The sequence below is a fragment of the Aegilops tauschii genome, chromosome 3, assembly GCF_002575655.3.
Source record: "Aegilops tauschii subsp. strangulata cultivar AL8/78 chromosome 3, Aet v6.0, whole genome shotgun sequence".
Taxonomy (NCBI): Eukaryota; Viridiplantae; Streptophyta; class Magnoliopsida; order Poales; family Poaceae; genus Aegilops; species Aegilops tauschii.
The window spans coordinates 450,380,535-450,446,022 of NC_053037.3; the positions used below are offsets into that span (position 1 = coordinate 450,380,535).

Consider the following 65,488-nt stretch of genomic DNA (forward strand, 5'->3'; position numbering starts at 1 on the left):
CGTACCGCAAAACGGAGGAAACGGACTTGTGTTGGAGTGCTACGGTCGAAACGGGGGTCCTATTCATCGGGAGGGGTGTGGCGTACCGCAAAACGGGACTCCACGGGACACTGTTCATCTCCACCGTCGACCCCCTCCAGCCTCCACGGGCTACTGTTCATCCACCGTCGACCTCCTCCAGCCTCCACCTGCGACTGTTCATCCACGGGCTCCTGTTCATCCAGCCTCCACCACGCGCTACTCCACCGGCTACTGTTCAACCAGCCCTCTCCACGGGCTCCTGTTCAACCACCCCTCCACGGGCTACTGTTCATCCAGCCCTCCACCGTCTACTGTTCATTCTGCCCTCCACGGGGTGGTCCTGTTCATCCTACCCTCCACGGGGTCCTATTCATCCAGCCCCAACCGGCTCGATCGATCGGGGTCCTGTTCATCCAGAGGCAACACCACGGGGTCCTGTTCATCCACCCCCACCGGGAACTGTTCATCCAAACCCCCCCAGCAACGCTCACTGTTCATCCAGAGGCAGCATCGATCGGCTTCAGTTAGCAGCAGTGGCGAAGGAATCACTCGATCGGGTTCAGTTAACAGCCATCGATCGATCGCTCGGATTCAATAACGCGTAGCCTGCAGTGCAATCACTCGGGTTCAGTTAGAGCCCAACGCCTCGCTCGGGTTCAGTTAGAGCCAACGCCTCGCACACACGTGCGTACGTGTATGAGAGAAACGCGCATCGCTCGGCCCCCGACCTCCCACCGTAACCGGGAACTCCCCGAAATTTTCCTCGCCCTCGCTTCTACCACGGTTTTTTCCGTCATGGACGGCCCAAAGAATGTCATGCAGCTGCGTCTCCAGCCCGCCCAGGACGAAAAGCCCATTTTCTGTCATGATTTTTTGTCATAGAAGTAGGAGCCCACCACATCTATGATGATACCGGGTTTTGTCACAATTATCGTCATAGAAGTGTCATATGTATGACAGAAAAAAAATTCGTTCGGCCCAAAATGTCACGGATGTGTCTTTTTTTTGTAGTGCATTACTCAGCAGTCACAAATGACGCATCTCTCTATGGCTTTGTTATTGTTGATGATTACTCTCGTTACACATGGGTACATATTGTCACTTACAAACATGAAGTGCAGGAAGTCTTCAAACGATTTTCCTCGAGGGCTTCAACCAACTTTGGTGTGAAGATCAAGCACATCAGAAGTGACAATGGAACTGAGTTCAAGAATTCTGGTCTTGATGACTATCTTGATGAACTTGGTATTACTCATGAGTTATCTGCTCCTTACACTCCTCAGCAGAATGGCGTCGTGGAGCGCAAGAACAGAACTCTCGTTGAGATGGCACGCACTATGCTTGATGAGTACAAGACACCTCGTCACTTCTGGATTGAGGCAATTTATACTGCGTGCCACATCATCAACAGGTTATATCTTCACAAATTCTTCAAGAAGACTGCCTATGAACTCCTCACTGACAAGAAACCCAATGTGAGTTATGTCAAAGTCTTCAGTGCTAAATGTTGGATTAGAGATCCTCATCACAATGCTAAATTTGCACCGAAAGCACATGAAGGTTTTATGCTTGGTTATGGAAAGGACTCGCACACCTACAGAGTCTTCAACAACGTTCTTCACAAGGTTGTTGAAACTGTAGATGTGCGGTTCAATGAAACTAATGGCTCGCAAAGAGAGCACCTACCCTCTGTGATAGATGAACCAGCACCTGAGGAAACTATCAAGTTCAAGGCTACTGAGGATGTCATTCCTACCGAAGAATCTGCTGAAGAATTCATTCCAGAACGTGAAGAACGTCGAGCTAATGCACCTGAAGAAAATGCTGGAGAAAATGGTGCTGAAGAAAATGCTGATCAAATTCCTCGACGACAACCTACTCATCCTCGCGTTGCAAAAGAAGTGCAAGTTGAAAAGATCATCGATGACATTGAAGCACCAGGTCCTCTCACACGCTCAAAAGCTTCACATTAATCTAACTTTTGTGGGAACTATGCTTTTGTCTCTATCACAGAGCCCACTAAGGTAGATGAAGCATTTCTGGAGCCTGAGTGGATTCAGGCCATGCAAGAAGAATTACATCAGTTCGAACCCAACAACGTCTGGGAACTGGTTACATGTCCAGATCCTCGCAAGCACAATATCATTGGCACAAAGTGGATCTACCGCAACAAGCAAGATGAAAATGGCCTTGTGGTGAGGAATAAGGCACGGCTTGTAGCTCAAGGCTACACACAGGTTGAAGGAATTGATTTCGATGAAACTTTTGCACCTGTTGCCAGACTTGAAGCTATTCGCATATTACTTGCTTATGCTAACCATCATGATATCACTTTATATCAAATGGATGTGAAAAGTGCATTCCTCAATGGTAAGCTTGAGTAAGAAGTATATGTTGCTCAACCCCCAGGTTTTGAAGATCCAAAGCATCCTGACAAAGTCTTCAGACTCAATAAGGCCCTCTATGGCCTCAAGCAGGCCCCTCGGGCATGGTATGATACTTTCAAGGAATTCCTCATGAAGAAAGGCTTCAAACCCGGTTCACTCGACCCTACTCTTTTCACTAAATCTTATGATGGTGAATTGTTTGTGTGCCAAATATATATTGATGATATTATCTTTGGCTGTACTGACCAACGTTATAGTGATGAATTTGCCTATATGATGAGTGAAGAATATCAAATGTCTATGATGGGAGAATTGAAATTCTTCTTAGGTCTTCAAATTTGTCAACAGCGCAATATCATATTCATATCTCAGGAGAAATACCTCAAGGATGTACTGAGGAAATTCGGCATGCAAGATTGCAAAGGCGTCAAAATTCCGATGCACACAAATGGCCATCTGTGCACTGATGAAAATGGTATTGACTTCGATCAAAAGGTATACCGCTCCATGATTGGTTCTTTATTGTATTTATGTGCATCTAGGCCAGATATTATGCTTAGTGTTTGCATGTGTGCCCGATTTCAAGCTACACCAAAGGAATCACACCATAAGGCTGTGAAACATATTCTTCGATATCTAGCTCACACACCAACACTTGGATTATGGTACCCCAAGGGCTCGGCTTTTGATCTCATTGGCTATTCTGACTCTGACTATGCTGGTGGTCGTGTGGACCGCAAGTCAACATCTGGTACATGTCATTTCCTCGGACGATCTTTGGTCTGTTGGTCCTCGAAGAAACAGAACTGCGTATCACTGTCTACTGCTGAAGCTGAGTACATTGCTGCTGGTTCTTGCTGTGCTCAATTGCTGTGGATGAAGCAAACTCTCAAGGACTATGGCGTCAACGTGAAGAATGTGCCTCTCTTCTGTGACAATGAGAGTGCCATCAAGATTGCTCACAACCCAGTTCAGCACTCGAAGACAAAGCACATTCAGATTCATCATTTTCTTCGCGATCATGTGTTGAAGGGCGACATTTCTACTGAGCATGTGAAGACTGAAGAACAGCTAGCCGATATCTTCACTAAGCCCTTGGATGAGAAGAGATTTAGCAAGTTGCGGTGTGAGCTAAATATCCTAGAATCTTCGAATGTTCTTTGAAAAGGACACTCATCCTAACACTTATGTAAAATTGATGACTTAGATGTGCAACACATGAAGAAACGTTTTTCTTCAATCAATGAAGAATAACACTCTAAGTGTGAAGAAATTAATGAAGAATTTGATTCTCAGAGCCCTACGACAATTATACGTGGTGTCTGAAATCATCATTCTTATACGGTGGGTCACGCCACCACAAAAGTTGAAAATCTTGTATTTGAGTTTTTTCCTCAGTTTTTGAAATTCCTCAGTTGTTCATGTTCTTCAACTTTGCATTGTCTTCACCTTCTCCGTCGTTTTTCTTCATTGGCTATATATATATATATATATGAGTTTATGTCCTCTACAGCATTCACTTATGGCTAATTCTTCAAGTTGATTTTTCTACTAAGTGAATGTGATCGGACCCTTCCCCCTCTATGCTATACTCAACCCAATCTATTCACAAATTCTTCATGTGCGTTCTATTTGAAACTCGTTCAAAATCTTCACTGTGTCCTTGTCAGCTGAAGAATTTGCAAACGAAACTTTTAACTTATCTTATCCAAATTTTCGGCTTTGCCGCTCAAACCGTTCCGCATCCCACGAAATACTTATCTGTTCACCCATGATCTAACACGATCTCCACTTCTCAGTACGTGGGTGACACATGTCAAGCGAATGAGAAGGGTCAGGGGCACGTTCGTCCAATTTCTTCGGGCGAACAGTTTTTCACCGTGGCTATAAACACCCCCTCTCCCCTTCCTCACTTCCTTTACTCTGCTCGACCTCTCTCCAGCTCGAGCTTCCCAAACCCTAGCGCCGCCGCTACTTCAACGTCGCCGGTGAGGAAGAGCTTCACTGCCTCGACCTCATCGCCGCCGTACTCGCGCCGGCCGCGGAAATCTTCACTCCGCCGCCGCCGTAGCCGTCTTCCTCCGCCGAGTTAGGGCGTGGAAGATCTGCACAGACGAACTTCACTTCTCCACCTCACAGTTCGTCGTGTTCTTCGCTCAGGGTAATTAAAAGTTACTTTTACTACCCTCTTTGATTCAAATGATTTCTACAAAATCTTCAAAGGTGTTTATTCTTCAAATTCTTCACACACTAAACACCTCACATGTCATCTGTTCTTGATTCGTTTCTCTAAGCATCATTTTTCTTCAAGATTCCTCAATTGTGTGGATCTTTGATCTATACAACTTTGGAACCTAAGACAAAGAACGCTTAGTGAAATTCTTCAAGACTCATCTGGTCAAATTCCTCAAACTTGTTCTTTTTTGAAAAACCTTCTGAGAACGCATATGACCTCTCCAAATTCCTCGCAACTATACTCTGTTCACAGGTACTCATGTCTGCTGCTGAATCACTAGGTTCTCATCAACTTAACTCATTTGCAGCGTTCCTCGAAGAAAAGTTGCATACTTCTTCAGAGAATTCCATTGTTCAAATTCTCATCTAAAGAAAATGGCTGACGGTAAGAAGCCACAGAAAGGAGGAAAGAGGCCTGAGGTCAACACTGCTTTTGAAATCCCTGAGGACATCTATGCTGGGTACTGCACACCCCCTGAGGAAGATAAAAATCAGCGCAAGGTGCGCATTCAGAAGATAGAGAGGAGATGGGCAAGAGAGTGGAGGGAGTACAGATATGTGACTCCCAAGTACATGAAGAAATTCGCTGTTACTCCTCCATGCTCAAGACCACCATTGGCACCTAGACAAGAAGCAGATCCCACTGGCATCAAGTGCGGTGAGGATTTTCCTGAAGAATGGGCCAAGCGCCAGGCCAAACTGGCCAAACAGGCAAAAGATGCAGTGAGGAAATTCAACGAAGACTCTACTGCTGCTGCTGCTGCTGAGGCCTCTGTAAGGCCGAAGAAATCCATGGCAAAGAAGCCTGCGCATAAGCCAAGTGCTTCTTCTTCAATGCCCTCACGGCCAAGTACCTCAGCTAAGCCCTCACGGCCAATTCCTCACGCTGCTCCTGCTCCTCCAAAGTCCTCAGCTGCTCCGACCAAATCCTCAGCACCTGTGCATCTTGCCATGTGCCAAAGGACTACAGGCATCTCTATTGCCTCAGGAGCTTCAGCCAGTTCCTCAGCTGCACCAAATTCTTCAACAGGACCCTCTCTGCTGAAGACTAAGACCACTGCTGGACGAGGCTCTCGCCCAAGTCCTCACAAGAAGCAGGTTGCCTTCCAAGTGCTGTCTGAAGAAGACGAAGCTGATGATGAAGAACTTGCTGAAATCATCAGAGATAGGCAAGTCAGGGCCGCTAGAGCCAAGGGCATAAATGTGCCTCTGCTTATGGATCCAAAGTTGATCCTCGATTACATTGATCTCTGGCACAAGGACCCAAACACTCCTATGCCTGACTTCAAGCTGACTCCTGGTCAAAGTCATATGCTGACTGCCTTCATCCAAGAAGAGAAATGGAAATTTGAGAAGGCCAGGCAGCTCAAGAAAGCGCAGTACAGGAAGGAGAAATTCCTGAAGAACAACGTTGTCTCTATGACAACTGATGAACTTGTGAAGATCCAGTCTGAGATCAAAACCCTCAACGATGATTTCAATGCTTACTATGCTGATTGGAAAGGAGCCAAGGTCAGGTTTGTTAAACTGACAAAGATGTTCACCTCCAATGTTGCAGCCCCATCGCAACAAGAAATTCCTTAGGCTGAAGCATCTGCTTAGCCCACTGAAGAACATGCCAGCACCGCTGATGACAATCAGGCTGCTGAAGAAAATGTGAGTTCCAGGGCTGATGACTGCATTCCAGCCGCTGATGAAACTGCCAGGGCACCCACTAGTGGTGCGTCTGAAGAAAATGAAGATGTCAGGGCAACTGCATTAGTTGTGCCTGAGGAAAATCAACCACATTCCTCTGCTCCTTCTGTGCCTACTCCAACTCCAATCCTTCCATCTGCATCAGATGTGAAGAAGACCAAGGCTGTAGAGCGTGCAGCAGTGAAGAAAAGGAAAGCATCGGCTCCTTCAGATTCTTCAACATCGAAGAAGATGAAGAAATTGACAAGCTCATTTGCTAATCCAATTGATGATGTTCCAGTTTCCTCCATGCCATCAAAGGAAATCGTCCCTTTTGATGAAGAATATGTGACCCCTAGCGGATCTGATGAAGAAAATCCTTCTACTGCTTCGTCAGAGCAGATGGATGAAGAAATTGAAGTGGATAAAATCCCTTCAACCCCCACAGTTTCCTCGCCTATGCCTCAGTTTACTGCTGAAGAGGCTGGCGTTGAAGAAATGGAAGATGAAGATGTGGACATTGGCTGTACCACACCAGTGATGAATGATGACTTCTGGGAAAGTCAGCACCCCAACTCTCCACTCTTCACTCCATTGCAACAAATTCCTCAGCCCCCGGCAACAACAGTTCAAATGGGATCTGATGAAGCTCATGAACAAGTTCCAGCCACTAGTGCTGAAGAAAATGAAAATGAGGAATTGAAGACCCAGACTGCCACTAAAGAGGAACCAGAAATTCCTCAGCCTGAAGAACTTGAGATGGCGATTCCTGAGGTTGTCATGCAACTGACTGACACTCCTCTGCCCAAGCCAAAGGATCCATTCTCAAGGAAGCAAAAATTCAAGGCTAATGATTTCTTCGGCGAGCACGTATTCTTCACTGACTACAATCCCTATGACTCTGCTCGCATTAGGAAGAGGCGTTTCTGGACTACCAGCCAGGCAAATTTTTATTCCTCAGTGCTGTTCAACAAAGACAAAGTCTTCGATCATGAGCACATTCCTCACGTGGATATGGAATCTCTGTCGTGCTTCGGGCCAGTCCTCAGTGTTCTTTACGACGCGGGACTGTTAAATTTCTGCACTGATATATGTGATTGGAATGAAGAGCTTATTCTTCAATTTTATGCAACTCTGCACATCACCGGAGACTCTGAAGATGTGAATTCATGGGTGCTGGACTGAATGTCTGAAAATACTCACTACAAGGCACCAGCTACTGAATTGCTTCGTGCTTTGCCTCTCAGTCCTCCCCTTGAAGCTGCTCGTTGCGTCTACAGTGAACCTGAGCTTACAGATCACTATATGCAAGTGCTGATGAAGCCTTTGAAGCCAGGTCAGGCCCCAAGAACAAAATTCCTTGTGAAGGAATTGTTATATGTGCCTCGGACTGTCTATCGCATTCTGACGAAGACATTGAGTCCTATCAAGGGCCACGACTCGAATGAAGAAGAAGTCGTTGGCATCATGAAGAATCTGCTTTTCAATATAATTCATGGCGTTCCTGTCAACTTCCATGATTTCTTCATGAGGACTCTGGCCAATGTCGCAATGTCACCGTTTGAGTTGAAGCCTTATGCTCCGTGGATTATGAGATTCATCAGAACAAGATCTTCAGTCAACTACAAAGCTGATACACTAAACCATTGCAGCTACTTGCCCCCGATCGAAGTCCTCAAACGGACATTTTTCTCAGCTGATGAAAAGGGCAAGGCTACTGCTGTTATTGATGAAGGCATTCGTCCATTGGATGGTCAATTTCACAAGGCTGCATCCTACTCCACCAATGATGACTCTGCCACCCATGACTCTGCCGCCAACGCAACCAAGCCAAATCCTCAAGGCACAGCTCCTAGGGTGATGACTGACCGTGAGCTTCTCCTCAGTCTTCACCAGAAGGTTGATCGCAATCACAAATGGGTCAAGTTTCAGTTTGGTTCAATTCTTCACAACATGACTGCTACCCACGATGCAGTGAAGAAAAACCATTACTACCTTCATGAAACCCTCAACCGCACCTGGGTTGTTCTGTCTCACATTTATAGCGCAGAAGATTTGAATAAAATGAGTCTCAAGGAAGATTTTGACTGGGATGCACCTCCTCCGAAGAAGTACAAGAAGGTCAAGGTTCCTTCCTTGGTGGCCAGCTCCTATTCTTCATCACGTGACACTGATGAACATGAAGACTTGGACGACACTGCGGCAGGCCCTACTACAACAAACGACCCCAACAACGCTGACGCTCCTTCATCAAATTGATATTCTTCAGGGGCGTTAGTCCTCATTTTCGAACCTTTTGGTCATTTGATGACAAAGGGGGAGAAATTTGAGTTAGTCTTCAAGCGGCTCTATCTTATATGGGCGTTTTTTTCTAAGTTACAACTCTCGTTCTTCTGATGACTTTGTTGGATCGAGTTGTAAACTTAAAACTCTATGGTGGCCTGATACTTTTGCTGTTTCTTTTGCATGCTTATTCCTCGTTAATGTTATTGCACGCATGCTAAATTACATCAGTCACCATATTTCATCATGCATTTCAAATTCTTCATATATTATGCCAAATGCGTGTATGAATTACAAGATATAGGGGGAGATCTCCATGATTCAACTCTTCAAGTGTGCATTGCTTCAAAAGCAAATTCCTCACTATGCACATCTTCAGGGGGAGTTCTTCTATATCTTGCAATCAAATTCCTCACTATCAGTATTTACACTTCATATGTTTATCCCCGTTGAAAACTTAACCTATATTGTCATCAATCACCAAAAAGGGGGAGATTGTAAGTGCATCTAGTGCCCCTTAGTGATTTTGGTGTATTAAAGACTTATAGGTTAAGGGACTAATGTGTTTATGAGTGTACACAGGTCTATAAGTCTATGAGGAGTTTGATATTTACAGAAAAAGTCGACCCCTAAAAATGAAGTTCTTCGACTAAAGACTTTGGATTTCTGAAGACTTTCTGAAGACTTTGAAAGTGAAGAAATTCGTGTGACCTTGAAGACTTGGTATTCATTTGAGGAACATGAAGCGTGAAGACTTTTGTTTTCGTAGTTTCATTTTCTCTTTCTTGAGTCATAGGAAACACCGTACTGTTAAAGGGGGTCGAGGAAATACTAAGGAAAAAATTCCATGTGATGCTCAACTAAAAATCCTACACCTACCAATCCCTTCGAGTGAAGCCATTGGAAATCTCATACAGTCCAGTCATATTCTTCAGTGACAGAGACTAAGTTCTTCTGCTCTCTGAGGAATTTGTTCTGACTGAGGAGTTAGGAATTCGCCAGTGCGGATTGCCTACACAGTGAGGAACATGATAGCCCTGAGGAATTTGATACTCAAATTTCCGACCGTTGCTGTGCTATGCGCCAGCTGTCCCAAAATATCTACCCAACTAACGGTCATATCATTGAAGGGCATTTATGTCTTATCAGATGTACCTAGCCGCCCTAACCAGATGTACAACTGAGACAACAGTTGGAACTGGTCTACCAAATCATTGTCTTCACCAAGCTTACTGGTTCTATTTCCTCAACTCTTTCATTTCCTCATTAATGTGTTGTGTGCTTGTCATATCTGTGTTTGAAGACTTTGACTGAAGACTTTCTCAATTTCCTCAGTTCAATTTCTTCAGTCTGTTTGTCTTCATCCTGTGCTATCCTGTGTTTACGCTTTTGTACTCTGTGCTTGTCTTCATTTCATCATGATGACCATGCTTGTGTTCTGCTATGCATACTTTTGAGTACTTATTCCGCTGCAAGTAGTTCTTCGCCAAGGAATTTCCTCACTGGCAAATTCCTCAGTGAAGAATTCATAAAAATCGCCTATTCACCCCCCTCTAGTCGATATAACGCACTTTTAGTATGTTGCTATTGCTTTCTTCATGACTTATACATGTTCCTATGACTATGAGATTATGCAACTCCCGTTTACCGGAGGAACACTTTTTGTGCTACCAAATGTCACAACGTAACTGGGTGATTATAAAGGTGCTCTACAGATGTCTTCGAAGGTACTTGTTGGGTTGGCGTATTTCGAGATTAGGATTTGTCACTCCGACTGTCGGAGAGGTATCTCTGGGCCCACTCGGTAATGCACATCACTATAAGCCTTGCAAGCATTGTAACTAATGAGTTAGTTGCGGGATGATGTATTACAGAACGAGAAAAGAGACTTGCCGGTAACGAGATTGAACTACGTATTGAGATACCGACGATCGAATCTCGGGCAAGTAACATATCGATGACAAAGGGAACAACGTATATTGTGTTGGAAATATGCCCTAGAGGCAATAATAAATGGTTATTATTATATTTCTTTGTTCATGATAATTGTCTATTGTTCATGCTATAATTGTATTGTCCGGAAATCGTAATACATGTGTGAATACATAGACCACAACGTGTCCCTAGTAAGCCTCTAGTTGACTAGCTCGTTGATCAACAGATAGTCATGGTTTCCTGACTATGGACATTGGATGTCATTGATAACGGGATCACATCATTAGGAGAATGATGTGATGGACAAGACCCAATCCTAAGCATAGCATAAAAGATCGTGTAGTTTCGTTTGCTAGAGCTTTTCCAATGTCAAGTATCTTTTCCTTAGACCATGAGATCGTGCAACTCCCGGATACCGTAGGAGTGCTTTGGGTGTGCCAAACGTCACAACGTAACTGGGTGACTATAAAGGTGCACTACGGGTATCTCCGAAAGTGTCTGTTGGGTTGGCACGGATCGAGACTGGGATTTGTCACTCCGTGTGACGGAGAGGTATCTCTGGGCCCACTCGGTAATGCATCATCATAATGAGCTCAATGTGACTAAGGCGTTAGTCACGGGATCATGCATTGCGGTACGAGTAAAGAGACTTGCCGGTAACGAGATTGAACAAGGTATTGGGATACCGACGATCGAATCTCGGGCAAGTAACATACCGATTGACAAAGGGAATTGCATACGGATTGATTGAATCCTCGACACCGTGGTTCATCCGATGAGATCATCGTGGAACATGTGGGAGCCAACATGGGTATCCAGATCCCGCTGTTGGTTATTGACCGGAGAGGCGTCTCGGTCATGTCTGCATGTCTCCCGAACCCATAGGGTCTACACACTTAAGGTTCGGTGACGCTAGGGTTGTAGAGATATATGTATGCGGAAACCCGAAAGTTGTTCGGAGTCCCAGATGAGATCCCGGACGTCACGAGAGGTTCCGGAATGGTCCGGAGGTGAAGAATTATATATAGGAAGTCAAGTTTCGGCCACCTGGAAAGTTTCGGGGGTTACCGGTATTGTACCGGGACCACCGGAAGGGTCCCGGGGGTCCACCGGGTGGGGCCACCTATCCCGGAGGGCCCCGTGGGCTGAAAGTGGAAGGGAACCAGCCCTTAGTGGGCTGGGGCGCCCCCCTTGGGCCTCCCCCCATGCGCCTAGGGTTGGGAACCCTAGGGGGGAGCTTCCCCCTTGCCTTGGGGGGCAAGGCACCCCTTCCCCCCTTTGGCCGCCGCCCCCCCTTGGAGATCCCATCTCCCTGGGACGGCGCCCCCCCAGGGGGCCTATATAAAGGGGGGGAGGGAGGGCAGCAACACACAGCCTTGGGCGCCTCCCTCCTCCCCTGCAACACCTCTCTCTCGCAGAAGCTCGGTGAAGCCCTGCCGAAGAAACGCTACATCCACCACCACGCCGTCGTGCTGCTGGATCTCCATCAACCTCTCCTTCCCCCTTGCTGGATCAAGAAGGAGGAGACGTCGCTGCACCGTACGTGTGTTGAACGCGGAGGTGCCGTCCGTTCGGCACTCGGTCATCGGTGATTTGGATCACGGCGAGTACGACTCCGTCATCCACGTTCACTGGAACGCTTCCGCTCGTGATCTACAAGGGTATGTAGATGCACTCCCTTCCCCTCGTTGCTAGTATACTCCATAGATGCATCTTGGTGAACGTAGGAAAATTTTAAAATTATGCTACAATTCCCAACAGTGGCATCATGAGCCAGGCCTATGCGTAGTTACCATGCACGAGTACAACACAAAGCAGTTGTGGGCGTTGAGTTTGCCAATTCTTCTTGCCACTACTAGTCGTTTCTTGTTTCGGCGGCATTGTAGGATGAAGCGGCCCGGACCGACCTTACACGTACGCTTACGTGAGACTGGTTCCACCGACTGACATGCACTAGTTGCATAAGGTGGCTAGCGGGTGTCTGTCTCTCCTACTTTAGTCGGAACGGATTCGATGAAAAGGGTCCTTATGAAGGGTAAATAGAAATTGGCAAATCACGTTGTGGTCATACGTAGCTAAGAAAACGTTCTTGCTAGAAACCTACAAACCACGTAAAAACTTGCAACAACAATTAGAGGACGTCTAACTTGTTTTTTGTAGCAAGTGCTATGTGATGTGATATGGCCAGAAGATGTGATGAATGACATATGTGATGTATGAGATTGATCATATTCTTGTAATAGGAATCACGACTTGCATGTCGATGAGTATGACAACCGGCAGGAGCCATAGGAGTTGTCTTTATTATTTTGCATGACCTGCGTGTCATTGAATAACGCCATGTAATTTACTTTACTTTGTTGCTAAACGCGTTAGCCATAGAAGTAGAAGTAATCGTTGCCGTGACGACTTCATGAAGACACAATGATGGAGATCATGGTGTCATGCCGGTGACGAAGATGATCATGGTGCCCCGAAGATGGAGATCAAAGGAGCATAATGATATTGGCCATATCATGTCACTATTTGATTGCATGTGATGTTTATCATGTTTTTGCATCTTATTTGCTTAGAACGACGGTAGTAAGTAAGATGATCCCTTATAATAATTTCAAGAAAGTGTTCACCCTAACTGTGCACCGTTGCGAAGGTTCGTTGTTTCGAAGCACCACGTGATGATCGGGTGTGATAGATTCTAACGTTCGAATACAACGGGTGTTGACGAGCCTAGCATGTACAGACATGGCCTCGGAACACGGAGGACCGAAAGGTCGAGCATGAGTCGTATAGAAGATACGATCAACATGGAGATGTTCACCGATCTTGACTAGTCCGTCTCACGTGATGATCGGACACGGCCTAGTTGAATTCGGATCATGTTTCACTTAGATGACTAGAGGGATGTCTATCTGAGTGGGAGTTCATTAAATAATTTGATTAGATGAACTCAATTATCATGAACTTAGTCTAAAATCTTTACACTATGTATTGTAGATCAAATGGCCAACGTTGTCCTCAATTTCAATGCGTTCCTAGAGAAAACCAAGCTGAAAGATGATGGCAGCAACTATACGGACTGGGTCCGGAACCTGAGGCTCATCCTCATAGTAGCCAAGAAAGATTATGTCTTAGAAGCACCGCTAGGTGAAGCACCAATCCCAGAGAACCAAGACGTTATGAACGCTTGGCAATCACATGCTGATGATTACTCCCTCGTTCAGTGCGGCATGCTTTACAGCCTAGAACCGGGTCTCCAAAAGTGTTTTGAGAAACATGGAGCATATGAGATGTTCGAGGAGCTGAAATTAGTTTTTCAAGCTCATGCCCGGGTCGAGAGATATGATGTCTCCGACAAGTTCTTCAGCTGTAAAATGGAGGAGAACAGTTCTGTTAGTGAGCACATACTCAGAATGTCTGGGTTGCACAACCGCTTGTCTCAGTTGGGAGTTAATCTCCCGGATGACGCGGTCATTGACAGAATCCTCCAGTCGCTTCCACCAAGCTACAAGAGCTTTGTGATGAACTACAATATGCAGGGGATGGAAAAAGACCATTCCCGAGGTATATTCAATGCTGAAATCAGCGGAAGGGGAGATCAGAAAAGAACATCAAGTGTTGATGGTGAATAAAACCACTAAGTTCAAGAAGGGCAAGGGTAAGAAGAACTTCAAGAAGGACGGCAAGGGAGTTGCCGCGCCCGGTAAACCAGTTATTGGGAAAAAGTCAAAGCATGGACCCAAGCCCGAGACTGAGTGCTTTTATTGCAAGGGAAGTGGTCACTGGAAGCGGAACTGCCCCAAATACTTAGCGGACAAGAAGGCCGGCAACGCCAAAGGTATATGTGATATACATGTAATTGATGTGTACCTTACCAGTACTCGTAGTAGCTCCTGGGTATTTGATACCGGTGCGGTTGCTCATATTTGTAACTCAAAACAGGAACTACGGAATAAACGGAGACTGGCGAAGGATGAGGTGACGATGCGCGTCGGGAATGGTTCCAAGGTCGATGTGATCGCCGTCGGCACGCTACCTCTGCATCTACCTACGGGATTAATTTTAAACCTCAATAATTGTTATTTAGTGCCAGCTTTGAGCATGAACATTGTATCTGGATCTCGTTTAATTCGAGATGGCTACTCATTTAAATCCGAGAATAATGGTTGTTCTGTTTATTTGAGAAATATGTTTTATGGTCATGCCCTGCTGGTCAATGGTTTATTTTTGATGAATCTCGAATGTGATGTTACACATGTTCATAGTGTGAATACCAAAAGATGTAAAGTTGATAACGATAGTCCCACATACTTGTGGCACTGCCGCCTTGGTCACATTGGTGTCAAGCGCATGAAGAAGCTCCATGCAGATGGACTTTTGGAGTCTCTTGATTACGAATCATTTGACACATGTGAACCATGCCTCATGGGTAAGATGACCAAGACTCCGTTCTCCGGAACAATGGAGCGAGCAACCAACTTATTGGAAATCATACATACCGATGTGTGCGGTCCAATGAGTGTCGAGGCTCGCGGAGGATATCGTTATGTTCTCACTCTCACTGATGATTTAAGTAGATATGGGTATGTCTACCTGATGAAACACAAGTCTAAAACCTTTGAAAAGTTCAAGGAATTTCAGAGTGAAGTTGAGAATCAACGTGACAGGAAAATAAAATTCTTACGATCAGATCGTGGTGGAGAATATTTAAGTCACGAGTTTGGTGCACACTTAAGGAAATGTGGAATAGTTTCACAACTCACGCCGCCTGGAACACCTCAGAGAAATGGTGTGTCCGAACGTCGTAATCGCACTCTATTGGATATGGTGCGATCTATGATGTCTCTTACCGATTTACCGCTCTCATTTTGGGGTTATGCTTTAGAGACTGCCGCATTCACTTTAAATAGGGCACCGTCTAAATCCGTTGAGACGACACCGTATGAATTATGGTTTGGGAAGAAACCTAAGCTGTCGTTTCTAAAAGTTTGGGGATGCGATGCTTATGTCAAGAAACTTCAACCTGAAAAGCTCGAACCCAAGTCGGAAAAATGCGTCTTCATAGGATACCCTAAGGAAACTATTGGGTATACCTTCTACCTCGGATCCGAGGGCAAGATCTTCGTTGCCAAGAACGGGTCCTTTCTAGAGAAGGAGTTTCTCTCGAAAGAATTGAGTGGGAGGAAAGTGGAACTTGATGAGGTGATAGTCACCCCGTCCGAACCGGAAAGTAGCGCAGTGCGGGAAAATGTTCCTGTGGTGCCTACACCGACTGGGGAGGAAGTTAATGATGATGATCATGAAGCTTCGGATCAAGTTACTGAACTTCGTAGGTCCACAAGGACACGTTCCGCACCAGAGTGGTACGGCAACCCTGTCCTGGAAATCATGTTGTTAGACAACGGTGAACCTTTGAACTATGAAGAAGCGATGGCGGGCACAAATGGCTAGAAGGCATGAAATCCGAGATAGGATCCATGTATGAAAACGAAGTATGGACTTTGACTGACTTGCCCGATGAGCGGCGAGCCATAGAAAACAAATGGATCTTTAAGAAGAAGACGGACGTAGATGGTAATGTGACCATCTACAAAGCTCGACTTGTCGCTAAGGGTTATCGACAAGTTCAAGGGGTTGACTACGATGAGACTTTCTCACCCGTAGCGAAGCTGAAGTCCGTCCGAATCATGTTAGCAATTGCCGCATACTATGATTATGAGATATGGCAGATGGACGTCAAAACGGCATTCCTTAACGGCTTCCTTAAGGAAGAGTTGTATATGATGCAGCCGGAAGGTTTTGTCGATCCTAAGAATGCTAACAAAGTATGCAAGCTCCAGCGCTCAATCTATGGGCTGGTGCAAGCATCTCGGAGTTGGAACATTCGCTTTGATGAGATGATCAAAGCGTTTGGGTTTACACAGACTTATGGAGAAGCCTGTGTTTACAAGAAAGTGAGTGGGAGCTCTGTAGCATTTCTCATATTATATGTGGATGACATACTATTGATGGGAAATGATATAGAATTCTTGGAAAGTATAAAGGCCTACTTGAATAAGTGTTTTTCAATGAAGGACCTTGGAGAAGCTGCTTATATATTAGGCATCAAGATCTATAGAGATAGATCAAGACGCCTCATTGGTCTTTCACAGAGTACATACCTTGACAAGATATTGAAGAAGTTCAGTATGGATCAGTCCAAGAAGGGGTTCTTGCCTGTATTGCAAGGTGTGCAATTGAGCAAGGCTCAATGCCCGACCACGGCAGAAGATATAGAAAAGATGAGTGTCATCCCCTATGCCTCGGCCATAGGGTCTATTATGTATGCCATGCTGTGTACCAGACCTGATGTAAACCTTGCCGTAAGTTTGGTAGGAAGGTACCAAAGTAATCCCGGCATGGAACACTGGACAGCGGTCAAGAATATCCTGAAGTACCTGAAGAGGACTAAGGATATGTTTCTCGTTTATGGAGGTGACGAAGAGCTCGTCGTAAAGGGTTACGTCGACGCTAGCTTCGACACAGATCTGGATGACTCGAAGTCACAGACCGGATACGTGTATATATTGAATGGAGGAGCAGTAAGCTGGTGCAGTTGCAAGCAAAGCGTCGTGGCGGGATCTACATGTGAAGCGGAGTACATGGCAGCCTCGGAGGCAGCACAGGAAGCAGTCTGGATGAAGGAGTTCATTACCGACCTAGGGGTGATTCCCAATGCGTCGGGCCCGATGACTCTCTTCTGTGACAACACTGGAGCCATTGCCCTTGCGAAGGATCCCAGGTTTCACAGGAAGACCAGGCATATCAAGCGTCGCTTCAACTCCATTCGTGAAAGTGTTCAAATGGAGACATAGATATTTGTAAAGTACATACGGACCTAAATGTAGCAGATCCGTTGACTAAACCTCTCCCTAGGGCAAAACATGATCAACACCAGGACGCAATGGGTGTTCGATTCATCACAATGTAACTAGATTATTGACTCTAGTGCAAGTGGGAGACTGTTGGAAATATGCCCTAGAGGCAATAATAAATGGTTATTATTATATTTCTTTGTTCATGATAATTGTCTATTGTTCATGCTATAATTGTATTGTCCGGAAATTGTAATACATGTGTGAATACATAGACCACAACGTGTCCCTAGTAAGCCTCTAGTTGACTAGCTCGTTGATCAACAGATAGTCATGGTTTCCTGACTATGGACATTGGATGTCATTGATAACGGGATCACATCATTAGGAGAATGATGTGATGGACAAGACCCAATCCTAAGCATAGCATAAAAGACCGTGTAGTTTCGTTTGCTAGAGCTTTTCCAATGTCAAGTATCTTTTCCTTAGACCATGAGATCGTGCAACTCCCGAATACCGTAGGAGTGCTTTGGGTGTGCCAAACGTCACAATGTAACTGGGTGACTATAAAGGTGCACTACGGGTATCTCCGAAAGTGTCTGTTGGGTTGGCACGGATCGAGACTGGGATTTGTCACTCCGTGTGACGGAGAGGTATCTCTGGGCCCACTCGGTAATGCATCATCATAATGAGCTCAATGTGACTAAGGCGTTAGTCATGGGATCATGCATTGCGGTACGAGTAAAGAGACTTGCCGGTAACGAGATTGAACAAGGTATTGGGATACCGATGATCGAATCTCGAGCAAGTAACATACCGATTGACAAAGGGAATTGCATACGAATTGATTGAATCCTTGACACCGTGGTTCATCCGATGAGATCATCGTGGAACATGTGGGAGCCAACATGGGTATCCAGATCCCGCTGTTGGTTATTGACCGGAGAGGCGTCTCGGTCATGTCTGCATGTCTCCCGAACCCGTAGGGTCTACACACTTAAGGTTCGGTGACGCTAGGGTTGTAGAGATATATGTATGCGGAAACCCGAAAGTTGTTCGGAGTCCCGGATGAGATCCCGGACGTCACGAGAGGTTCCGGAATGGTCCGGAGGTGAAGAATTATATATAGGAAGTCAAGTTTCGGCCACCGGGAAAGTTTCGGGGGTTACCGGTATTGTACCGGGACCACCGGAAGGGTCCCGGGGGTCCACCGGGTGGGGCCACCTATCCCGGAGGGCCCCGTGGGCTGAAAGTGGAAGGGAACCAGCCCTTAGTGGGCTGGGGCGCCCCCCTTGGGCCTCCCCCCATGCGCCTAGGGTTGGGAACCCTAGGGGGAGCTTCCCCCTTGCCTTGGGGGGCAAGGCACCCCTTCCCCCCCTTTGGCCGCCGCCCCCCCTTGGAGATCCCATCTCCCTGGGCCGCCCCCCCAGGGGGCCTATATAAAGGGGGGGAGGGAGGGCAGCAACACACAGCCTTGGGCGCCTCCCTCCTCCCCTGCAACACCTCTCTCTCTCTCGCAGAAGCTCGGTGAAGCCCTGCCGGAGAACCGCTACATCCACCACCACGCCGTCGTGCTGCTGGATCTCCATCAACCTCTCCTTCCCCCTTGCTGGATCAAGAAGGAGGAGACATCGCTGCACCATACGTGTGTTGAACGCGGAGGTGCCGTCCGTTCGGCACTCGGTCATCGGTGATTTGGATCACGGCGAGTACGACTCCGTCATCCACGTTCATTGGAACGCTTCCGCTCGCGATCTACAAGGGTATGTAGATGCACTCCCTTCCCCTCGTTGCTAGTATACTCCATAGATGCATCTTGGTGAACGTAGGAAAATTTTAAAATTATGCTAAGATTCCCAACATGTTGTTATGCGGTCTGACCGATAAAGATCTTCGTAGAATATGTGGGAGCCAATATGAGCATCCAGGTTCCGCTATTGGTTATTGACCGGAGACGTGTCTTGGTCATGTCTGCATAGTTCTCAAACCCGTAGGGTCCGCACGCTTAATGTTTCGATGACAGTTATATTATGAGTTTATATGTTTTGATGTATCGAAGGTTGTTCGGAGTCCCGGATGTGATCACGGACATGACGAGGAGTCTCGAAATGGTCGAGACATGAAGATTGATATATTGGAAGCCTATGTTTGGATATCAGAAGTGTTCCTGGTAAAATCGGGATTTTACCGAAGTACCGGGAGGTTACCGGAACCCCCCGGGGGCTTAATGGGCCATAGTGGGCCTTAGTGGAGAAGAGGAGAGGCGGCCAGGGCAGGGCCACGCGCCCCTCCCCCTAGTCCGAATAGGACAAGGAGAGGGGGGCGGCACCCCCCCTTTCCTTCCTCTCTCCCTCCTCTTTCCCCCTCCACTCCTAATCCAACAAGGAAAAGGGAGGGAGTCCTACTCCCGGCGGGAGTAGGACTCCTCCTGGCGGGCCCCCTCCTGGCCGGCCGCACCTCCCCCCTTGCTCCTTTATATACGGGGGGCAGGGGGCACCCTAGAGAGACAACAATTGATCGTTTGATCTTTTAGCCGTGTGCGGTGCCCCCCTCCACCATAGTCCACCTCGATAATACTGTAGCAGTGCTTAGGCAAAGCCCTGCGTCAGTAGAACATCATCATCGTCACCACGCCGTCGTGCTGACGAAACTCTCCCTCAACACTCGGCTGGATCGGAGTTCGAGGGACGTCATCGGGCTGAACGTGTGCTAAACTCGGAGATGCCGTGCGTTCGGTACTTGATCGGTCGGATCGTGAAGACGTACGACTACATCAACCGCGTTGTGCTAACGCTTCCGCTCTCGGTCTACGAGGGTACGTGGACACACTCTCCCCTCTCGTTGCTAGGCATCACCATGATCTTGCGTGTGCGTAGGAAATTTTTGAAATTACTACGTTCCCCAACAGAGAGGACACACCTTGCATCATATTTGAGCTCTCACACATTTGACAAGTTTTTTGTGTTATGCTGCTTCACGCAATTCATCTCACGCGCTACATGCACGGTGACTTCGTAAATCTCAAGATGATATGCTGGCTCGGTCTTTCGGACATGCTCATATGGGTAGGGTGTGTGTGTTCATAGAGATAAGTGTATGCGCGTGTATATGAGCGCTTATGTCTGTACTGATATTAAAAAAAAGAGCAAGACTTCGAAACCACGTCCCTTGAACCTGCCCCGGGTCAAAGACGATAAGGTTTCTAGGGAGCATCTTAACACGACTGTTCACTTCTACTCAACTACATCCACGACCGACCTTCTGCTTCAACTATTTCCTCTATAATGGACGACCATGCCACCTTCACCATCATGACAGAGTTTCAGATGAACTTGTATGATATGTCGATCTCCCTCTTTTTTTTCCAGAAATGGAGGTGTATCCCCGGCCTCTGCATCATAATGATGCATGCGGTCATCTTATTAAATAGTCTCGAAGTAGCACAAAGTCATAAAATTATTACAGCTCAAAATCTTAACCGGTAAGGCAATATAAAGGATAAGCTCCTAGACTCCTATCCTGTTATGCGACCGCCATCCTAACCGGTTGAATATAGCCCGTGCTACCATTTCCCACTGGTTGCACCTAGTAACCAAAGGCTCTCTGGAGTCCATAGGAGTGAGTAAGGACCACGTATGGATCCATGCGGTAGCTCTGAAGATGACCTACAAGAAAGTTAAAGTGTGTTATCTGTTAAAAATCATATCATTCCTGCAATTCCATATAACCCATATAAGTGCACATGTTCCAATCCGAATACGCGCCGCAGTAATATGTGCAACCCCAGCTAACCACGTTCCAAACAACGATTCAATGTCAACTGGAGGATTAATGTTAAAGGCTATATGGATCGTTCTCCAAAGCAATTTGGCGAGTGGGCACTCAGCTTTTAAAGGCAGTCACACCCGGCTAAACTCCACACCACAACACTTTTGCTCCACATCCTCCTCCCTTGCACCGCATCCACCATGACTGCAAGCTCTAGCATGATGTGGGAGAGCCTGTCATCGGGGCAGACGCACAAGGTGCCCGCCCTTGCAGCCGCCTGGCAGACCCGCCGCGCCTGGCGGATCGAGCACGCCATGCCAACCAACTTGCCCGAGGTCTCCGACGACGACACGATGTTAGACCTCGCGCCCGTGCATGCCGGCTTGACCATGGAGCAGGCACAGGCGCACTACGACGCCGACATGCCGGAGGAGGAGCAACCTGCACCGGCTCCTTTGTCGGCGTTCCGGCGGGCGCATGAGGAGCAGAGGTACAATCTGTTCCTCCTCGAGTAGCACCGGCTGGCGGAGGGCCAAATCTACGACGAGCGCGCAAGCGGCGAGGCCGTGGCCGCCATGGTCACGGTGAACCCGAACATTGTTGTGGAGCAGAGGACGCTCTACGAGACCGCACGTGCTCCAGGCGCCTCTCGAAACACAGAGTCGACGCCAGCTGCGCATCCTACGTGTCGTCGTCCATTGGAGACGCATGTGGCAGGTGGACAGTGACGGACCGTCCACAACCATGACGACCTCACGTCCACCGGCACCGGCGGCAGACATGTTGCGAACTCCCCTAAGGATGAGTAGGGTATGGGAGGCTGCAGGGCGTTGTGTCCCAAGTGGGCCGGTCCGTCTTCCATGTTTTGTTCTTCCTTATTGGAGACCACACCTTCACTTCACGGGCCTTGTACCCCATCGCCACTCATGGAGATGGCAGATGAAGAACATGGTTGCCGATGCGGAATACAAAGGAAGTGAACGACGTGCGCCGCCGTAGGATAGGTTTAGGGTCCAGCCGCTTTTTAAATGAAAAATGTTCGAATTATTATGAATGTATTTCGGTTTATATGAAAATCTGCCATTCATCCGGTTAGTTGAAACAATGTTTGAAATGATGTGAACGGCGTTGGATGGCCAGCTCCCGCATCCGTGTCCGCGGACTAGTCCTCTATCCGCGTACGGATGCGGGAGCAAATTTGCGGGTCAGCGTTGGAGATGCCCTCAGCATACTCATCCTGGTACTAAACTGGATTAAAGTTTAACCACCAAAAATTGCTCAATAACCTTTCTTTCTTTTTAGTGCACTTCACGCAGCGGTGTTTCTGAATTCTCTATTCAGTGCCTTTCCAGGGTTCCGAAGTTAGGCCGAATACTCGATTTGTCTACACAGCGCTGCTCCGAATCAAAGATAGACGGAACCTGCTTCACAAAGGCCGGGTACGCGGAAGCAGCAACAACAAAAGGAAAACGGAAAAGCAGAGGCCGTCAAGTCTCGAGCCCGTGCCTGTCGGAAGGGGATGGCAAGGCGTGTAGAAAAGCGAGGAAACAAACCCCGCGAAACCAGCGAGTGGACCATGACGTGGACATGTCGATGCCACCACACTCACACACGCCAGTGCGTGACATGGAATCTTCCCTGCTCTTGTCTCTCCTGCCGCCCTGCCTTTCAAGGTAGTGGAAATGCAGCAGTGTAGTATAAACTAGCGCAAGAAATTGGAGCAAAGAAAAAGTATGATGCGCATGTAGTAAAACCAACGAATATGTTTCTACATCTTCAACCTACGAAGGCAAAGAGTGGGAAGGGGATTTTAAAACGACGGTAGGGTGAAAGCGGCTGAGGGCCAAACACAAGCAGGTCTCTTTGTTTAGCACATCTCCGTCATAACAAGACTAAATAACTAGCTTAGCGAAGAAGCTCAGTTCGGGCCAATCAGGTTCAGGCATTTTTTCCCCTTGGAATCGTGAAGATTCACACCTATAGCAGCCTAGAAGAGTAGGAAAAGAAAAGGCAAAAAAAAAAAGGACAGAGAACAGCCTAGCACAAGACTTAGCAGGAGCAGGCTGACCCAAGTCAACGAATTCCTCGCTGGCTTTCCACTCGCGAGCATGGCCCACGAACCCAACCCGACACAACCCACCCAACTCGGTCCGGCCCGGCCGCTCCACTACGCCCTCCCACTGACTTTTTACCACCGCACACGCCGAGCAATACAAAAGCGGGAGGCGTCGGCAGCAGCCGCACTGGACCGGAGCAGACACGCCGCTGCTTCCTTCCCTTCCCCTTTCCCCACCTGCGTGCGAGCGGCCACCCAGACCAACCGCGTCCAGATCCGGCGGCCGATCTCTCCCGCCCGTCTCCCCATGGCGGCCGGAGCCCTGGTCCTGGCCCTCGTAGCGGCGCTCGCGGTCGCGCTGGCGGGGGCAAACTCCGAGGGCGACGCGCTCTCGGCGCTGCGCCGCAGCCTGCGGGACCCCGGCGGCGTGCTGCAGAGCTGGGACCCCACCCTCGTCAACCCCTGCACCTGGTTCCACGTCACCTGCGACCGCGACAACCGCGTCACCCGCCTGTGCGTTTCCCTCTCTCCTCTCTTGCTCGCCCTTCCATTTCTGTTTGAGTCGGGGCTGTGGTCTGTCCGTGGAAGGGGAATCGATTCGCCGGGCTCGCGTCTATGGGGAGCTACCGATTTAACAGCGGATGAGTTTATTCCTAGCTATAATTTGTTCCCGACAGGACAGACTAGTGTTAGGTGCATCTGCGTAATCGATGATTTATTAGTACTCAATACTGGTAGATTATTGTTGGCGACGAAGAGTGGGTATGGTCCTGCGTGAATCAAAACAAGAGCCTCATCGGAAATTAATCTGTTTGAGCAAGTGTTCTCAAGTCTGTTTTGTTGCTTGGGGCAATAAGGTTGAAGTTTCCCAAGACTGAAGAAGTTAAACCCTTTAGACTGAAAAGGGAAATAAAGTAAAAAAAAAGGCGGAGAAGATAAGTTACTGTGCTGGGATAGTTGGTGTTCTTTGTGTTCTCCATGAATCTTCACTGCCTAGTGCTTGCAGTCTTCCTTGGGATTTCCAAACAATAACTCTTAGTTTCTAAAAATAGTAGCTAATTCACTATACTCCCTCTGATTCATATTAATTATCGGTGATTTAGTACCATATTAATTGTCGCCGATTTAGTACAAAGTTGTACCAAATCAGCGGCAATTAATATGGATCGTTCTCTTTTTTTTTTTTGGAGAACAGCTATTGATGATTTCTTGTATTTGCGTATGAGATCAAAATTTTACAAGAATATCTTCATCTGATTGTTTTCTTCAAATACCCCCTCTTACAGAGATCTTGGTAACTTGAATTTATCTGGTCATCTGGTGCCCGAGCTTGGTAAATTGGAGCATTTGCAATACCTGTAAGTTCTTCTTTCACGTGGTTTGGTTCTTATTGCTAGTTTCTCTAAGTAGTAAGCTCAAACCTACTGTACTATTTTTGTTCACAACTGTTTACACATAAGTTCCATCATCTGGAAAATATGTTATATTCATTGAAGTAGATGATGTGTTCCATGTAAGTTGCAATTTGCAAAACACCAATAGTAGCATCTGATCGTCAACTTAGTGCTGATTGATTTGTTATTTGGTCTGAGATGTGGCTGTTGTTACTACCAAATCATGTGCGCTTCTCCATAGATGGGATATATCCTACAAGAGACAGTTTTAACCTGCATGCATGTGATTTAGAATGGCATATGTTCCAGCCTCCAGGTGTAAATTTGTTTGAACTTTCAACTTATAATTTAGATTGGTTCTTTTTCCAGTTTAAAGCTTATGTATTAAGCTGTGTCACATAATAAAGTAGCTTTACAGTACTACAACCTACGCTAATTAAGCTAATGGAATCCTGAGTTTGTAGCGGAACTTGAAAGCAAAAATGAATAGTAGGGACATGGATTAACCTGCTATGATGACAAAGAAATCTTAAAGATATTCAGATACAGAAGGAGCTAACCATGGCTTCCATTATAGTATTATACAACCATTACATGCCTTCTTAGGTTAAACAAGTAGATATGATGCTATTTTCTGTCCTTCATCGATGTCCTCCAGAACCTGTTCAGTACATTGTGTAACTGAATACCTAATGCACATCATCCTATTTTGAACTGCTGTCTAGGATCCATTTCCATTGTTGTTGGTGGTGCATTTGTTTACATTCTATTTCTTTAGAGTTTGTTATGATGACGTTTAGGCCCGATGTATCGAAATTCCTGTTTAGTATTCAATGTTTACTGATTATTCATCCTAATGCAATGCAGTTGTATTGACTATTAGTGTTGCAACAGGGAACTTTACAAAAATAATATTGAAGGAACGATCCCATCGGAACTTGGTGATTTGAAGAACCTAATTAGCTTGGACTTGTACAAGAACAATGTTTCGGGGACTATACCTCCAACACTTGGGAAGTTGAAGTCCCTTGTATTCTTGTAAGTTTCATGCCTTCAAGTACTCTCTACATATGAAACAGTTATCACATATTAGCAACTGAATGCGGATTTATTGCTGATTATGCTAAAGATGAACATTCTGTATTGTTCTAATGGTGTCGGGTTCTGCTAGGATATCTGTTCGTAGGTGCTATGTACAAATGTAACACTATAGTTCTGTATTTTATGCTTAACATACGGTTGTGCTTTCATAGGCGGCTCAACGGCAATCGTTTGACTGGACCAATTCCAAGGGAGCTGGCTGGAATATCTAGCCTCAAAGTTGTGTAAGTACAGTTTCATTTCCAATGACGAGTGCAGTTGGCTCCATGTGAATTTGCCATGTGATAATTTTGGCTTCATTGTTTTACAGTGATGTTTCTGGTAATAATCTGTGTGGAACAATTCCCACGACTGGACCATTTGAGCACATTCCTCTCAGCAAGTAAGTCTGCTTGCCTTCTCTAATGTACTGCGACATGGAGATTTTCAAAATATGCCCATAATAGAAGTTTCAAACAAATGAGAACTTCAAAGAATATAAGAGATTCTGCCTTTAATTTTAGGATGTGTGTCTCTTAACCAATAGTACTTGTGAAAGGCAAATTAAATCGCTCCTGTGATTATTTGACCGACCAATATGTGGATCCTAAAACATGCATTTTCTCGTCAGCTCCTCACACTTCTTTAGTTACACATCTATGTTTGGATGCTTCTTTATTTGCAAAATTAATTTGGTTGACTGTTTCCGTGATAAGGTGGGTAGTCACTATTTCAATTATTTTTTTGCGGGTTGGGTAGTCACTATTTCTGATATGGAAGGGTATAATCTTATCATTCTGAAGGGGCATCATCTGAGTGCAGGAATGAGAGGCTTTTTATCACCAATTTGTGCTGCTGTGGATTCGAGCATAGTTTAGTTGACCCATTCCAAGCACTTCCTTCGTCGCCCTAGTGTTTTCTTTTTCATCCCTTTCTGTCAATTCTCTTTTCAGTATTCGATATGTTTTGTGAACCAAAGGACATGGATAACTTTTTTAGCCTAGTGGGCACATAACGCTGTAGGCTCATAATCTCAACCATTATGTTTTCTTTCCATAACGATGCAATTTTTATTTGTATCCAGCCTCCACTTTCCAGCTCATGTTCTCACACCACCATTACGTTGTTCCGTTTGTCGAGCCATTTGTTGACAAAGTGCGAGCGTTCTGTTTTATGTGCAGCTTCGAGAGGAACCCGCGCTTGGAAGGCCCAGAGCTACAAGGCCTGGCTGTATATGAAACCAACTGCTAAACGGCTACGGGAAGGTGGAAAATGCTAGGAAGTAACGGGCGTACAAGGTTTACCGGAGATCGGGGTGATATAGATGGTTATGTCCGCAGTTTGCCACTTTGTAATGTTCCTCCCTACATAGCGCTGTCATGCCATGCGTGCCTTGCTCTCAGCAGGGAAGTTGAGTTGTTGTATGTTGTGTAGCAGAACGATGCTTTCTGCCTGTGGAAGTAAAACATAAGATTGCCTATGTGTCATGACTCAAATGGTATTGTCATCTACTCATCTCTATTATGGCATTTTTTGCTTGCTTGCTCGTGCAATACATCAATTAGATCTACGAGTAGCATTCTAGCTGATGGATAACTGATGTAGGGCTGATATGGCATTGGTGTGAGATGTCCAAGCAAGAGTAGCTGGCAGACTTCCAACCTCTTTTCTGACCTGAAGTATATATCAAATTAAATTCTTATAGCGGTGCCAACCTCAAATGCCAACCAAAACAATTGAAGTAAACGGATGACTGTAGCTGATATTTTGTACTGCCCCTGTCAGTTCCATCATACCTGTCCTTTTGGAGATGGGCAAAGTTGACCTCTAGTAATATCTTGAAAAATATTCAGTTTGGATAGCTAAAAATCATGTGTAAGTTTGTCTCAAAAGCATCTTCACAACTTGTACAAGTGAAATTACTTTTTTGACAGGCAAAAAAGTTACCAGTGACAGTGATTTTCTTCAGAATAAGTTAGTGGGGCAATTATTTGGAGATGACATCTGTCAGACACGATCGGGCATTCGGGCTTAGGCTTGGGCGATTGCAGCGGGCTCACTGAGAGTGATCGACTGGTGCCACCGGGCCAGGGTCGGACCCCAACTCGCTCCCCGCAGCCGGGCCGGCCGTGATGCTTCCGCTGCGGCGCTTGTCGGCGGCCTGCCGCCGGCGTGGGCTCGCCCAGTTCGCCACCGGAATCCCCCGGGAGGCGGCGGACGCGGTCGTGGTGGGCGCCGGCGCGGTCGGCCTCGCGGTGGCGCGCGCGCTGGCCATGGCGGGGCGCGACGTGGTGATGGTCGAGGCGGCCTCCAGCTTCGGCACCGGCACCAGCTCCCGCAACAGCGAGGTCATCCACGCCGGCATCTACTACCCTCCCCGCAGCCTCAAGGTGCGCCCCGTTCCCGCCGAGCCGTATAATCCACGAGTTCGTGCAGAGGGATTCTATTAGCTTTCTGTGATATTTCAGTTCAGTTTAGTTCAGTCAGTTCTCACCAGTCACCACATTGGACAGTTGACATTAGCATTTTAGCATTTCAGTCTCTTAGGTGTGTGTGTCCTTAAGAGTTTGAGATTGGTATACAGATATTATTATACTGAAAATAAAACAGATATAATTCATCGGGCAAATAGCAATCTTCTTCCCTGCTTTGTGTTATTTCCAGTTTTGCACATTGCAGTAGCGATATTCTTGTTGATACTTTTGAGGTATATACTGTCTCTAATGCTGAGTGCACTTGTAGAATCACAGTTCATTACTTCATTTTCCCCTTCTGTCCATCTATGGCATTTCTTAATATAATGATCCTTTCTTCTGTCCTATTCTATTTGACGAATTACCAAAGTGCTTTCTTGCCATGCTGAAATTAATTACAGGTTTTTTTCCTACGAAATGTTTTTTGTAGGCTAATCTTTGTGTAAGAGGAAGGGAAATGCTCTACAAGTACTGCACAGAACGAGCAATCCCCCATAAACGGCTCGGCAAACTTATCGTTGCTACTGGTGTTGCAGAGACTGCAAAGCTGGACATGCTCCTCAAGAGTGCTAAAGACAATGGGGTGGATGATCTTCAGATGATGGAAGGTTCTCAGGCCATGGAGATGGAACCTGAACTTCGTTGTTTGAAAGCTTTGCTATCACCTAGTACTGGGATTGTTGACTCACATTCATTCATGCTCTCCCTTTTGGTACTTGGCTAATCTGTTCTTGATACTTACCATTTTTGTCTTTGCATTGTTTATTTTGCCTGCTACAATCCTCTAAATGATTTAATTATTTGGAAGGTCCCTTTTCACACTCTCCAAGAGTGAAAAAACTGCATAGATAACTGAAATAGCGCTACGTAGAGGGCCTCTGCACTATCGAAGCAATTTTAACTAGTTAAGATATGTTGATGTTCCTTTCTTCCGTTTTCCTTCTCAAATGAGCTCGCAGCAATGTTTGGAAGGTTCAGGCCCGATAATCCAAAAATATTTCCCATGCGTCTTTCCTGTACACAGTTATATCATGTTCATTTTATGTTAGTCCACTTCATCGTGTTGCATCATGCAAAACTCCAAATCTTCTCATACTGTCATGTGATTTCCTTTTCTTGTGATGCAGGCTGATGCTGAAAATCTAGGCGCAACCATATCATATAACACAGCAGTCATCAGTGGACGTGTTGGAGATGAAGGGATCGAGCTTCATATTTCTGAAAGCAAAGAGCTGGAGAACCATTCTATTGGCTCTCCTGTACTCCCACAGATTGTTTTGCTTCCAAAACTTCTGATAAATGCAGCAGGTTTGAGTGCAATTCCACTTGCCAAAAGACTTGATGGCCTTGCCCAAGCATTTGTGCCCCCGGCTTACTATGCCCGTGGATGTTACTTCACCCTCTCACAAACCAAGAGTCCTTTCAGCCACTTAATATACCCTCTACCAGAGGATGGTGGCATAGGGGTCCATGTCACACTAGACTTAAATGGCCTTGTTAAATTTGGACCAGATGTTGAATGGTTAGATGGTAAAATGGACGACATGTCATGTTTCCTGAATAGGTAAGCCATTGCAAATACTTGCTTGTTCAGTTTAATTATATATGGTCTTTTTTACTTGTTATACACATCGCTGAAATCGATGGAGTTACAAATACCTAATATGGCATGCTAATGTTCTAGTGGTGTCCAATATTTAAAAATAAAGTTACTACAGTTGTTGCCTAAAATTTACTGATTTATATAAAAATAGTTTCGTCTTCTTGAAAAAGCTAAGATGTTGTATGACTTTTAGCATCTATGTAAATCAGGTTTGATTACTCGGTGAACCCCACCCGATGTTCTGGATTTTACTCTGTGATAAGGAAGTATTTTCCAAATCTCAAGGATTGTTCTTTGGAGCCTGGTTATTCTGGGATCCGGCCAAAGCTTTCTGGCCCGGGACAGCGCCCTTCGGATTTTGTTATTCAGGTTATTATCTGATTTAACATAGTTCTCATATATCAGCTTCAAAGTTTACTTTTCACTCTCAAGTATTAATCGACAAACCCGTGAAGCTGAACACTCCTGACTACTGCAGGGGGAGGATGTCCACAGTATTCCTGGGCTGGTTAACTTGTTTGGTATAGAATCCCCTGGTTTGACGTCAAGCTTGGCAATTGGAGAACACATAGTTTCAAGGTATAACAACACTTGATTCTCAAACAATCGCCAATCGATGAATTGCAGCTGGATGAATCCAGGACGGCTGGAGGCTCTCATGTGAATCAGCTTGTAAAGGCGTGACTCTCCAGCTTATAGTTGAATAAACAGAATATATCGATTGTAGGTTGATGTATAAAATGTGGATCCTCGCATAGTTTTTGTGGGAAGAGGATCCTCTGCATTACCAGCTTGTGTCTCTAAGCAGAATCATATGCATTAGATCGCCTGTCGGAACATTTGATGAAGATTGGATGGCCAGGATTGAATGGAAAACACGATGGTAGCGTACATTTTCTTGCAGCAAAAATACGATGCAACTCTGTCATTTTTTTTTCCAAAACGGAGGCAAAAGATTTGCCTCATCTATTCAATAAGAGGGAGCAGAGTTTAGAGTTTTACAAGAGCACCCACATACACGGCATGGCGATTACTCATGCAAAAATATAGGCCCTAGTCTTTTAGCACCTGCGGTTATCCAAAGCTTTGCCTCCAAGATGATGTTAAGAAGGATAGGCGGCGACGCGCACTTGTGACGGATCACCCTGGCATTTCGCTCATTCCAGATGGTCCAAGAAATAAGCATGGTGAGGGAGGTCATAGCGCTCCGGTTGGGGACGTGGTTGCCCTCTTGTCCCACCATTCGTGGACGGAATCGTCAAGATGAAGATGTCGAAAGAACAGCAGCAAAAAGCAAGAAATTTGGCAGGGCACCCCAAGCGTTGCAGAAGATCCAGGACGTAATCCCGCTTGACCAAATCAAACGCCTTCTTGATGTCAAGCTTGAAAAGTAGGGCGGGTATTTTGCACTTGTGTAACCTCCGCGCAAAGTTTTGAACGTACATGAAGTTGTCATGGATGCTACGCCTCTTAATGAATGCACTTTGAGCGTCGGAGACTAGGCCGTCCATGTGGGGGACTAGTCGAAGCGAGAGGACCTTAGCGATGATTTTGACGATGGCGTGGATGAGGCTAATAGGCCTGTAGTCGAGGATGCCTTCCGCACCTTCCTTTTTAGGCAAGAGGACAACATTTGCGGAGTTAAGCCATTGAAGGTTATAGGTGTGGAGGGAGTCAAAGCGTTGGATGACCCTCATGACCGCATGCTTGATAACACCCCAACACTTTATTACCTGGCATCTCCTTGATGGCTTCCCAAATCACGTCCTCGGTGATAGGAGCATCAAGGCCATGCACAGCATGGGACTCAATGCCTGGCTCTTCCTAGTTAAAGTCCTCGTTGCTCGTGCACCCCCTTCCTAACACCTCCCCCCCTTCCTAACACCTCATAAAAGTGGTCATGTATGATCTTCTCTTTTTCATTGTGCTCGATTACCAAACCAAGCTCGTGCTTGATCTGATGAATGTGGTTTTTTCTCCTGCAGGCGTTAATGCACCGGTGGAAGAATTTGGTGTTTGCATCACCGCCTCTTAAATTTGCAATCCTAGTGCACCGGCTCTTCCTAGCCCTCACGAGCACCGCCAAACTCCGCCAATTTGGCTCTACCTTCTAATCGTGGAATGCAAGTTAACCATCAGCCAGGAATGAAATTCTATCACAAATAACTTGATACACAACACAGGCATAATTTCAACTATATCCATCAAAATTGTTCCTACATGGTGACTCTGATCACTTAACATTTCGAGAAATTATGGTAATACACTAATAGCAGTACATGGTCTCCGGCATAGGATCCACAAATATCACCAGGCAAAGGTTATAAAGGTATCTGGAAGTAATGGATGGGGTTGTGGAAGGGCAAGGGCAATGTCACAGGGAAGTAAAACTCTTCAAGCGCCAGCTTGTCTGTTCCCAATTGTCCAGGTTTCGCCATTCCTATCATCTGAAGTTTAGCGAGCGACGGTGAGTAAATTGACAGGTCAGCAAGAACACAAAACATTTTTTTAAACAAGATAATAAAAACTAAAAGCATCTCACCGCTTCCTTTGCGCACGCCACTTGTAAACAGTCTGTGATGCTGAATTTACAATCTCTTCTTCACGGAGCTTCCTTTTGCGTCCAGGTTTCTGCCCCAGTATTAAACAAGTTCAGTAACTTCGAACTTGACAACAAAAACAGTACTACTTTACTACCGACATGACCATCAAAATTTCATAAGCCAGTTTGTTTTAAGATTTTGACTTTAGGCTGCTTGAGATATCGGTTGATGGCAAAACCTGAACTGGTTCACACTGAGTTGTATTTTTTACATTCAATAAACATAAAATTTTATGGTTCAGTCATAGAAAGCGCACCTTCAGTTCTTTTTGCAAGGCCATGTCCGCATACAATTTCTCAAGATTCTTAACCCTTTCTTTCCTGCTTTCTAACTCCTTGTAGGATGAAGCTGTTTTCCTATAAAGAATTTGACGGGATATAAGTTTATCAGGCAGCACCTGATGCACTAACATGCACAAGAATCAAGATAATGCTTTGAGCTAGAGAAAAAAAATTCCCATCCCACATCCAAGCCATTACCACTGAGTAATTTGCTGAATGCATTTACATTCACACCCACATCAACCATGAATAGCATGAAATAAATCACCAAAACACCCTAACTCTCAAGTCTCAATAATGAAGAGCAGGTATTTCTAACGAGTAAAGATCAAAGACAACAGATGTGACATTCATTCACTAATGAACCGATAATGAAAGCTATCCTTCGCAAGTATAACATTAATCACAGTGGCCACATATACAACACAAAATCATATTCCCAAAAGAACAGTATACTACCTCTTTATACGAGAAGGGATGTTGCCAAATTGAGGTGTGCTGCTGCTTTGACCTATCCTAGATCGTATTTCTTTGGCTTCTTCTCTGAAATAAAACAGCTAATCATCTCAATATTTACAAAATCTTAGGTAGCTAGCCAGCGATTCATAAATGAATCTTCAAAAATCAAATCCAAAACTGAAAAAGGGTAAGCAAGAATGCCACATTTATACCTGTCTTCCGCAAAGTAAATGTGCTTGTTTGAACGCTTGTCATCCACTGCGTGAAGGGTTGAGCTCAATCGTTCAACTTTCTACAGTCAAAGGGGTGACATTCAAATTGGAACGGAAATATAGGATCTAGCCACAAAAAACAAAGTACTCATTTGTTTTGAATATTTCGAAGTCACCACAAACCTTTCTTTCACTTTGAACGGCCTGAAAGATGTATCCCATGTCTTTATGCTTCAACAGCATACGTTCCTCTTCGGTGTACTTATTATTTGCTTCAGGCCTAATAAAAGGTACACGATAATCCAAATTAACACGTAGAATATACCAAGGTTCGAACTGCCAGAGCAACTACTCTACAACGTACTTGGGCCTATGGATTCCATCCACGGTTTTACTGTTAATCATCTTGAAATAGAACTCATCTGGGTTCTTGAATGATGCCTTCTCCTTCAGATTCTGTATTTACCAATAACAACAAGAACCATGGGTCAAGATAGCTATAATAAACATCCCAGGAACGTACTACTCCCTCCGTCCCATAATATAAGAGCGTTTTTGACACTACACTAGTGTAAAAAACGCTCTTATATTATGGGACAGAGGTAGTACCAAATAAACAGAGGAAAATGTCCCTCTGAACTCTCCTCGGTCCTAAGGGTGTGTTTGGGTTGAGCTCAATTCGATTTCCGGCCAATGTTGGCAAAACAAAAAAGAACGAAAAGTCTAACGCCCACACGTGTGGGCGTTTGCATCTCGCCCACACGCGTGGATCCGCGTCCGTTTGTTAGCGCACGAATCTTGGCATGTTTCTAGTGCCACGTAGAACTGGGCTGGTGTGTGGGCATTCACCCGGTCACCCACACGGCCGTTTCACCACATGGGAGGGGCTGGTGTGTGGGCGTTCAGCAGTTCGCCCACAAGCCACTTTCCACTCACGCACAAGGGCTGGTGTGTGGGCATTTGCCATCTCGCCCACACGCCCGTCTCATCTCCCACACCCAAGTTGCCACTTGCCATGTGTTTTGCAATGTACATGGCAACTGCCCTAGTGTGCTTTATAAGCAGGTGGCAACTCTCTTTTTTTTACCCGAACATGTCAGTTGCCATGTATTTTTGCAGGGTACACGGCAACTGCCCTAGTGTGCTTGTAAGCAGATGGCAACTCTCTCTTTTTTACCCGAACATGTTGTTTTGCCATGTCTTTTTGTAGCACTACACGGCAACTGCCTAGTGTTAGTAGGTGGCAACTCCTAAGGTTTTCAAATCATGGCAACTGTAGTAAACCAGACCATACATGGCAACTGCCTAGTGGTAAACCAGACCATACATGGCAACAGCCGTAGTTGCCCAAAATTGGCATCTGGAACTTTTGACATTAGATGGCAACTGCAGTTGAGCAACCATGGCAACTGTAGTTGTCCGACATGGCAACCGTAGTTCAGCGACATGGCAACTGCAGTTAAATGAACATGACGAGGGTCTGCACCATGGCAACTGCGGGCGCACGGTGACTGTCACGCGGGGCGTGCGGGACAACGAGGTACGAGGCCTGATGTACGGGGCGTGTGGGCGTTATCTATTTCGCCCACCCGCACGCGTGTGAGAGGGACCGGAAGGGAAAAAAAGAGGTGTGTGGGCATTACTTGTTTTGCCCACACGTAGATGTGTGGGCTGTTCCTCTTATACACCACACAAAATGTGTGGGCAGACTTCCTAACGCCCACACGTGGGGCACTTATCGGCGTCCAAAAAGAAAGATACACAAGAGTCCGAGCTTGGGAAGGAACAGAAGCAATACCCTGATGAAATCCTCCTTGCGCTGGTAGGCCCTGGCGCGGAGGATATGGTCCTTGTGCTTCTCCAGAAGCCCGTACTTCTTCCGCGACTCCCTGCAACACCAGTCCGAATTCCAGAATCAGTCCGAAAATCGACGCAGACGCGAGAGGAAGGTCCAACACGGGGCCGCCCCCAGAAGAGCCGCAGGACTCCGGCGGCGGCGGCGGCGCCGTGGGAGGCAAGCCCGTGAGGCTCGAGGGGAAGCGGGGGGCGTCGCGCAAGGGAGGGAGGAGGAGGGACTTACGGCTGGGCGCGCTCCTTGTGAGCCCGCCGCGGAATCGAGTTCCGCAGGGACGACATCTTCGTCCTCGCTGCCCCTCTCCCGGAAGAACGAGCGGACCGGCGGATGAGCGGATTTGGGAGGGGCTACGCGGCGAGGAGAAGGGAGAGGGGAGGCCGGAAAGAGAAGAGAAGAGAAGGGGGCGGCCAAGCTAGGGTTCAGGGTTTGGGTTTTCCTCGGGCGTGCGCGATGCAAAATATCGCGGTCGAAGCCTGGTCCGCGAGCCCGGTGCAAGCCGGCCCGTTCGTATTGGGCTGTAGTGATATTATGTTTTTTCTTTTTTGCGGGGAGGCTGAACAATTGTTTTTCTTTTTTGAAACTGGCTGAACAGTTGCTGGTGTGAACAATCGCATTTGCGAAGCATGGCATCAGCAATTTAAAATCCCTAAAAAAAGCAATTTTTTATAAAATTGTGTTTAGACTAAAAAAGAAGAAGCAATTTTTCATCTATTTCTAGAAAAAAAGCAATTTTTCATCTTGCCCAGAAGAACCAGCGCTTCTGTGAACGAGATAAAATAAAGCTGAGTTGTGATCAAGTGTCAAACTGTAGAGACTGCCACATTGTGGAAATCCAATCCGGCTCTTGGTAGCATATGCCCCTGCCCACCAAAAATGTTTGTTGCAAATGTAAAAAAATAGAAAAAAAGATGTGTTTTTTTGTCACACCAAAATGCTACCTGCAAATTTTTGGGAGGAAAGTATTTTGATCTGCGCAAAAAAAAAACAAGTCAAACCACAAATGTTATACTTTTTTTTCACTGACGAAGCACTGTCACCATGTTTTGCATGAAAATTATTAAGCACACTTGTTACACTAACAAGAGCATCTAAAAAAATTCATTTACTATTTATTTTGAATTTACTGTTCATTAGGGAGCATATGCACCCCAGAGCAAAAACGGCCCTCCCGCCACATTGCCTCTTATATGATGTCCATGGGTGAGTGGACACGAATAAAATCAGAGCTTGAATAAGGATAGCTAGCAGCAAACAAGTTCCACAGGATAAACTTATGCACCCAACAAGTGACTTCGATTGTACTATGTTAAAAAAAAGAGATAAACTTGTGCACCCGTATGACAAATGACATTGCACGTTAGCAGTACAAGTTGCACTCACATTTTCGGCTACAACACTACAAAGCATGTTTCTCATGGATAACTATATCTTCCTCCTGCTGCTGCTGCAGCTGTTTGTCCTCTGCTCAAATTGGAATTTACAGCCAACTCTCAAAACTGTAACTTCGAAAAACTACGGCGTTCAATTTTAATCATCTCTAATACAGCTGCCTATTTAGTACGCAAGACAAGAGGTTACAAGAGCTGTGGGGGGTCCAGAAGTGGCTGGACGGGCAGTGCTTGCTTTAATCCACGGTCCAGCTTTGGGCTCAGGCTTCGGAACTGCGCGATCTGGTCCGCGCTAGGATTTCGATTACCCTGCATTTTTCCTTCAAGCGCTGGCAATCTTGCCGGTCATCAGTTCAGCACAAACCGACACGGAGCATATCCTCCTCATACAGCTTTTGGCTGGACCTGTTCGAAGTCGAACACCTCGAACATCAAGCGCCGCACATCAGGTTTGCCGTACACGCAGTACGAGAGCCCATGTATCGCTTGCTGGACGGCGGTCGTGGAAGGATTTCTCAGCCGGCGGTTGTGTTCGAATCTGTCCTGTACAGTCTCCCCGTATATAATGTAGTGGTGAAGGTGCTTGTCCCGCAGGTACCGCCCGCAATACTTGTTCATCAACAGCCTCCTATGCTTCTCTGACAACCACCTGCCAGGTGCGTCGAGATGCTTCATGATCAGCCTCTCTGCCAATACTAGATCCTGATCATAAGGGAGTTCAGACCTTCAGTATGACTATTGATCAAATGGAGAGCGGTCAGATGCTGAAAAAGATCACAAGATAGGCAACAAACCTGAATCTTCTGACCAACATATTCCAGACGCTCAAAACAAAATCTTGGATGCTCAAACTTGTACTTTGAGGGATGCATGAAGCACAGCTGCAGTAAAAAACCAATACAGATCATGTTGATTTATGTGCAGACAATAGTGAAATATATCAACAGTTTGAGTTGCTGGACAACTAGGAAGCAGATTTGAAAAGACAAGCAAATAATGCACCACAAAACATGTTTTGCATGCAGAGAAATAAGTAAACATTAGAAAGGAAGACCATAAGGAGAGAAAAGACTAGCGGTGTCAAAATACCTGGAGGCCAAGTCCAAGTTCTATATTCCTTGCTTCTGTAATTTCTGGAATTTTATCATTCGCCGGCAAGGGATATCCTAGGATGTTCATGACTTTGGGTCTATTATCAAAATCCCAAATGTTTCCTCTGAAACGATGCATGCCTGGTGGCACACATGCCCGGAAAAGCCTAGGATGAGCAAAAAGAGCATCCGCTGGTGGCTGCAGTACACGCAACAGTTAACTAGATAAGAAAGAAGCGACAGTGAATATTTGGGACAAACGGTAGGAAGGGTCAATACCCGGTAGGCAGCAACATCTTGCCATGCGAGCTGTCTCTTTTCAAACTCCACTGAAACATAATCAACGTCTTCTAGTTGACGCCGCAGTTTTGGCTGACAGCTCTCTTCTTCAGGGTCCATCCCGAACGCCTCAAAGAGAACACGATAGACTTCAGGCATTCCAAAGCACAGATATATAGCTCCAAATAATGCCCAGAACACAGCCCTGAAGCACAAACATAAAGTTTAATGAAGACTATCTCATATATGTATTCCAAATTGCCAGTTAACAGTACAAATAGCTCTAACAAACCAAACAATCAAGAGAAAACTCTCCAAATGAGTTAGTATTATCATGAATTTATGAAGTTAGGTTATGTGCTCCATATTCTTATGCAAAGAAAATTTCCACGGCAAGTTAGTTAGCACATAAAAAGGGACACGCAGCAGTACACAATAAAGGAGATTGAAGAATGCAATTCAGTACAAGTGTACAACATCTAACAGGATTATGTAAGGGCAACTTGACTATTAACAAGGCTGTAGAACATCTAACAACGGAGACAACTTCACAGAGAAAGCCGCAGAACATACATTGATACATATAACATTGGACTAAAAAGTGGCGAAAAGTAAGCTAACAGTATTTACTTTTACCATTAATGTTATACCAGCACATGCAAATTTACCAAATATGTTGAGTGTGTCAAGACAACGAATAGTTAAATGGAACCCTACCAAACTACTCCTAACACCAAATCACCCATACATTTCCCATAAAATGGAACTACCACAGAAGAGTAAGTACATAATGCAGATCAAGCTCATGCAAAAAAACATTGATTGTCTAACCCACAGGCTGACATTTAGGTATTAAACAGGTATCCAGCTATCGTAATTTCTGATGCTAACTAGCTGTACCATGTTAATTGCAAATGTGCCATGGACGATTCCACTCTTTCACTCGGAACACACTGGTGACTAATTGCTTGCGTTATCCTAATGCATGATCCCAGACTAGAATTTAATCTCCACAATTCTAGTCGCACATTTTCAGTTAATAATCAAAGACTTGCTTCGTGGGCACATTTAGGTGTTAAACTCGTAGGCAGCTAACTTCGGTAACGAATTTATAAGGTGCTAACTAGATGTATACTATGCCAATTGCAAATGTGCCATGGACGATTTCACTCTCACACTCTTAACAGAATGGTGACTGATTGCTCGCATTGTCCTAATGCATGATCCCAGACCAGAATTATACCTCTACTGCAATTCAAGTCCCACATTTTCAGTTAATAATCAAAGACTTACTTCGTGGGCACATTTAGGTGTTAAACTGGTAGGCAGCTATCTTCGTTACCGAATTTATAAGGTGCTAACTAGATGCATACTGTGCTAATTGCAAATGTGCCATGGACGATTTCACTCTTACACTCTGAACACAATGTTTACTGATTGCTCGCATTGTCCTAATGCATGATCCCAGACCAGAATTATACCTCTACTACAATTCAAATGGCACATTTCCAGTCAGTAATTGAAGACTTACTTGGTGGGCGGTTCCCTGTCCTTCCGTATCATCTTATCCAAATCGTCGTAAGGAAACACCAAATTATGCAGGCTCGCCGCCTTGATCCATTTGGGCAGCACCTTCTTCCCGATGAGCGCGAACACCCGCTCCCGCATCGGCCCAGGGGATTCCCTGGGGTACCTCTGCAGGAAGAACTCGCAGAAGGCGAGCTCCAGCACGAACTGGCCCAGGAACCACAGTCTGGAGTGGCCGTTCCGCACGTGGCGCGTCCGCGTGCGCTCGGAGGAGGGGTCCAGGTGCTGGAAGGCGAGGTAGAGGAGGACGTCGAAGTGGCGCGCGGGGCAGTCGTCGCCCTCGCCGAGCGTCTCGGAGGGGGCGAGCGGGTAGCCGAGCGCCTGCTTGGCCTCGAGGAGGTACTCGTCCATCCAGGTGCGGTCGGCGGCGGAGAGCGGCGAGGAGGGGAGGCAGGAGGAGAGGAGCGGCAGCGACTTGAGCGACAGCTGCGGGCTGTTGAGGAAGCGCTGGGTGAGGCGCTCGTCGTCGAGCGGCGGCTTGAGGATGAACCGCCGCGGCGGGTGCTTCTTCTTGGGCGAGACGGCCTTCTTCCGCTGCGCGAGCTCCCGGAGGAGCCGGCTCGGGCTGTTCGCCGGCTCGGACGGGGAGGCCTGCGGGGGCGGAGGGGTCTGGTCGGCGGCCACGGCGAGCACGCGGGCCCGGCGCCGCGTGGCGGGGAGGTGGAGGGGGAGGGGCGAGAAGGCGAGCGCCTGGAACGCCATGGCGGGCGGTGCCATGGAGCTGGCCGCTGGGTTTTGCGGGTTTGGGCTGGGGGCTGGAGGAAGGGACGAGGAAGGGGGAGGGAAGGAGGAAGAGGATAAGCGTAGAACGATAGGAAGGGGACCCATCGAGAGCCGTCCGTTTCGCGTTGGATGGCTCAGATCTCACGGATCCGGGCCGAATGGGTGGAAATATCTTCGGATATCTATCCGCCTTCGAAATGACATGGCAACCCACGTGAGGCAGTGACAGTTCGCCGGCTCCATCGGGAGAAAAAGTAGAGTCTCCGCCGCCGATCCCTCGCCGGCAGAGCTCGCCACCGGCCTGCGCGCCGCCCGTCCATGGCGAACCCGAGGAGGGCCATCGCGCTGCAAATCAACACCCAGACCCCGCCATTCCCCGCCGCCGCCGCCGCGCCCTCGTCCTCCCCGCTGCCCTCGTCGCTCCTCCACTTCCTGAAGCGGCCGGCGTCCTTCCCCTTCCTCCTCTCCCTCTTCGTCCTCCTCACCTGGATCTCCCTCCACTTCCACCAACCCACCCCCTCCGCCTCCCTTCAGCGCCCCACCGTCGTCCACGACCCTCAGGCCAACCTCGTCCGCTACCCCGCCGCCCTCCATCCCACCCCCATCGCCGCCGACGAGCGCGGATGGCTACTCGACCCCGTCGCCGCAGCCCGCGAGGCCGGCCTCCCAAGTGAGTTCCCCCCTTGCCTCGCGAATTCTACGTTTTCAGTTATGCTCTCTATTGTTAGCTCGCTGCAGAAGGTTGTTTCAATAAAAGAGTTGGAATGTGGCAGTGATGATGTAGAATAAATAACACTGTGTCATCAATTGCAGAAATCAAGCCTGCCTAGTTCATATTTGTAGTAGATACTCCAACTCTTGTTCAGTTTGAAGTTTATAGTGAGAAGAAGAACAAACTGATGTTCTGAACATGTCACTGGTGGAAGTGCGGCATGAACACGTTGTCGCGCGTGGCTGTAACACCTTGCGGAGCGGCACTTGGTTTGCACCTTACAAAATAATCTTGTTGCCTCAGTGGCAGTCTTAGTTGGAGATTGTTAAGCTGGGTTTGCTATATCAACCAGTATAGGCACCTGGGTTGAGCTGGGCATGTACCACGGCTGTTGACAGCATTGTTTGTGTGAGTTCGATACAAGGTGCCTCTGTGTTCACCCCTTGACATATGGCCCAACAAACTGTGATCACTGAGATGTTTTGGTGGTTGGGTCGTTCCACTTGCTTTCCATCTACATATATTAGACAGATAGATGGGTGGCTTTCTTTGACAAGCAACCAATGAACAAGACTTATATTCAGAATTGTCAGTTCCATCTATCTATTTATTTGTTTTCCTCAAATGCTCCTATTTATCATACTGATATGTATCCTTACGGCCGAAAGGAGAAAAAGGTTGCAAAAGAGAACATTTGCAACATGGGGGTAGCAACCGATTGATTTTTAGCTAACCAAGTTGGAGAATATTCTGCTACACAAATATTTCCCTTCTTTTGTACTTTATTTACCTTTGTTGGTTCTATCAATAGATGCCCCATCTTACTAGGAAACAAGAGGACTTTACATGCATCACTACTGTTTTCCCAGTACTTACTAGTTACTACTTACTACTGTGTTGGACTTGAGAGCTCTGTTGAGTGTATGGTTGGTAGCCAGAATGAATTTGCTCTATGGTCCGGTTGCTACTGTTTTGAACTTTAGGTTGTTCATCGCTGTGTTTCGTTGCAACTTCGTTTTGTTCAACTTGACTCTAAATTCGTGTTGACATGCTCAAATATAGTATTATTTAGATGTTGTAGTCCATGAGTGTCTCTACTCTCTGTTGATGGTGTTCTAAGGATTTGTGTAGACGTTGAAAATCTCTACCGGTCTTCTACATTTGAGGCAAAAATTAGGCACGGATTACTAGTCTACAACATATGGGACCTTGTCATTTTATAAAGCACGTCCAGTTCTCTTTCACCCAAATGAAATTTCAATCACCATTCACTTTGTACCTGCAGAATTCCAAGTTTTCTTTCTTTCTTGGGGTTATTCTGGAACAGTATTTACTTGAGAAGAAGTTGTAAATACAGAAACATCAATCCACACTTTTTTTTGTATGGATTTGTGGAATGATATATTTACTTGGATGTGATTGCCTGGAATTTTGTTCTACAGCTTAGGGAGGACTGATGTGAATAGAGCATAGGCTCTTTTTTCAGGTATCTTGACTGGAGATTAATTATATAATGTTCAATTTGTGGCAGATGGGGCGCTGGTCTGTCTTTCGCTACACGTAGGATTGATCCAGCCAGGCGGTTTGCGTGGCAACCATCGTCACCATACATGCAATGAAACATTTGTCATCTGGGGTGCAAAAACAAAATTCAGGGTAATGATATTTTCTTCTTCATTCACTCATCCAGTCCCTGATTATCACATGCTTCTATTGTTCATTGATTGTTTTCCCGTGATCAACAGTTAGAAAATCCTGATGTAAAAGATAAAGGATATGGAGAAGCCATAATTGCTGCTGACGAGGTTGCCATTGTTGCAAGCGCAAGATCAACTGCACACGCATTGATCAATATGGATGTGCGACCGACCTTCTTCTTGGGATGTCAAGATACACCTATAAATCCCAACAGTTCAAATACTGACTACAAGGTCTGGAAAGATCTCTGACATCCACATTGCTCCTATGGTCTAACGGTGAGCAATATTTCAAAGACTAATACAATATGATGTGGCGAAACTGAAAATAGCATTGAGCCTTCAGAATTCACCTAGGTGAAGATTTTAAGGTAGATGCTTGTGTATAGTTGAGGTGACACTTCCAGTTGGCTCTCCTAGTTCTTTCGTCTGTTTTTTTCTTTCCGTTTTTGTTGACAAGGGGTTATTCTTGTTACTGCTTGTTTTTTTTCTTTCTCTTGCATATAGTCACTAGTCATGTACTACTCCTTTGTTCAAGTTAGATACAAACTCTACCTTCTTTGCGTCAATATTCTCAGGACAATTTCTTTCTCTGTATGTGCAGCATACGTCTGCCGAGATGCTGAGCTGTTAACTGACAGATCACAGATGCCTCTTTATATTGACAAATTGCTGAGCTATGTGTCGTCGGGTACTAATTTGCAGAGGCCGTCTCATGCCTCCTTTTATTGCCGAATTGCAAAATCAGAAATGACCTCTTTGTGCAGATGAATTGCAAAATCATTCCCGATTCTTCACTATACTTTACTTAGTGAAACAGGGCCACGTAAACCAGGACACGTTGATGTGCTCTCAAGCTTGGTCTGTGATTTGGCTTACACCTCTCTGCCTCTCCTCTCTTCTCTACTGTTAGCTATCAACATCATCGATCGGCAAGTCGGGTTCGTTTTCCCACACGGTTCTTGCGTGCCACGGATTTGTGACGACATGTGGCGATATTCATTGCAGCAAGATGAGTGAGATATTTTAACCCATGGGATATACAACTTCATCCAAAAAGATACTGATACCATTTCTCATTTTGAATTTATGGATTTTTTTGTACTAGGATGGTTATTTGATTTTAGGCGTGTGGTGCTCCTCAATCCTTTAAGAAAAAAAAAAATCGGTTTTGTATGTATGAGGCGAACCGCTAGAAAATCAATTGTGTGAAGAATGCAACACAAATTCTATACCTACAGAGAATACAAATACGATGGTGGTCCAGTAGGCTTGTAGTCTAGTGGAGGAATAGACAAGCAAGCCAATGAAACGGAGAGAAAAAGATCAAATACAGAGGCAGATATCTCGCGCTCCTGAATCCTCGCACCTGATAGGCCCGCTTCACATTCACACCATCCACACAAGCCCATAAAGAAAATATTCTCAGACAATACTCGCAAAAAAATATGTTCATTAATAATGAGAATATAATTATACTCTAAAATGAAATAGCAAAAAAAATGGAAAAAAAGAAAAGAGGGGAAGGGGAACCGGATGCCCAGAAACTGGAACCAGGAGGAAATCCCTAGTTCCCCACGCGATCCTCTTCCTCTATAAAGCCTGGCCCCCGCGACACAGATGCACCCAGTCGCGCACTGAGACCCCCACGCCATCATCGCCCATCAACGCGCAGCTCGCGTAACATTTGCAGGCCCTCGTCGCCCCTTGGAGGTTTCGGTTTGCCATGGCGGACCAGCTCAGCGAGGAGCAGATTGGCGAGTTCAAGGAGGCCTTCAGCCTCTTCGACAAGGACGGCGATGGTACCGATTTCCGCCCCCCTTCCCTTCCCCCATCTGCATTAGGTGATCTCGCGTGGACGCCATCTCGGTCGATCCGGCCCGGGATCGGGGGTCCCGCCCTGCCAGGCGTGCGTTTGATCTGCGCCATGCGATGCGCACCTAGATCTGATGGCGTGCCGGGGGCGATTTTGTTTTCGCGCAGCGATTTGGTTGTCTCGGCATGGTTTCTTATGGTAATCGAGGCGCCTGCGCGGCGGTGATTTCATCAATCTGTTCCGTGGTTCAGGTCATGTTCTCGTTAGAGGCGTGCAATTTGTCTGCAGGGAGGGGGGTTACGCATTGTGGTGTGCGTTTTGTGCTTGTATGTAGGCCTGTGGTGATTTGACACGGCTTAGCGTTTGGGTGGCCTGTGAAATGATCTCAGGAACAAGGATGGGGTAAATTTGCGCACCAATTTGCACGTAGTTGGGAACTGAAGTGCAGAATTTGACAATAAATAAGTTTTGGGATCAATGTTATTTGGGGGAAGGGCATCATCACATCCTGCTGGTTGTTGAACCAGTAATTACATCCTTTTTTATCTTCAGTGAACCATACTAATTCTGAAAGAACAGTATTCCAAGGGAGTGGCCTAGTGGTTGAGGACGGTGTTGTCACTTGGCTTGCTTACCATGCTTCCAATTTATTCGCATCAGATTCCTTAGATGTGTCTGCTTCTAGTTACTCCGTCTGAGACCAAGAAATATCTGCTCTAAGCCCCTGGCCATTCAGTTTAGCATCGACAACGTGGGTGTAATGTGGGCTGTTCTGTTAGTTACTTTCTATGGAATCTTATTGTGTCATAGTAAACATATGGAAAAGACTTGAGAATAAAGTGGCCATGGAGGAGTATTGTAAAAAAAAGAAATGGTCATGGAGGAGAATCTAGGCCTACTTGGAGATGGTCGTCCACACTGGTTTAGAATATAATAGAACGCTTGAAGAATGTTGGAATGTTCAATAATTCAGTTGAAGGCCTTGACGACGTGTCGTTTAATCAATCCCCGATCCTGAATATATTGTTTCAAACTGTCAGTTGTTTCATCAGAATTTTTTAGGTAGTTTGGATGTAAAATGTGATTAATTAGATCTGTGGGTACGTTCAACTGGTGTTTCTGCTGCCTGTAGTGGAGGATGTAGGATTTTTACTAGTGCACGTGCATTATATCTGCGTACTTGAATTCAATTATATATGTTGGGTGATGCCCTGTGTAAATTGTTAGATAGCTTCTTTTTTGCTGTTTGACTTGAAAATAAGCTGAATGAGTTTTCATACTGATGACTTAACATGGGTTCTAATAATCCGGTCATGGAGGAGAATCTAGGCCTGCTCAGAGTTAGCGGTCCACATTGGCTTAGAATATAATAGAACACTTGAAGAATGTTGGACCATTCAATAATTCAATTGAAGCACTTAACGTGTCGCTTAATCAATGCCCCAATCCTGGATATATTGTTTCAAACTGTCAATTGTTTGACCAGAATTCTTTAGGTAGTTTGGATGTAAAATGTGATTAATTAGATCTGTGGGTATGTTGAACTGGTGTTTCTGCTGCCTATAGTGGAGGATGTAGGATTTTTAATAGTTTAAGGGCATTATATCTGTGTACTTGAATTTGATCATACGTTGGGCGATGCCCTGTGTAAACTGTTAGATAGCTTCTTTTTTGCTATTTGACTTGAAAATAAACTGAATGAGTTTTCATGCTGACGACTTAACATGGGTTTTAATAGAATTTGTTGATTGACATACTGTACTGTGAAAGATGCAAGGACATAGAGACAACACAATCAACACCTGCATCCTAATTTATCTGCTGCCACCTGCCATATATTCCATTTGTGTTTGGAAGGTGTAGACTCAAAATCCGTTGAATGCTTTATGCATATTATTGAACCAAAGTATTGATAATTTTATGCTATTTATTATGTAAGGTAATGTTTATGTCCTCTTTATTTCTGCATGAGTTACTGTGCTTTATAACTCACTGTTTTGTCTAATCGGAGATTTTTTTATAACCAGAGTATGTTTGATCACTTAACCCAGCTTGGGTGTTCTGTGACCATTGAAAGTGCACTTTCTGGTGTTAGTTGGTTTTATGTTCCCTGAATAAAAATGGTTATCCTGATGAGATGGATTCTTCAACTTGTCTAGTCCAAATCTTTGCACCTTCTGCTGTATATTTGTGGCCACTACATTTTTAAGTTTTACTATACTTGACAGCACATTGCACATATTCTCTCTTATGTCTGTCTTATCATGAGGTGGCATGATTTCTCAGGTAGCATCACCACCAAGGAGCTTGGAACCGTGATGCGCTCCCTCGGCCAGAACCCTACCGAGGCGGAGCTGCAGGACATGATCAACGAGGTGGATGCGGACGGCAATGGCACCATCGACTTCCCAGAGTTCCTGAACCTGATGGCCCGCAAGATGAAGGACACCGACTCTGAGGAGGAGCTCAAGGAGGCGTTCCGCGTGTTTGACAAGGACCAGAACGGTTTCATCTCTGCAGCGGAGCTCCGCCAGGTGATGACCAACCTCGGGGAGAAGCTGTCGGAGGAGGAGGTGGAGGAGATGGTCCGCGAGGCCGATGTGGACGGCGATGGCCAGATCAACTACGACGAGTTCGTCAAGGTCATGATGGCCAAGTGAGGAACCACCCCCTCTGAAATAACCCTTTCTATTTCCGCCGAATAACGAACCGTCTGGCACCACTACTTCATAACAATTTTTACCTTATTATTACGTGCACGCTGCTGGTACTGACACTTGTTGGCTAGGTGTAGTCACTGAGGGGAGAAGAGGCCAGATGTTATTTTTTTTCTTCTCTTGGTCACGGACTTCTCCTGTACTCGCTGGATTTGGTGTTTTTCTTGGTTGGGTTGCTTCTTGCTTCATGCTTGTCGTTCGGTTTGTTGATGAAAGTTATACACTAATTTTGCGCCACACGTGCGTTCCATCTCGCTATCTGACTCTCGTTTTCGTTGGAGATTATATCACGCACGTGAAGTCGGATTTGGAATTTTCGAACTGCGTTATGTAGGTGCGGCCTAGGCTCGTACGTAACGTAACAATCACCTGTGGAGCCTCTTCCTCCGTGCTACGTCGTGGAGACTCTTCCTCGAGTCGTGCGTGCCAGAGAATTGCTGCGTAGGCCGTTGTCACGTCCGAATGTGATGCCTGGTCGGTTGTCTCCGCCAGGCAGCTCGATTTGACGTCCGGCAACGTGGCTGCGACTCCTGTGGAGCCGTGCCAAATGCGGAGGTGGCGGCTTCTCGAGACGGTCCCTAGGCTAGCTAGAAGATGAAGATGGATGAACGCGACGCCATTGTCTCTGTCGATGGTTGCAGTCGTGCGGAGATATATCATACGTCGACATGGCCAGTGGACATGGTTTCGTGCAGGAATAACTGGTCGGGAGGTGGCCATTGCTCGGAATATATGCCATCCAAACCCTTTTCGGCCGGCGGCTCGAAGATGCTGAACGCAGCTTTTATTCGTTGTTTATGTTGTGTTCGTATAAAGTGAAAGGGCGTGGCGGCGAAAAAGCTCAAGAGAGGGATTTATTCGTACAGATCTTATTCGTTTTCTCGGTTTGCATCTTACTTCCGGGCTTTTGCAGACCCCCTCAATGAACGGACACGAGCTCTTCTGTCAGATTCTTTGAAAAGAAAAGAAAATAGACGAAGGGGGAGGCGCGTTTTGGCTCCTGGGAGCATTCACTCCCGCATGAATAGTACCTCCTGGAAAAATTCTGATTTTTTTTGAATGTTCATGTTAGTGTCACAAGCATGGTTGCCAATTTTCATGCGGAACGGAGCAATAGTGTTTCATCGGTGAAAAAAAAACAAATTTGAGGTGGCATTTTTCCGTAACATTTGGTATTCAATTTCTTTTTTTTCACATGCTAAAATATTTAACCTTTTTGCCTGAAACTTTGCAAGTAGTATTTTGATGTGACTATGAATACATAAAGAATTTGTTAGGATTTTTCTAACATTTCAAAAATCATTTTTCACACGTGCTCCCGAGAGCGAAATTGGATTTCCGTGAAGGCTTATGCATATGTAAACCCTGTTTCTGTTTGTGCAGGAGAAGGGAGAAGAGGATAGAGGAGAGGAGAGCGCCGTCGGCCAAGAAGAGCGCGGCAGGGGCATCCGGTGCAAAGAGTGGCAGCAAATGCATAATCCTCTAGCTGAAACCATCGAACGTGAATAGTGTGTGTGGTGCGCTGGTCCCCGCCCGACGCATCTGAGCTGTTGTATGTATCAATGTATGTTCATGTGTATCCCGGTGTATGATGGCCATCGGCCTACGACTGTAACCATTCTCAAGGTAAACGAATAAAAGTGCTCTCTGTTTGCAGAAAAAGAAGAAAGTGTAGAGACAAGGCGCGGCGGAGCTTGAGAGTTGAGACGTTAACCATCACGGACAGGTCGATAGATTCCTCAATTATCAAAAAGAAAAAGAAAAACACGGACAGGTCGACGGATCCACCGTTAGATATGGCGAAGCGCACGGCCGTCGGGTCTCGGCGTTGTGACTGGAGACTGGGCCTGTCTGCTGGGCCTTTGACGCCTACGCTGCTGTAACCACTTGAGCTGGCCCGGAAGGCCTCGCCCCCTTCGCCCTCAGGCACGGCGGGGGTCGCCTCGCCCCCGTTGCCGCCCACTTCGACACCACACCAGAGCACCGCCCCACGGCCATCGATCTGACAACAGCTTTGCTCTGCTGCAGCGATGTGCTGCCCTAATCTCCCGTACAGCTCGGGTTCCGAGGCGGAGGCGGAGGGGAGGAGGCGCAGGCGCTGCAGCTCGCCGACAAATCGAGGAACTTCCCGTGGCGCGGACGGCGGGCGGGCGGGCGGCGAGAGTTAGGTATGTCATGTGATTGCATTTCCGACTTTTTCGTAGCTTAGGTGCCAACTCGCGTACCATGGACATGCTTGGATGATTTGGTAGAAGAAACAAGCACTGTAATTTGAATCCACAGCCTTGCAATAGAGATTGGGGAATAAAAGGCGGAATCCTTAGGCGGTAATGGGTAAGCAGTCTCAGGGTTTGTGTGGACTTAATGTACGAGCATCAATAGTAGGGTACCGAGTTCTCAAATGGAAGGGGACGAGTCATGCTTGAAAACTCGTACAGTTAGTAAGTGAGCAATATTTGAATCTGAGAGTTATAATTACTGAATTCCAGTCTATGGACGATCAATGACAATGCCAGTTAAGCATATTACCAAACATTATCTATGCAGATGCAACAATAACACGGTAGGCGTTTCCCTTTCACCGTCCAGATAAGAGGCTTGTCTCTGACATCCGGCCGCCATGATCAGACTGGAAGTTCCCCTCGTTGCTTATTGTTGGAACTCCAGAAATCATTAACTTGAGCAATCTTGGAACCGCAGGCAAGCACATTTTGAGCCTTGAAACAACCTCAGTCATGGTCGGCCTGTTGATGGCTGCGTTTTCGACGCAGTTCATGGCAAGGCTACCACACTCTGCAGGGAACTGGCATCGTACTGATCCAACAACCTCTTGTCCACAACTTCATGAATACTGCCTGTAGCAATCTTTTGGCGCGTCCAGTTGGTTAGATGGATGGTTTGAGGGTCCACCAGCACCGGGGGCTGGCCAGTGATGATCTCCAAGAGTACGATACCAAAGCTGTAAACATCTGCCTTGACAGTGAGTTGGAATGTTGCATGGTACTCGGGGTCAAGGTAGCCAAGAGTACCAGCAGCAACAGTAGATATGTGTGTGTGAGCTTCATTAAAGGCCCGTGAAAGCCCGAAATCAGATATTATCCCCACCAGGTTCTTGTCCAGAAGGATGTTGGGGGTCTTCACATCTCTGTGAACTATTGCTGGGGTGCATGACTCGTGTAAATACTCCAGTCCTGTAGTTTATTGAAACACATACTTTGTCAACACACACAGATATACACAAAATAAATGTAATAAACGCATATTTGAACGTGGACCTTGTGCAGCATCAAGTGCAATATGAAGTCGCTGTTCCCAATTCAAACTATGGTCATCTCCTGCATCAATACATACCAAATTAATGCAAGTACCGTTTGACACATGCATGGTAGAATAAATATCAGTTTTTGTAATGCTTGAACATAGTTAAGCTAACAGCTGATATGTTACAGATGCAACTATTCACCAATAACCATACCATCAATTGGTGCATTAAAGAATAAAAAAACCTGCATACATAGGCCCTTTGGTCTTTCAAAGGTCACTGCCTTTCCTTCTCATTACCAGGGCACTTCATTAAATAAAGATTTAATCAACAAGAGAACTAAGCTATTGAAGTATTAATTTAATATGTGCCTCTTGCTATGTTTCTTACTGGTTTTTGAAAGATCTACACGTTTATAATTTGTGATTATCATGTCATGGTTATGTCTCTTAGAGTGTAACTGTGGTCGCCCCAATTTGTTATCAGTATATGTGACTAGAACCTGCGGCTCTAAAAATGCAGCTATGGTCGTCTCACTCTTTAGTCTAGTGTCTATAACACAGTAATTAGGCCCGCCAGCACCAACTCCACTGCATTGACAAGTTGCAGCAGTAACAGTCTAGGAAATCAACTACAACTTTAACCAGGAGATTCAGTTTTAGCTCAGTAGGATGTCAAAGCATATAGATGGTCCCTATATATATGAAATGTATGTAGTTAACCAAAGCTGTTGGCATCTGAGTCGCTGTTTAGTTGGTTTTGCAGGAAATAAAACCCTGACTTGGTTAACTTGCTTTTTAGACTGAACAAATTTTATGTTTGATTGAATGATTCAATTTTACTAAATTAAAGTACAGATGGTCCCTGTAAAAATTGTAATGCAAGTTAGTGATCATAAGTTCATAACAAAACTGCAAGTTGGTTGGTCATACCTATACCAAGTAGTCAACTATGTTGAATAGAAATTTTTAGGAAAAGTTAAAGAGAAAAACCTCCTCTTAAAAGCTGTTGGAGATTTCCTCTGGGCATAAAATCGTAAACGAGTGCTAGGCATTTCTTGTTTTGGCAATATCCTTCCAGAGTCACGAGATTCTTGTGATGGACTTTGGACAATGTTTGCACCTGTGGCAACGGATATGATTACAAACATCCTAGAGCTGAAGCCAATTACATCAATTTATTGAATATGGAGTGTGGAAACTGTTTAGATATCTTGCAAACTTATAGTTTACTTTCTAGTAAAGAACTCAATGATTTCGCTTAGTTGTTTTCGTGTTATACCTCGGGGAGGAAGTCTATTGACTTTGCTATTGATGTCTCCATAAGCACCTTAACAGCTACTTCATCACCATTTTCCAGTATGCCATGATAAACAATACCGAAACCTCCTTTTCCAATGATTGATTGGAAGTCCTTAGTCATGAGCTTCAGCTGTGCATATGTGAACCGTCTGATATCAATGTGCAGGGGAGTTTCCTCTTCATATGTAGCGTAGTCCTCTTGGTCTCCTGAGCTCCCTGCAAAGTCAGAAAGTCTGGTTTTATATATGAAAGTAAAGGTTTGAAGCTGTTGTCTAATTTCTGTTGCACATTGCATTGATGAAAAAGGGAATTCAGGGGGAGAAGTATTATGTTTACCTTTCCGGCATAACTTCCAGAGTATGCACATCACTACTATGAAGGATACCAGTACCACTGGAACTATCGCCGCAATTAGCACGGTAGGTGTGGTGTGCTTCTTCTTATTTGAACAGTACATATCTTTGACTTTTGAGCATATAGGATTGCCTTCTAGTCTAGTGACATGATTGTACAACATATAAAAAATAATTAGCTTACCTCAAAATCCTAGCTACAACAACTCTATGCAGTTATGATTATAACATGCCTTCATTTTCTAACACAACTAACCATCTGATGACACTTCTAAATATACCCTCTAAATGAACTAACTGCATGGTTTCTAGATCACACATGTACTGGTACATACATATCTGGCTCTCGTATTGAAAGCCCATAGGTGGTAAAGCATTTGTAGTTACTAGATGCTAGTGCATGTAACTGATGGTATGATTGGATCAATACAATTAATTCCCATAGTGAGGCTTGCCACACTTTGTGCGCCCAAATCGGCCACCACGACTTAGTCAAAATTGAGGAGTTTATGTGTATGACAAGTGGGGCTCGCGCATGGCATTAAGCTAGAGAAAGTCAAACTTGCCTAAATCTCGCCTGGCAAAGTATGGCTATGAACCAAATACGCATTTAGCTTCTCAATTGTTTTTAACCAATGCAGTGTTAATACTTTATATCTGCAAAGACTGTTGCTAAGCCATGAATTGATCTGTATCATTAACCTATAATAACCAACCTTGGGTTGAGCCATTTCGTTTTGATGTAGTTGTTCAGCTTGTTGCAACAAATTATATTGAGTAAGCAGGCGTGCAACAGAGCTGCCAAACCTTAAGTCGAGCAGACCAGCCTCAAATCTTCTAAGAATATAGTCAGGGATTGGTCCCTCGAGCTTGTTATTTGACAAATCCCTAAAAAACAGTAGTTGAATAATTCATGTAAAATTATATTATTAATCAAATACTGATCAAGCAGAGACTTACAGAACTGCTAGTCACTTTAGTTGATAGTCTGGAATGGAGCCCGTCAAATTGTTGTGTGATAAATCCCTATACATATATATTTTATTAGGGTCACAAAAGATGTCAATTTCATTTCATCTAGAGCATCAATATTATGTCATAGGCACCACTTACAAAATTTCCAGTGATGTCATGCTCAAAAGTGATATGGCTAATCCACCTCCTAGTCCCCTGCTAGACAGATTTCTGCAAAATAATCATCTTATTTAAAGTAATTAATTTACAGAGAGTGTTGAACTAATATGTATTTTAAGACATCGTTTCCATGCTTCTGGTTTTGAACCAAATTAAGACACTGTATGTACCCCCCACATGTTGATATACCTCTTAAGTGAATCGATTATATATACTTCTTTATTATTATAAATATACCTCATTAATTATTCTAAAAATACTTCAACAAGTGCTATGAAGAAATATCTTCAGAGCCCTTAGTTTTTGCAATATAACCTTTTTAATGTATACAATTTTTGTGTATGCACAAATAATAGAAAATATATGGATAAAATGTTTTTCATGGAACTCACTTGGGTATGTAGTAAGATAGTTTATTAACAAAAAGAATACTGGTCCTGGTTATGTTCTTACACTCGGACAATCCTAGGATTCTTGTTGCTATGGGAGTAGCCGCAAGTCAAACCTTCCTAGGTATACTCTATTGGGGAGCATGGATCACCATTCCAGTCTATTCTTGTCAAATCGTAGTGTGCTTTTACCTCTTTCATGGAATTGACTGCAACAACAGGAGAGAATGAAAACAGACATGACTGGAGTAATGGAAAATGTATATGTTGGGCATAGGATTATTGTAGGATTAATCATGATGTACAACAATGTAAGAAGTTACATTATCATTTCATGTGTAAATATTATCTTTTTGTAAGACTGAATAAATTGTATAAATTCATTCGTCTACTATGGTCTTCCTCATGGCTAATTGGCAGTTGACCTTTACAATGTAGTGATCAAGAGTTGAGTGGGTTGGGAATCCTCAGAGGTCTACGCAGTGAGAACTCGGTCATTAACATCTACTCTATTATGTACTAAAAGTATACTGCACTAGAAAAAAGAGCATAACAACGACAACAAAGCCTTTTGTCCCAAGCAAGCTGGGGTAGGATAGAGATGAAACCGAATAGAAACCGCGAGAACCTAAAAGAGAAGAGAGAAAGTACAAGTAACGAACTGAAGGAAGGTAAATTAAGGTTCTGGTACATGGATCGATGACTTCTCTGCAGTCATATCAAGAGCAAACCCTTGGTTACATTCCAAACTTTCAAGTCTCTTTTTACGGCCTCCTCCCATGCCAGCTTTGGTCGCCCCTGCCCCTCATAGTATTTTCGCTACTCTTCTACTATACACTGGTGCTGCAGGCCTCCATTGGATATGTCCAAACCACTTTAGTCAGTGTTGGACAAGCTTCTCTTCAGTCGGTGCCACCACTACCTTATCATGTATTCTCTCATTCCTAATCCGGTCTCGATGCCACACATCCACCTTAGCACGCACATCTAAATGGGACTCATTTGTTGGATGTGTTGTCTCTTAGTAAGCCGACACTCTGCTCCATATAGCATCCCAGGTCTGAGTTTTATTGGATTCTCTGGGATTAGTTTGATTTCTTTTGGAGATGCACCATTCATAGTAGAACTTTGCTTTGGTACACCCCCCTTAGAAAAGTTTTCAAATTTCGATGCATATTAAAGGTGGAGATTAGAAATTACCCCTTCAATCAAAAAGGGTAATATAGTATTTTGTATCTAAATCAATCTATTCATTATGTTTGATTACGATGATAGCCCTTTTAAGTAACTTCAAGATTTGTGTTAACTTTTACTGAAGCAAAACTCTTCATAGTAATAATAATTATGTAATAACAGGCAACATAAGCAAGAAATCTCATTGGCATCTAAAGTGTATGTAATCTTCTTACAAGAATTAGAATCATTAAAATGATAAAGTATAAGAGATGATTAAAACATTGCCAGCCCACATGCGTAGACCACTGTGCTAGCTTCTTTAAAAGTAGGGATCAGGAGGTACTGTGCAAGCAGTTCAAGCAACTGACTAAACATCATGATGATAATGTAGATCTGTACATGGCATGTGTAATAAGTGTGCAATATCAATAACGATGGCCGATCTTACCATCCTCAGAGTCGGTGGTGAAGTTTTCCATCCGAATGAGTGAGTACACCTCGAGCGCGTTGATGAGCGGGGGAAGGCTTGAGCTGCGTGTCTTGTTCAGGGTGTAAAATGCGTCGTCATTATACAAGAACTGCCCGCTGTTGGCCTGTAATCGCGACGGGGAGAAGCCCCGGTGCAGCAAATCGCCGGCGTTATAGATGTCGAACCTTCTGTTCGGGTTGTTACCATTAATTTCTGCAAAGTGGAATATCAGGAGAAGGCTATTCTCGTGCTTCAGATTGGGGCCCATTCCAATGTTGAGTCCCATGAAGGTGTAGTTTGTGTCTAGGGTCGTGGCCTTCTGGAAGATGGCCATCGGCACATTGAAGAAGTCGTCGCCCGGGAGAATCTCCACTTTATCGCTAGTGTTTAGGGTCATCCAGGGGTAGGTCTTATAGTAGAAAGACCAAGCCTCCCAGAACCGGTCATAAGGGTCCACTGGATATCTGTATCACACACAAAAGACAAGAGAAATCATGTAAGTCCTCCTTTGGTTTGGAGGTTTTTTTTAGTAATTTCATTGCATAGGATTTCTACAGGTAAATACCTTTAGAGCCTTTTAGTTTGTAGGAATAGAATCCTATTTCTATGGAAGAATTCTTCTTGTCCTTCGCATTTCATAAGAAAATAGACATTAACCTAGACTCAATGTAAAAAAAAATCATATGCTATGAACCAAAGGGCATCCTCTTTTCTATACGTATTCATACGATTTGAGATGCATATCATCTCATTTCAGATGACTTTTCTATTCCTATGATTTTTCTATCCTACGAACCAAAGAAGGCCTAAATTAGCTAGCACGATACCACTACTTTTTGGTTTCATTGGAGCTGGTAATCTCACATACTCCCTCCGTCCTTTAAAGAGTGTACTTCCAAATTTGTTGGAGATTCAAACTATTTCAAAGTTTAATCAAATTTCTATAAAAATATATCAATGTTTGTGAAACCAAATAGGTATATGATGAAAATATTTTATCATGAATCGAATGCTACCAATTTGAAGACATAAATGTTGGTGTATCATTGTATAAATACGGTCAAACATAAAAAGGTTTGACTTTCCAACAAAGTTGGAAGTACACTCTTTAAAGAACGGAGGGAGTACTTAGCAACTTGAGATGTGCTATCTCTGTAAACTAATATAAGATATTTTTTGGAAAACGCTTGGTGTCAACCGGCGGATTTTCTCTCGCTCGTCCGCTGTCTCCCACGGGCGACGCGTGTCCCTGTGGGCCTGCACCGCTTTGCATCCTGCCTTATCTTCTCGTCCGATTGCTCCCATACACATCTTTTGTTTTCTTATGCCTTCTTTCTTCCTTCCCCAGCCATACATCCTTCTCCATTACGCACACAATCAGGGACCTGCTCGAAGATGTTGGAGACACCCACGAACAGCCCTTGCCCACCGGCCACGGCCATGGAGGTAGCATGCGAGCATACATGGCCATGCAAGCCTCGTTGGACATCACAACCCGACCGTGGGCAGCCATGGAGGTAGATGCAAGTAGCAGCTAGTGGCTACAACAACAAGCGCCATGGAGGTAGCATGCGAGCTTGTTGGATGACGCGACCGATGACGGGGATTGGCGGCGCTCGAGCCGGGGAGTTCGGAGGATGGATGGCCTTGTGGTTGGGCGGCGACGATGTGAATGACAGTGGTGCTGACGGCAACGATGTCAGTGTTTCTGTAACTTCATTTTCATTGATTTTTTTCGCAACATCCTCTATGTTGCAAAAGTTTTTTCGCAACATCATCTATGTTGCAAAAGTTTTTTGCCAACAACGCCCATGCTGCAGAAAAGTGAAGGCGATTTTTATTTTGCAACATCATCTATGTTGCAAAAGTTCCTTCCGCAACAACACGCATGTTGCAGAAAAGTGAAGACAAAAAAAATCTGCAACATCATCTATGTTGCAAAAGTTCCTTCCGCAACAACACCCATGTTGCAGAAAAGTGAAGACGATAAACATTTCTGCAACAACACCTATGGTTCAAAAGGGTTTATGCAGCATGTGCTCTGTTGCAATGATGGGACGGGGTTGGCCATTGGATGACATCAAATCTAACGGTTGTTGGGGCGGTGGATATTTTTAGATTATCCGTCGGCGGATGCGTAGCACTGCCCATATTTTTTAGATCACTAAAAATATAAGATATTTTTTAGATCACTACCTTAGTGATCTAAAACGTCTTATATTAATTTATGGAGGGAGTACAATTTTTTTCCTGTTAGAATTAATTGTGGGATTCAGAAAGCATAAGAGCACGCACTCCAAATGCGTTGAGCAAGCCAGCAGATTTAAAAATCACTGATAGGCATAATTCAGTTCTAATCCAAAACTATGGATGCCAGTCTCACCTTGTGATAAAGTCAGTGGCTTCACCAAATCTGATCCGTCTAAAGTGTCCGACTGATACCGAAGTATTCACAAAAGGGTACATCGCATCTAGCAGTGGCCTCAGCTCCAGAGCAGACATGAACGGAGTCCCTGTACCGAAGTTTATCAGACAGACCGACACCGAGTTGCCTAGAGCAACCGTGAGCACCTCCTTCCAGACCGTGAGCGATGGATCCCAATTTGTCAAGTTCACCGTATCCCAGAAATTGACGCCAATATGGAGCCCAAACAGAAATGATGACCCGTCCATACTCCTGTTCAACCAATCATAGTTGCCGTAAGTAAATGTGGTCCTCAACAGGAACTTCTTACCAAAAGCGGATGGCAGTGTATAGCAATTTCGTGAACCGTCAGGGAAGCTCCTCAGGGTTTTTTGTTGCTCATTCCCTACACCAGCCATGAACTCTGTTAAAATTTCGTGGCTCAAACCACCCTTGACGTATTCGCCATCAGAATGGAACTGTAGTCCTAAGATGCTGTGGTCGTAGGTGTTAGGAATGGGCAACTACCTTTACTGAGGGCCAAAGGCCAATACATATACATGTGTGGTAAAGTGCAGGAAACCCCTTATATAATAGGGATAAACCAGAAAGAGACTATACACATCTAACACCCCCCTCAAACTCATGGTGGATCAACAACACCGAGTTTGGAGAGGAAAAAGGCATGTTGCGCCCGAGTCTGTGCCTTCGTGAAGAAGTCAGCCAACTGTAACTCAGAGGGCACATAGTGAAGAGCGAGAGTCTGATCCTGCACAGCAGCACGCACGAAGTGGGCATCCACACCGATGTGCTTAGTGAGCTCATGCTTCACCGGGTCACGCGCAATACTGATAGCACCAGTACTGTCTGACAGTAAGGGAGTCGAGGTAGCAGCAGACACACCAAAATCCTCAAGTAACCACCGTAACCAGATCACCTCAACCGTCAGCATAGCCATGGCTCGCAACTCAGCCTCTGTACTCGAGCGAGAAACTGCAGTCTGTTTCTTTGTCTTCCAAGCAATAAGAGAGCCACCAAGAAAGACACAATAAGCAGACAGCGAGCGTCGATCAGAGGGATCACTAGCCCAGGTAGCATCAGAGTAAGCCTGGAGCTCAAGAGAACTGGAGCGGGGAAAGAAAAGGCGCTGAGAGATCGTGCCACGAAGATATCGTAGAACACGGAGGAGGTGACTATAGTGGACAGAGGTGGGGGCTGAAACAAACTGACTCAGGATGTGAACAGGATAGGAGATGTCAGGACGCGTAACAGCAAGATAGACAAGGCTACCAACGAGGTGACGATAGCGAGTGGGATTAGGAAGAGGGTCACCATCAGAGGCACGAAGCTGAACATTGAGCTCCATAGGAGTCACAACGGTGCGGTCATCACTGAGAGCAGCTCGAGCGAGAAGATCCTGAATATATTTCTCTTGAGAGATGTAGAAGCCATCAGAGGTCGAGGAGATCTCAATCCCAAGAAAATAGCGAAGAGGACCAAGATCAGTCATGAGGAACTGGTCGTGAAGGCGGGCCTTAACAAAGGCAATGTAGTCAGAGTCGTCACGAGTGATGATCATGTCATCAACATAAAGAAGGAGAAGAGTCCGACCACGAGGAGATGTGTGAACAAACAACGCGGGATCATGATCACTGGGCAAGAAACCAGCGGCAGTCACCACAGAGGCAAAGCGCTCAAACCAGGCGCGAGGGGCCTGTTTAAGACCATAGAGGGAGCGGCGAAGTCGACAGACCATACCGTCAGGAGCATAGTACCCCGGTGGTGGCTGCATGTAAACCTCCTCACGCAACTCGCCATTAAGAAAAGCGTTCTGAACATCAAGTTGAGAGATAGACCAATGACGAACAGAAGCAACAGCAAGAAGAGTGCGAACAGTGGTCATATGGGCCACATGAGCGAATGTCTCATCATAATCGCGTCCCTGCTCCTGCTGAAAACCACGGGCCACAAGGCGCGCTTTGTAGCGCTCAAGAGAACCATCAGAGCGAGTCTTAATCTTGTAGACCCACTTGCAGGTGATGGGACGGACACCGGAAGGGAGGGAAACCAGATCCCATGTGCCAGAGCGCTCAAGGGCAGCAAGCTCTTCGGCCATCGCAAGCTGCCATTCAGGCTGAGTCATGGCAGTCCGATAGGAAGTGGGCTCAGCAATAACAGAGAGACCGTACCGATCAGGAGAGTAGCGATCAGGCGGGGGGCGAGGCCGAGCACGGAGGTTATGAACTGGGGGAGGCGTGAAAGGAGGTGCACCAGAGGTGGAAGGCGCATCAGGGAAAACATCCTCAGAACGAGGGCGACGAGTATAGTGAAGAGGAAATGGTGAGAGAGGACGACGGACTGGAGATGATGGTGGAGAGTTGGAGGAGGATGGGGAAGATGGTGTCAGTGGTGAAGGAGAAGGAAGAAGAGGTGCAGGCGGAGGAGGAAAAACATGAGGAGGCACATAGCAGGGTGTATCAGGGAGAAGAAGAAAAGAAAGATCGTCCACAGAGAAGCTCGAGGTAGAAGGACGTGGGTAGTAAGAGCGAGACTCGTCAAAGGTCACATCACGCGAGATGCGCAAACGACGACCAACAGGATCCCAGCAGCGATAGCCCTTGTGCTCATCGCTGTAGCCAAGAAAACACACTCAACCGACTGAGCAGTCAGTTTGGTGCGTTCTCGCGGGGCAAGAAGGACATAGCACACACATCCAAACATACGAAGAGCTGAGTAGTCAGGAGAGCGACCAGTGAGACACTCCATAGGAATACTGTTGGAAATATGCCCTAGAGGCAATAATAAATAGGTTATTATTATATTTCCTTGTTCATGATAATCGTTTATTATCCATGCTAGAATTGTATTGATAGGAAACTCAGATACATGTGTGGATACATAGACAACACCATGTCCCTAGTAAGCCTCTAGTTGACTAGCTCGTTGATCAATAGATGGTTACGGTTTCCTGACCATGGACATTGGATGTCGTTGATAACGGGATCACATCATTAGGAGAATGATGTGATGGACAAGACCCAATCCTAAGCCTAGCACAAGATCGTGTAGTTCGTTTGCTCAGAGCTTTTCTAATGTCAAGTATCATTTCCTTAGACCATGAGATTGTGCAACTCCCGGATACCGTAGGAATGCTTTGGGTGTACCAAACGTCACAACGTAACTGGGTGGCTATAAAGGTGCACTACAGGTATCTCCGAAAGTGTCTGTTGGGTTGGCACGAATCGAGACTGGGATTTGTCACTCCGTGTAAACGGAGAGGTATCTCTGGGCCCACTCGGTAGGACATCATCATAATGTGCACAATGTGACCAAGGAGTTGATCACGGGATGATGTGAGTTACGGAACGAGTAAAGAGACTTGCCGGTAACGAGATTGAACAAGGTATCGGGATACCGACGATCGAATCTCGGGCAAGTAACATACCGATAGACAAAGGGAATTGTATACGGGATTGATTGAATCCTCGACATCGTGGTTCATCCGATGAGATCATCGAGGAGCATGTGGGAGCCAACATGGGTATCCAGATCCCGCTGTTGGTTATTGACCGGAGAGTCGTCTCGGTCATGTCTGCCTGTCTCCCGAACCCGTAGGGTCTACACACTTAAGGTTCGGTGACGCTAGGGTTATAGAGATATTAGTATGTGGTAACCCGAAAGTTGTTCGGAGTCCCGGATGAGATCCCGGACGTCACGAGGAGTTCCGGAATGGTCCGGAGGTAAAGATTTATATATGGGAAGTCTTATTTTGGTCGCCGGAAAAGTTTCGCACTTTATCGGTATTGTACCGGGAGTGCCGAAAGGGGTCCGGGGGTCCGCCAAGGGGGTCCACCAGCCCCGGGGGGCCACATGGGCTGTAGGGGGTGCGCCTTGGCCTATATGGGCCAAGGGCACCAGCCCCAAGAGGCCCATGCGCCAAGAGATAAGAAAAAGGGAGAGTCCTAAAAGGGGAAGGCACCTCCGAGGTGCCTTGGGGGGGAAGGACTCCTCCCTGGCCGCACCCTTCCTTGGAGGAAGGGCCAAGGCTGCGCCCCCCCCTCTCCCTTGGCCCTATATATAGTGGGGGGAAGGGAGGGTAGCAATACCTAAGCCCTGGCGCCTCCCTCTCCCTCCCGTGACACATCTCCCTCCTCCCGCAGTGCTTGGCGAAGCCCTGTTGGAATCCCGCTACTTCCACCACCACGCCGTCGTGCTGGTGGATCTCCATCAACCTCTCCTCCCCCTTGCTGGATCAAGAAGGAGGAGACGTTGCCGCTCTGTACGTGTGTTGAACGCGGAGGTGCCGTCCGTTCGGTGCTAGGATCATCGGTGATTTGGATCACGACGAGTACGACTCCATCAACCCCGTTCTCTTGAACGCTTTCGCTCGCGATCTTCAAGGGTATGTAGATGCACTCCCCTTCCCCTCGTTGCTAGATTACTCCATAGATTGATCTTGGTGATGCGTAGAAAATTTTGAATTTCTGCTACGTTCCCCAACAAATACCACCCTGCAGAGCAGTCGATGGCTGTATGTTGATGAGATAGGTGGATGCAGAAACAGCCTCAGCCCAAAAATGGGGTGGGAGAGAGGCGGCAATCATCAGAGCACGAGCCGTCTCAAGTAGATGACGATGCTTACGTTCGGCAACGCCATTCTGAGCATGTGCACCAGAACATGAGAACTGGGCAAGAGTACCCTGTTCCGCAAGAAAACCACGCAACAGCTGGGAGATAAACTCACCAGCGGAGTCAGCACGAAAAGTACGAATGGGCGTGGAAAACTGGGTGTGAACCATGGCAGCAAAACGTTTGTATATAGAGAGAACCTCGCTACGAGATTTCATAAAGTAGAGCCAAGTGTAGTGAGAAAAATCATCAATAAACAAGATATAGTAGCGGTGACCACCTTTCGAATCTGAGGGAGCAGGACCCCATACATCAGAATGAACTAAGTCAAAAGAACACTGAGATATCGACTCACTGGTAGAATAAGGTAACTGGGTCTGTTTGCCAAGTCTGCAGCCAGTACAAGGTAAAGAAACATCTCCAGATATAGACCCTAAGAGGCCCTGATGAACTAAAGAAGACAAGCGAGAGCCACATAGGTGACCAAGGCGATGATGCCACTGCTGGAAGGACGCACACGAAGAGGCAACAAGAGCATGGGAGCTGGCTGAAGTGGTGGCAGCGGAAGGAACACAAAGCCAGTCAACCTCCCAAAGGCCCTCTGACTCACGGCGCTGGGGGCCAGCACCAATCAAAGCCTTGGTGCGACGATCCTGAATGGAGCAAGAGTCGGTATCAAGAATGACACGACAACCAGAATCAGTAAGTTGGGCAGCGGAAAAAAGATTCATGGTGAGGCGAGGAACATGTGAAACACTAGGAACAGAAAAAGATGGAGTGGAAAGAAGACCACGGCTAGCAACAGGAAGAGGTGTGCCATCAGCGGTAAGAACATTAACAGGCGAATCAAGAGGTCGGAGAGAAGACAACACAGAAGAATCAGAAGACATATGAAAAGAGGCGCCAGAATCCAGAACCCACGAAGATGTACCTGACTGTGTAGATGCCTGCGGTGGGGGAGCAGTGGCTGCAGTCACAGCAGCAGCGGAACCGGTCGACGAAGAGCCTGAGGAAGCTAAGAGACGCTTGAGCCTCATAATGTCCTGGTCAGTGAGTGACGGGGTCGAGGAGGATCCAGGAGTCCCACTGGAAGAGGAGCGCCTCTGGTCTCGCTGTTGGGGAATGTAGTAATTTCAAAAAAATTCCTACGCACACGCAAGATCATGGTGATGCATAGCAACGAGAGGGGCGAGTGTTGTCTACGTACCTCGTAGACCGAAAGCGGAAGCGTTAGCACAATGCGGTTGATGTAGTCGTACGTCTTCACGATCCGACCGATCAAGTACCGAACGCACGGCACCTCCGAGTTCAACACATGTTCAGCCCGATGACGTCCCTCGAACTCCGATCCAGCCAAGTGTTGAGGGAGAGTTTTGTTAGCACGACGGCGTGGTGACGATGATGATGTTCTACCGACGCAGGGCTTCGCCTAAGCACCGCTACAGTATTATCGAGGTGGACTATGGTGGAGGGGGGCACCGCACACGGCTAAAAGATCAAACGATCAATTGTTGTGTCTATGGGGTGCCCCCTGCCCCCGTATATAAAGGAGCAAGGGAGGAGGAGGCCAGCCCTAGGAGGGGCGCGCCAAGGGAGTAGGATTCCTACTCCTAGTTGGAGTAGGTTTCCTCCTTTCCTAGTCCAACTAGGAGAAGGGGGGAAAGGGGGGAAGAGGAGAAGGAAGGGAGAGGGGGGCCGCGCCCCAAACCCCTTGTCCAATTCGGACTTGGCTTGGGAGGGGCGCGCGCCACCTCCTGGCTGCTGCCTCTCCTTCCCACTAAGGCCCATTAAGGCCCAATACTTCTTTCCCGTATTCCCGTAACTCCCCGGTACTCCGAAAAATACCCGAATCACTCGGAACCTTTCCGATGTCCGAATATAGTCGTCCAATATATCGATCTTTACGTCTCGACCATTTCGAGACTCCTCGTCATGTCCCCGATCTCATCCGGGACTCCGAACTACCTTCGGTACATCAAAACACATAAACTCATAATATAACCATCATCGAACTTTAAGCGTGCGGACCCTACGGGTTCGAGAACTATGTAGACATGACCGAGACACGTCTCCGGTCAATAACCAATAGCGGAACCTGGATGCTCATATTGGCTCCCACATATTCTACGAAGATCTTTATCGGTCAAACCGCATAACAACATACGTTGTTCCCTTTGTCATCGGTATGTTACTTGCCCGAGATTCGATCGTCGGTATCTCAATACCTAGTTTAATCTCGTTACCGGCAAGTCTCTTTACTCGTTCCGTAATACATCATCCCGCAACTAACTCATTAGTTGCAATGCTTGCAAGGCTTATAGTGATGTGCATTACCGAGTGGGCCTAGAGATACCTCTCCGACAATCGGAGTGACAAATCCTAATCTCGAAATACGCCAACCAAACAAGTACCTTCAGAGACACCTGTAGAGCAACTTTATAATCACCCAGTTACGTTGTGACGTTTGGTAGCACACAAAGTGTTCCTCTGGTAAACGGGAGTTGCATAATCTCATAGTCATAGGAACATGTATAAGTCATGAAGAAAGCAATAGCAACATACTAAACGATCGAGTGCTAAGCTAACGGAATGGGTCAAGTCAACCACATCATTCTCCTAATGATGTGATCCCGTTAATCAAATGACAATTCATGTCTATGGCTAGGAAACATAACCATCTTTAATTAACGAGCTAGTCAAGTAGAGGCATACTAGTGACACTCTGTTTGTCAATGTATCCACACATGTATTATGTTTCTAGTTAATACAATTCTACCATGAATAATAAACATTTATCATGATATAAGGAAATAAATAATAACTTTATTATTGCCTCTAGGGCATGTTTCCTTCACTCACTTCTTCTCACGGCAATCAGACTCTGGGTGACCTGGCCGAGAGCAGTAGCCACAGAAGGTGTCACGGCGCGACCGACCCCTCTCAGCATAAGAAAGACGACCCACCCCCCTGAAGGAGTAGGCAGGAGCGGTGGAGCAGTGAGGCGAGTAGGTGGCAGAGGAGCCCGGGTGGCCAACACTGATGGAACCACAAGTAACCCAGCAGAGCATAGGCGGGTCTCTTCAGCACGAAGCTCAGCAAGTACCTCCGAGATAGGAACACGACCACGAGCGAGCAGGTGAGCACGGCGAGGCTCGAACTCAGAGCGAAGACGAGATAAGAACTCGTGAAC

The 65,488-nt window shown here is 45.9% G+C and overlaps 6 protein-coding genes and 1 pseudogene across 9 annotated transcripts; 4 read left to right on the forward strand and 3 right to left on the reverse strand.

Moving 5' to 3' along the window:
* The first annotated feature begins 23,353 nt into the window (after window positions 1–23,353).
* Window positions 23,354–27,164, forward strand: LOC109731555 (leucine-rich repeat protein 1). The gene is made up of 6 exons (XM_020290732.4): window positions 23,354–23,723; window positions 24,497–24,568; window positions 25,499–25,642; window positions 25,858–25,929; window positions 26,016–26,087; window positions 26,866–27,164. The coding sequence occupies exons 1-6, from the start codon at window positions 23,518–23,520 to the stop codon at window positions 26,933–26,935; spliced, it is 636 nt and encodes a 211-aa protein (XP_020146321.1). The 5' UTR covers window positions 23,354–23,517; the 3' UTR covers window positions 26,936–27,164.
* Window positions 27,165–27,688: 524 nt separating this feature from the next.
* LOC109731554 (L-2-hydroxyglutarate dehydrogenase, mitochondrial) lies at window positions 27,689–30,671 on the forward strand. The gene is made up of 5 exons (XM_020290731.4): window positions 27,689–28,074; window positions 28,589–28,870; window positions 29,286–29,722; window positions 29,971–30,130; window positions 30,240–30,671. Exons 1-5 carry the CDS (start codon window positions 27,817–27,819, stop codon window positions 30,354–30,356), a joined length of 1,254 nt encoding a protein of 417 aa, XP_020146320.1. The 5' UTR covers window positions 27,689–27,816; the 3' UTR covers window positions 30,357–30,671.
* A 1,257-nt stretch (window positions 30,672–31,928) lies between these two features.
* Window positions 31,929–35,614, reverse strand: LOC109731556 (probable U3 small nucleolar RNA-associated protein 11). 2 transcript variants are annotated; one of them, XM_020290733.3, is made up of 9 exons: window positions 35,397–35,613; window positions 35,115–35,205; window positions 33,681–33,772; window positions 33,500–33,596; window positions 33,317–33,396; window positions 33,105–33,188; window positions 32,621–32,720; window positions 32,304–32,392; window positions 31,929–32,208 (listed from the first exon to the last, which is right to left on the reverse strand). In XM_020290733.3, the coding sequence occupies exons 1-9, from the start codon at window positions 35,450–35,452 to the stop codon at window positions 32,205–32,207; spliced, it is 693 nt and encodes a 230-aa protein (XP_020146322.1). In that variant the 5' UTR covers window positions 35,453–35,613; the 3' UTR covers window positions 31,929–32,204. The 2 variants fall into 2 exon arrangements, with proteins under 2 accessions (XP_020146322.1, XP_020146323.1); XM_020290734.3 differs by lacking the exon at window positions 31,929–32,208 and having other exon boundaries at window positions 32,300–32,392; window positions 35,397–35,614.
* Window positions 35,615–36,499: 885 nt separating this feature from the next.
* On the reverse strand, window positions 36,500–40,293 carry LOC109731557 (ribonuclease III domain-containing protein RNC1, chloroplastic). The gene is made up of 5 exons (XM_020290735.4): window positions 39,461–40,293; window positions 37,930–38,134; window positions 37,649–37,849; window positions 37,354–37,440; window positions 36,500–37,261 (listed from the first exon to the last, which is right to left on the reverse strand). The coding sequence occupies exons 1-5, from the start codon at window positions 40,231–40,233 to the stop codon at window positions 36,944–36,946; spliced, it is 1,584 nt and encodes a 527-aa protein (XP_020146324.1). The 5' UTR covers window positions 40,234–40,293; the 3' UTR covers window positions 36,500–36,943.
* A 17-nt stretch (window positions 40,294–40,310) lies between these two features.
* Window positions 40,311–43,749, forward strand: LOC109731558 (uncharacterized). 2 transcript variants are annotated; one of them, XM_020290738.4, is made up of 4 exons: window positions 40,311–40,909; window positions 42,483–42,607; window positions 42,697–42,927; window positions 43,253–43,749. In XM_020290738.4, the coding sequence occupies exons 1-3, from the start codon at window positions 40,558–40,560 to the stop codon at window positions 42,898–42,900; spliced, it is 681 nt and encodes a 226-aa protein (XP_020146327.1). In that variant the 5' UTR covers window positions 40,311–40,557; the 3' UTR covers window positions 42,901–42,927; window positions 43,253–43,749. The 2 variants fall into 2 exon arrangements, with proteins under 2 accessions (XP_020146327.1, XP_020146326.1); XM_020290737.4 differs by having other exon boundaries at window positions 40,313–40,909; window positions 42,697–43,328.
* Window positions 43,750–44,151: 402 nt separating this feature from the next.
* On the forward strand, window positions 44,152–48,850 carry LOC109731561 (calmodulin-3). 2 transcript variants are annotated; one of them, XM_020290741.4, is made up of 3 exons: window positions 44,152–44,450; window positions 46,751–47,120; window positions 48,565–48,850. In XM_020290741.4, exons 1-3 carry the CDS (start codon window positions 44,375–44,377, stop codon window positions 48,665–48,667), a joined length of 549 nt encoding a protein of 182 aa, XP_020146330.1. In that variant the 5' UTR covers window positions 44,152–44,374; the 3' UTR covers window positions 48,668–48,850. The 2 variants fall into 2 exon arrangements, with proteins under 2 accessions (XP_020146330.1, XP_073366923.1); XM_073510822.1 differs by having other exon boundaries at window positions 46,751–47,106.
* Window positions 48,851–49,355: 505 nt separating this feature from the next.
* On the reverse strand, window positions 49,356–58,316 carry LOC109731541 (probable LRR receptor-like serine/threonine-protein kinase PAM74; annotated as a pseudogene).
* Window positions 58,317–65,488: the final 7,172 nt, after the last annotated feature.

What these genes read in the sequence shown, in the direction of transcription:
- LOC109731556 (XM_020290733.3), bottom strand. Translation starts at nt 35,452, where the DNA reads ATGTCGTCCCTGCGGAACTCGATTCCGCGGCGGGCTCACAAGGAGCGC. An exon ending in CACAAGGAGCGCGCCCAGCC is followed by an intron (nt 35,206 to 35,396) that starts GTAAGTCCCTCC and finishes CTGGTGTTGCAG; the next exon opens with GGAGTCGCGGAAGAAGTACG. An exon ending in ATCCCTTCTCGTATAAAGAG is followed by an intron (nt 32,721 to 33,104) that starts GTAGTATACTGT and finishes AATTCTTTATAG; the next exon opens with GAAAACAGCTTCATCCTACA.
- LOC109731555 (XM_020290732.4), top strand. Translation starts at nt 23,518, where the DNA reads ATGGCGGCCGGAGCCCTGGTCCTGGCCCTCGTAGCGGCGCTCGCGGTC. An exon ending in GACAACCGCGTCACCCGCCT is followed by an intron (nt 23,724 to 24,496) that starts GTGCGTTTCCCT and finishes CCCCTCTTACAG; the next exon opens with AGATCTTGGTAACTTGAATT. An exon ending in GAGCACATTCCTCTCAGCAA is followed by an intron (nt 26,088 to 26,865) that starts GTAAGTCTGCTT and finishes TTTTATGTGCAG; the next exon opens with CTTCGAGAGGAACCCGCGCT.
- LOC109731554 (XM_020290731.4), top strand. Translation starts at nt 27,817, where the DNA reads ATGCTTCCGCTGCGGCGCTTGTCGGCGGCCTGCCGCCGGCGTGGGCTC. An exon ending in ATGTCATGTTTCCTGAATAG is followed by an intron (nt 29,723 to 29,970) that starts GTAAGCCATTGC and finishes TATGTAAATCAG; the next exon opens with GTTTGATTACTCGGTGAACC. An exon ending in CTTCGGATTTTGTTATTCAG is followed by an intron (nt 30,131 to 30,239) that starts GTTATTATCTGA and finishes TGACTACTGCAG; the next exon opens with GGGGAGGATGTCCACAGTAT.
- LOC109731558 (XM_020290738.4), top strand. Translation starts at nt 40,558, where the DNA reads ATGGCGAACCCGAGGAGGGCCATCGCGCTGCAAATCAACACCCAGACC. An exon ending in CCGCGAGGCCGGCCTCCCAA is followed by an intron (nt 40,910 to 42,482) that starts GTGAGTTCCCCC and finishes AATTTGTGGCAG; the next exon opens with ATGGGGCGCTGGTCTGTCTT. An exon ending in GTGCAAAAACAAAATTCAGG is followed by an intron (nt 42,608 to 42,696) that starts GTAATGATATTT and finishes CGTGATCAACAG; the next exon opens with TTAGAAAATCCTGATGTAAA.
- LOC109731561 (XM_073510822.1), top strand. Translation starts at nt 44,375, where the DNA reads ATGGCGGACCAGCTCAGCGAGGAGCAGATTGGCGAGTTCAAGGAGGCC. An exon ending in CTTCGACAAGGACGGCGATG is followed by an intron (nt 44,451 to 46,750) that starts GTACCGATTTCC and finishes ATGATTTCTCAG; the next exon opens with GTAGCATCACCACCAAGGAG. An exon ending in ACTACGACGAGTTCGTCAAG is followed by an intron (nt 47,107 to 48,564) that starts GTCATGATGGCC and finishes CTGTTTGTGCAG; the next exon opens with GAGAAGGGAGAAGAGGATAG.
- LOC109731557 (XM_020290735.4), bottom strand. Translation starts at nt 40,233, where the DNA reads ATGGCACCGCCCGCCATGGCGTTCCAGGCGCTCGCCTTCTCGCCCCTC. An exon ending in AAGATGTTGCTGCCTACCGG is followed by an intron (nt 37,850 to 37,929) that starts GTATTGACCCTT and finishes CGTGTACTGCAG; the next exon opens with CCACCAGCGGATGCTCTTTT. An exon ending in ATGTTGGTCAGAAGATTCAG is followed by an intron (nt 37,262 to 37,353) that starts GTTTGTTGCCTA and finishes CCTTATGATCAG; the next exon opens with GATCTAGTATTGGCAGAGAG.